Here is a 51,152-nt window from a genome sequence, read left to right on the forward strand (position 1 = left end):
TTTGTGCTTACGTGGAATTAACGAGTGTTTTTTTTACGTGGACTTTACGACGATTTTTCTTACGTGGAATTAACGTGATTTATGTTTAAATCTTTTTACGTGGTCTTTACGACGATTTCATCCTACGTGGAATTAACGAGTGTTATGTTTAAATCCCTAGAACCCCAAACCCGAAACCCGAAACCCGAAACCCCAAACCCCAAACCCCAAACCCCAAACCCGAAACCCCAACCCCGAAACCCGAAACCCCAAACCCGAAACCCCAAACCCCAAACCCGAAACCCCAAACCCCAGATTCCTTATTTTCTACTTCATATATTCCAAACCCCCATATTTAATTTTCTACTTCATATATTCCAACCCCAAACCCGAAACCCGAAACCCGAAACCCCAACCCCGAAACCCGAAACCCGAAATCCGAAACCCGAAACCCCAAACCCGAAACCCGAAACTCGAAACCCCAAACCCGAAACCCCAACCCCGAAACCCGAAACCTCAAACCCGAAACCACAAACCCCAAACCCGAAACCCCAAACCCGAAACCCGAAACCCGAAACCCAAACCCCCATCTTTAATTTTCTACTTCATATATTCCAAACCCCCATCTTTAATTTTCTACTTCATATATTCCAAACCCCCATCTTTAATTTTCTACTTCATATATCCCTAGAACCCCAAACCCGAAACCTGAAACCCGAAACCCCATACCCCAAACCCGAAACCCCAAACCCGAAACCCGAAACCCGAAACCCCATATTCCTTATTTTCTACTTCATATATTCCAAACCCCCATCTTTAATTTTCTACTTCATATATTCCAAACCTCATATTTAATTTTAAGTTTCGTCGTTATTTCCTTGTTGTCTTACGTGGTTTTTACGACGATTTAACCCTACGTGGACTTTACGACGATTTTATTCTACGTGGACTTTACGACGATTTCATCCTACGTGTACTTTACGACGATTTCATCCTGCGTGGACTTTACGACGATTTCATCCTACGTGGACTTTACGACGATTTGTGCTTACGTGGAATTAACAAGTGTTATGTTTAAATCCCTAGAATCAGAAACCCGAAACCCGAAACCCCAACCTCCAAACCCCATACCCTAAACCCGAAACCCCAAACCCGAAACCCCATACCCTAAACCCCAAACCCGAAACCCCAACCCCAAACCCCATACCCTAAACCCGAAACCTCAAACCCGAAACCCCAAACCCGAAACCCGAAACCCGAAACCCAAACCCCCATCTTTAATTTTCTACTTCATATATTCCAAACCCCCATCTTTAATTTTCTACTTCATATATCCCTAGAACCCCAAACCCCGAAACCCGAAAGCCCAAACCCGAAACCCAAAACCCAAAACCCAAAATCCGAAACCAAAAACCCGAAACCCCATATTCCTTATTTTCTACTTCATATATTCCAAACTCCATCTTTATTTCCATTCCAAACCACAATATCCCACATTTGCTTATTCATAAAACAAACTCCCAGCATTCCCTTATTCATAAAACAAACCTCACATTATCTTATTCATAAAACAAACTCCCTCATCTTATTCATAGAACAAATACATCAATCGGATACATCGACATTCTCGTCATCACTAGAAACATCATCATTTTCATTAAACTCGTCTTCAACAGCTTCGTCTGTGGCATCATCGGTAAGATCTTCGTACTCGTGATTATGCGGATCAATGAGAAGGATGTCATCAATTTCTTGTTCAGGTTCCTCGACTTCATTTATCTGTTCTTCTTGCAATGGTGGTTCTTCTCCACTGATGATTCGTCCTCGAGGTGTAACTTTGATCACTGCTAACCAATTTATACCTGAATCTCTCATCCGAGGGTATGGAAGGAAGCTAACTTGGTCTGCTTGTGAAGCTAAGATGAAAGGCTCGAATTTGTTGTACCTTCGTCCACCGTTGACATCAACTACACCGAATTTGTTAGACCGAACACCTCTGTTGACGACGGGGTCGAACCATTCACATTTGAAGAGGACGCATTTCAGCTTCAGTATCCCTGGAAATTCGACTTCAATAATCTCCGTCAAGATCCCGTAGAAATCTGTTTCCCCTTTCACACATATTCCATAGTTACTGGTCGCCCGCTGTCTACCATAGTCATATGTATGAAAAGTATAGCCCCGTGTGAAATACATCTGTGATGTGGTGACCTTTACAAGTGGAGATTGAATTACTTCGTGTAACCACTTAGGATAATCTGCATCGTCGTCGTCATAATCAACCTGCAAAAATAAAGAGAATGTTAATGAAATACAGATAATGTATGAAAAAAAAGTTTTAGTTAATACCTGATTCCGCAACCACTTAATGAAGTGTTGATCTTTCCTTTTGTCTACGTCACTTGTGGATATACCAGGAAATGTTTCTTCGACTTGAGAAACAAATAGGCTGTAAAATCACATTTTATAGGAATGAATCTCTCGCAATTATACAATTAATTATAGTTATATGTGTTTCGAAGTGTCAATATATGTTACCTTTCAAAATAACGCATCAATGGATCTTCGCAATTGAGTAGAATATAGGTGTGTGCACTATGAGCGTCTTCTTCACTCGACCACCAAACCTCTTTACACTTCCCACCGAGTCGCCCAATCTGGCTAAAGATGTCTGGAACACCAGCAACTGCATATGTTGGCGCAACACCACCATCATCATATCTTCTTGGAGCTCTTCTCCGTGTACGTACTTTTGACGCAAAGTAGTACGATGTGAAGTGAGAAACTTCTTCCGTCAAACTTCCAGCAATTATAGAACCTTCAACTTTGGCGAGGTTCTTTGCTTTTCCCTTCAAATATTTCATGGCTCGCTCATACTGATACATCCATCCGTAATGTACAGGTCCACGAAGCAATGCCTCATATGGGAGGTGGACAGCTAGATGCTCCATGACGTCAAAAAATCCGGGAGGAAATATCTTCTCCAAGTTGCACAATAAGATGGGAATGTTCTCTTGAAGCTGTTCCACAACTTCTTCTTTAAGAGTGTGTGTGCTCAGATCCCTGAAAAATGCTCCAATGCCTTTTATATTCAAAAAAAATTAAACACATTGTTAGTCATATATTATTTTGTAAATTATTGTGATATAATACACTACGTACCTGCAAGTGCTTCATGTACGTTTGTTGGAAGTAGCTCCGCAAATGCAAAGGGCAGTAGTCGTTGCATAAATACATGACAATCATGACTCTTCATCCCGGAGAACTTTTGACCCTTTTCAACACATCTAGAGAGATTCGAAACATACCCATCGGGGAACTTCACTTCTGATGCCACCCAGTTGAACAACACCGACTTTTTTTCTGAAGATAATCTGAATATCGGAACGGGAACTTGTCCATTGCTTTTAATATGTAACTCGCTTCTTGAGCAAATATCCGGCAAGTCCAACCTTGATTTTATGTTGTCTTTTGTCTTCCCTGGGACATTCAATATTGTATTCATGATGTTCTCAAAGAAATTCTTCTCTATATGCATCACATCGAGGTTGTGGCGCAGAAGAAGATCCTTCCAATATGGCAACTCCCAAAATATACTCTTCTTGTGCCAGTTGTGATGAACACCGTAAGAATCTGGCATATTACGAGGGACATGCCAATTACCACCCCAACGAACTGTTTCGTTAGCTCCGTAGTAGTCGATTTGCGCTTCAATTTGTTCTCCAGTTAGATATGGAGGAGGAGTGTCTCTCACAACCCTTTTGTGCCTAAACAAATTCTTGTTTCTTCGGTAAGGATGGCCAATGGGAAGAAATCGACGGTGACAATCAAACCAACTTGTCTTCCTACCATTCTTCAGTTGAAACGCATCTGTCGTTCCATTACAATATGGACAAGCTAATCTCCCATGTGTAGTCCATCCAGACAACATCCCATAGGCAGGGAAATCACTTATGGTCCACAAAAGCATCGCTCGCATCGTAAAATTCGTCTTCGTTGAACAGTCATACGTCCTCACCCCTGTTGACCACAAATCCTTCAACTCTTTTATCAGTGGTTGTAGGAAAACATCCAGGGACCTTTTTGGATGGTTCGGACCAGGTATTAATATGGTCAAGAATAGTAACTCCCGTTGCATGCACATCTCCGGTGGCAGGTTGTATGGAGTAAGAAAGACTGGCCACAATGAATATTGTCTCCCTGACATTCCGAACGGACTAAATCCATCTGTGCATAATCCGAGATACACATTCCGGATATTGCTAGCGAAATCTGGATGTACTTTGTTGAAATGTTTCCAGGCTCTTGCATCTGATGGATGAGTCATCTCACCATCCGTCTGAGTATGCTCGGCATGCCATCTCATCTTTCCAGCAGTCTGCTCTGATTGATACAATCTTTTCAATCTGTCTGTAATTGGTAGGTACCACATCCTTTGGTACGGTACCCTATTACGTCCCCGTCCTTGCGGCTTGAATCGTGGCTTCTTGCAGAATCGACATTCTTCTAGCTTCTCATCATCTCCCCAATAGATCATGCAGTTGTCGATGCAAACATCTATCATCTCCGAAGGCAACCCAAGGCTATAAACCAGTTTCTGAATCTCATAATAAGAATCAGCAGACACATTGTCTTCCGGCAAATACTCTTTAAACAAGTCCGCCCATTCGTTCATGCAACTTTCAGGTAGATTGTGATCAGTTTTAATATTCATCATTCTAGCAGCTAACGACAATTTAGAGAGACCTTCTCTACAACCACTGTAAAGTGGTTGATTCGCCGCGCTTAACATTTCGTAAAACTTTTTTGCATCTATATTAGGTTCTTCATCTCCATCATGAGCTACGAATGCATCAGCTACCATATCATGAACCCTATCATAATCTACCATCTCCTCCTGCTGGTAACTATGTTCATTATGCAAATGATGATCAACCGGTTCTTTTTCCTGAAAATTGCTATTACTACTACTAGCTTCATTCTGATCATAATTAAAACCTTCTCCATGTTGAAACCAGATATAGTAATTTGCCGTGAAACCTCTATTTATTAAATGCTTCCAAACATTTTCACGGTTTGCCAGTTTCGAATTGTTGCATTTCCGACAAGGACAGAACATCTTACCACTTTCTTGGGCGAGCGGTGTTGAATCTGCTTGATGCATAAATGTCTCCAGACCCGCAAGGTATTCTTTCGTCACTCTCCCGTTAGCATCTCTATGCATATACATCCACTTCCGCAACTCGTAAATATTCCCGGAGCCAGCCATTTTTTTTCTTTCACGTTTTTTGTTGTTGGTGTGTTTAAAATGATGTTTAAACATCCATATTTATAGGAAAATTCGAATCTGGTAGTTGTAATTTTGCTATGAATTTACGACGAAAATTAATTAGGTGGGCAAAAAAAACGTGTAACACCTATAAAGTTGGTGGATTCAAAAATTTCCTCGCTAAATACACGTAAACTATTTCCTCGTAAATACCACGCAAAGTTTACGTCGTATTTACGAGGAAATAGTTTTCCTCGTAAAATACTCGTAAAGTTACATCCACTTTACGACGAAATATTTTTGTCGTTACGTTACGAGGAAATAACGATGACTTTAGTTTTTCACGTAAATTCGTCGTAAACTCGACGCAAATTTACGAGGATTGTTTTTCCTCGTTAATTTTCGTCGTTAACCATGTGTTTTCTTGTAGTGCTAACGGTAACACAGGCTTTATGAAATTTGGAAAATCCAACACCGAATCTTTGTAACATTTTTAGCGAAGTGGACAAATAAACGCATCACAGTATGTGAAGGCGCAATTCCTCCAAAATACAAATTACAATTCACAATTTAACCAACTATAGCGTTATTTCAAGCACTTAGTTGAGGTATTATAATAGCCTAGTTAAGTGCTTCATCAGCGTGAATACTTTTATAATTTGTACACTATGAGAATTCTTGTATCACTTGAATTTTAAAGAAAACGAATCAACTCCTATTGCCTTTTTCTGTTCAAGTTGACATATGTAAAAGACAAAAAAAAGTTTGAGATAGTGGGAATTCACTGAATTAACGAAATATGGGTAAACACTGATTATCTTAAAAGCCTTTTTTCAACAAAAAAAAACACTGATTATCTTTCTTGAAAAGTGACAAAATGGAAGATAACAATTAACGATTACTTGATGCGATTTTTATGTACACTTGGTTTTGACTTCAGCATCTACGATCGATTGAGTAATGTGTGTACCCAAGTCAAGAAGCAGAGTCAACTCACTTCAGTTACATCAACGTAAAATTTTCTATGATAAATCAAGATCGTAAGACTATGTATCCGTATTGAGAAGGTTTGCTACATACAGTAAAAATTCTATAAATTAATAATATTGGAAGTATGGTATTTTATTAATTTATAGAGTTATTAATTTACAAAATGTTTCTTTTTAGTTTTTTTTTCTATTTTTAAATATTTTATTTATAAAATAAAAAAAATTATTTTACCGTATATACATTAATTAAATTTTAAAAATTTGACTCTCATATTGTTTTATTATATTATTTTTTGTATATTTTTATGTTTAATAGAATTTAAATTTGGTTTTAGATATAAATTTACTAAATATTACCAAAATTTATTGAAATGTTAAGAAAAAATAGAAATAATTTCACTGTGAATATAAAACCAACAATATAATTTTTAGTTTGTACTTATATAAAATTTATATATAGATAGATTATTAATTTATGATTTTAGTGGAAACATATATTTACATAGGACGTACTAAAAACTTATTTTATTATTTTGTTGATTGTGTCATATTTTCAACCGGTTCAACTCGGGATCGAGAAAATTTACTAACTTATAGTGTATATTAATTTATCAAATATTAATTTATAAATTTTCTACTGTATGAAATGATCATGTTGAAAACTCTCTTGTTTAGATTTTCTTTACATTAATTGTATGACACTTTTTGTAACGCCACTTCATTAATTGTATGACTAATTACAAATCTTGAGAAATATTTCATAAGACTCGCACTCTAATATAAATATGAATAAAATAGCAAAATTGATTTAAGTCTCTCTGAGTAGAATAGTAGTATAAGATGTCGGGCCAACAAAAAATGAAAGAAATAACAAAAATATACACATATATTCGTCAAAGAAGAAAATAAAGGGGGACAAATTCAGAGAATATAATTTACAGAGTTTGAAGCCTTATTATATATGTTTGTTTCAAGAATTATATGTCTTAAAAAGTGATTGGAACTTGGTTCCGTATCATGTCTCTCCTCCACACACTCTCTCTATATCTACACTGACTATATAGACCCTATCAATCTGCTTTAATCGATCATTGCAAGAATTTTGTGTACAACTTCTTATCATGTTTCTGTGTTTTGTTATTAGACCAATTAATCCGCATTATTCTTTATATCCATTCATATATAAGCATGGAAAAGAAAGATAAGAAGGCCACAAGCTATGTAACGTTTCGTCATTCGTCTTATGATTAAAATTTACATCATATATTCCTTAATAAACATTTATTCCGTGAATCCTCTGGTTAATTAATCTTTTATCGACCTACCAATTTATTCGAATCGTAAAAAGTGTTGCTTGCCATAAACAATCTCAACAATCTTTTTAACCTCCCCAAAAGAATCTTTTCTTAGATTTACTGAAAAAGCTAATAGTCTATTTTTTTTCTTTTTTTTTTAATTACATAATAAATTAAGAAACGGGAATAACTTGCTCTTGTATTGAGATCGTTATTGGCTGAAATTATTCACACCAATGATGTGAAGTTCTTTTATTTATCTACTAGGCAGAATCTTCATGTTCATTAACCACATGACTAATTAAGTACATTATGATATAGATCTACATCAAATAACTAAGCTGCTTATAATTAAACTAAACTAATCGATCAAATTTTATAACTAGCGACATTAATTAATTGATTTGGAAGTAGGTAAATGATAGTAGGATCAGAAGCTCCATGTGCTTGGATTATGATCATCTCCAGGAGCGTCCAATTCACAAGGAAAAGAAATCATATTAGACATTGCTTCGTTAAGCCATCCATCATCGTTTTCCATCTGCTAAAAATTGTGATGCAATACTCTAATTAGTTCTACATTTGATTATGTAAATAATAAACTGCTCTGGAATAATAAAATGAATTTATAATACCTGGATTAGATAGTCGTCGGATCCAGAAAATATATCTTCTTCTTTTTCAGAATTGTTGTTGTGAGTTTTAGACATGTGAGATTGTTGTTCACATGTGTCATTGTTTCTAGCAAATCGTCCTCGAACACGAACACGCCGGTCAGCTAGGGTTTTACGGCATACATACTGCATATATATATTGTATTTTTAAATCTCAAGTTCTTATATATATATATCTCTAGTTCTTATACAATTCATAAACATAAAAAAGGAAATATAAATTTACTATAAGGAGTGTATATATACATACCTTGATGGTCTTATTGAAGTTGCGTTGGTTCTTCTTTTTCAAGTACCTCATGATTCTCTCTTTACGTTCTTCAACCGAATAGCGTCCCACTTTTGTGGTCTGCTCAGCTTGTATGCCTCCTTCACTAGATCCCTGCTTCATAAAAATAATTTCTTTGATGGTTTCTGGTAAACAATAATATCCATTTAAGATAATATTTGAACGTGCTTATATACCCAAGATTGCTCTCCAAAGGGCTTGATCTCTGGTGAAAAGCCGTAGTATTCTTGATCACCACCATGAAAATATTGTGTGGCATTGTTCACACCCATTTTCTGGTAATAATAGTTGTACTCCTGCATAGGAGCGTCAGAAGTTCCAAAAACTTGGGGATAAAATGTGGATTCTCGGATAGAAGATGCGTTGAAGGGGAGGTAACCGTCGTCATAGTAATTGGATAGAGCTGAGACGTCAGGACATGAAGAAGAGCCGTGAAACTGTGAAGAAGTGTTGCCGGAAAATGTGAAATCGGCGTAGAACTGAGGAAGAGATGATGCCATGAGAGAAACAAGTTTTGGGGTTGTTTTGAGGAAATGAGAGTGTGTGCAAGTGTGTATATATATAGAGGTGAGTTTGTGTCAGATGTTACAAGTTGTTCTTTTGTTGGGTTCGGGCAGCCTGACCGAACACACCAGACTTGCAGTTAGTTAGTGAGACTCTGCTCCAATGGTTAGAACCTATCATGGGTTATAATGTTTAATTTAATTGTAAATTTGTAATTTGTAAAGTTTAGAACTTCTTGTAATTTGTCATGTCCAATGGTAGAACTATTTTAAAATTCTTAAGAGAGAAAAAGACAACAAAGAAAGACACAAACACAAAAAGAACCAATAAAAAAAAAGACACCTTAGAAGTTCTTACCAATTCTAAAAACTCTATTTTTAGAACCTGGTGCTTAGCTTTTGTTTCTTTTTAATTTATTTTTTGGGCATTTTTTTAAGGGAAGATTACTAAAATAACACACATTTTATGAGTAATGACTAAAATAACATACTTTTTTTTTAATTACTAGACTATTTTTTATGCCCAGAATGTCCTTGTTTTCTTTGTTAACAAAAAAAAAATTCAAAATTTTTTTTTACAGAAAATAAATATTTTCGAAATATATAAATAAGTCTACTGTTAAAAATCTGTGACATTTAATGACAGTTTTATTAGTATTTGACAGATTAATATTTTTCAACAAACTTAGTGTGGCAGATTTTATATGGTTAGAGACTTTCTGAAAAAGTCTACCACACATTATGGTAGAATTAATTTTAATAGCAAATTTGTTTTTATTTGGCAGGTTTTTATAGCAGATTTTTGTCTTTTGATGGCAGCTTTATAATATTTCGAAGACTTTCATAATCGCACACATATTTTTCTCACATACTTTTTATAATTTGGTAGATTTTCATGTTCATGAGATCGCAGACTTATATGTTATGTATGCTAAGTTGCAGACTTATAAACTAACAAAACTAACTTTTATGTGATAGCAGACTTTAACATACGTTATGACAGACTTTAAAGGAGTTATATGTTGTAGCAGACTTATTCGCGAAAATCGGTTTACTAATTAGATTTAGACCAATTCTGGGTTAATAATTAAACTAAAAAATTCGACCACTAACCGGAACAGTTATGAAAACCTAGGTTTAGCCGTAGTCAGTTCTTTCTTCTCCAAGTTACGATGTCTTGTTTTTGACAATAGATTCTTTCACGTTAATCCCAAGCAATTCAATGATGGATGTTATAGTTGTTTGTGGCCAGTGGTTATTCGAGAAGGATAAATGGATGTTTCACATTTCGTTAAAAACCTCCATTGCGGGTGTTCTTACACTCTTTTCATGCTGTCAAAGCCTCTTTCTGTTCTTCATTTTCTTACCTTGCTCATCTTGATTATTACCAGCTCATTCTTCCTTTTTGTTATGTTTTAACTGTTTCTATTTTCGTATTTTTCACCTTTCTTTCTAAATTCATCGGCCTATCTTTTTGCTTAGTTAAGTTATATATCTCCCTTTTATATAATCCGTTACTAGTTAACAGTATAACATATTCTTTATGAATTTCCACATATTATAAACGACAAATGCTTCTTTAAAAAAAAATGTAATAGGTTGTGTTACTGTTATTGTTTCATATGAATTTATCTATTGAGATGTACATTCTTTTGATATAATTTTTCCAGATGCTTATTCGGTTCGCAGGTGTGACACAGATTGGTAATGGTGCAACTATAAAAGTCTATAATGTCATCTGAATTATAAACTAATGATAAAGTAAATAAATATAAAATATGTAGAATTGTGAAACGTTTGATAATGGAGCACAGCCGACTACTAGTTATCTAATTCAAGCCACACCATTTGTCTGTCAGCTGCCAATGTTCTTGTCTCGTCATCCCTTATATAATAAAACGCAAGTCGCTTCGCGAATGAAAAAATGACATGTGAAAAAAAAATTAAAATAATTAAAAAAAATTGACATGTGTAAAATATTTTAAAAACAATAACGATTTAAAAAACAAATGTAAAAACAGAAAATTTTAAACGCATAAAACATGTTTAGTCTATTAACTTATTTCCTTTTATTTGTTTTATATATAAAATAAAAATTTCCAATATATTCACACGACACCCATGATCCCACTACTTTGAAACCACTACTTTTTTTTTTAGATAATTGTCATATATTAGTTCCATTTCTACTTGCAATCAGAAATAGTAAATTCTTAAATCTCTTGCAATGGCTCCATTGATCTCTCTAAAGTTTCAACTTCAAATGACGAAATAATTTACAGTTCAAGATCCAAATCCAAATTGTTTCTGGTCCAACATTTGCGTAATAGTTTTCAAAAGCATTTTGTCTTTTAACGAAATGAGAAAAAGACGAACATCAATATGCTATGGAATGATACTGATGTTGGATGATAAAGCTTTCAAGTCCATGTAAGTGAAAACTAAAAAAATGCTTAAACTCTTTATGCTCAAATATCTTTTTGATTAACCATTTTCTCTTCTAACCTTTTTATAACTTTCTTATTTTTTTCATGTACTTCTAGACATTGGCCAAAACTACATACTGTATGTGAAAAAGGTAAAGGTAAATAAAATATGTCAACAATGTATTTAAAATGACTAATCAATTCTCAATTTATTGGAATATGTTTATTTGTTGTCGTGGTGATAGTTCACGAAAAGATTAATATGGTCTCAATTTAGAACACATGTACACAGCGTCTGAGAACTTGAGAAGCACCACAAGAAGAAAAGAAAAAAAAAAGACGGAAAACATGGAGATACTTAGAAGGCAACAAATGAAATCAAAAGAAAGATTCATGTCTACTATCTAAATCGAGACCTAACACTACGGTAAATTTTCCTTTCTCTTTATTTGTGTGTTTATAATTATATAGAAAATGCAGTGAAATTATTTTGTTTACTTTAAGATCAAAAAAATATACTTCTACGTTTATAATTTTTATTTGTAGATTCTGTTAGAAACAAAAATGACTGAACAAGTATAACAATGCAAATGAACTTAAAAGAATATGATGGAGGAAAACAAATATTATTTTTTTAAAAGCAATAGGGAAAGACTACAATAAATATAAATGTTAATTATCTACAAAATTAAAGTTTGTGCTCTAATAAAACTTATGCAAGAAATATGTTTCCCTCAATCTGATTTTTCATATGTAATAATCTTTTTTGAGTTAAAAATGGAAATATGTAACGGAAAATATGTAACGTTCATCTTGTGTCTATACTTGACTATTATGGAATATAAAAAGCAAAATTTTATTCTTTTATTTAAAGTTTTATCAATAAATATAACCTTGAAAATAATATTTATTTACATTGTAAATTATAACCTAGATTATAAAAATAATGTCCGTGCTAAGCACGGGAGATAATACTAGTTTTTTATAAAACAGAAAAATAATTTAAAAACTGAGAATATATTTTTTTCGTGTTATTGCAAATGGCCGTACGAAAACTCACACGCTATGAAAACTACGTAAAGGGAAACCCTACCCGTAGCCCCAGAATCTTTAGCACATGTTCTAAAATTTTGCACCATTTATTATTATTATTAATTACATGGGTTACAGAATTATAATGTTATTGCAGAACAACTATGCATGCTTAGTTATTTCAGTTGATAGACTCTGGTTACAGAGTTCTAGTGCTATTGTATAACAACCAGGCATGCTCCTATTTCTTGATTATGCATGCAAGTTTTGATATCTAAACTCCAGTGGAGAATATTTTATTTTACCAGTCTCAAAACCCAAAATGGTTACCATATTATGATCCTTCAAAGCCTGTAATCAATCATCATCCTACTACCATGCACGAGTTGTTTTTGAAGATAAGAACAAAAAATTGAGATTATGGCAAAAATTAAATTAGGCTAGTGGAGAGATGCATATGAGATCATAAGCATAGTTATTAAGTACGGAGGACCGCCTCCAAACATGTTCAGTGAGATAGGAGATTCGAAGAAAGATGATGGATGGGTCATGACATGACTGAATATGCATTCAAAGATTAAAGTTAGACATTTTTTTCCTTTATCTTGTTTTCTTTGAAGTTGTACTACTTCACAATATTAGATTCTCTTTACATGATCTTCTTAATTTCAAACTCGTCCCATGGAATAGACAATGAAATATTTTATGAGAAAAAGATCTTCCAAATATTTCAAACTACATTATATATAAGATGTCAGTTATTTTTTACGGCATATAAGATGTCAGTTATACGTCATCTTTTTTAATAAAATCAACTGAAGAATTAGGATATTAAGTTATTAACATTAACAAATTGTTTTAGCATACATATGTATAGGAATAAAATATGATATACTTGAAAATTATCAACTATCCTCCGATCATATTTGTTGATTCCATTATGCCCTAAAAACTCAGCAATCTTAAGAAATAGTTAATTATCAATATCTGAAATTCTGCGTCGTCCGTTTTTTCTTCAAAGTACCTATACTTTTTTTCTAAATTGTATATATTTTGTGTTTTGTGTTGGCTATTCGTTCAAAGTCCAAACTCAAAAAGTTGTTCTCGGAAATCTTGCTTTCATGTGTTCTGTTAAGATAAAGCGAAACTGATATATATCATAGTTCGATCTTTGTTTATAATCTGAAAAGATTCTAACTTTAACTATCGTACACCGATGTGTTCCAAAAAAAATATCCTACACTGAAAAGAATTAAGCATTCATTTTTTCCTCCAAAATAAGGCTGATCTATAGAGTAAATCTTGAAAAGTATAGTAAAACAGTCACAAGATCAGATTATTTATATATGTGCATTGTTGTCTAAACATAATAAAGAAGGTTTTTAAGGGAAATCTGAGAAAGAAAAATGAAAGAATTAAATGAAATAAAAAGAGAAAAAGGAAAGCTTAAACTGAAATTGTGCAAGTTGTGTTTGGCTATTGTTGTTGGTGCATGTTGCTTGAGAAGGGAATCTCCGATATGTAGCTGTTCCCTTGAAGAACAAAAAAAGAAAGCATGAAATTTTTGGGTTTCATTTTACATAAAATTCAATCTACTTTTGAAGAGAATTCTTGTCAGAGATGCATTTTCTATTGTCTATGCTGCCAGAAAAATTTTAAAAAAAAAAAAAAAAAAAAAAAAAGCAAAAGAAAGTTGGTAGCTAAATCTTGTGTTAAAAGATATGTCCTGATTTTATTCTACATCTTACCGGGTTCGAGTTGCCGCTCAAACATTATCTTTCTCTATTCATAGAAAATAGATTACCAAGTTTCTGTTCATTTCTTATAGTATCTAAAAGAAGTTTAGCCACAAATAGAGAGATCAACGAAGAAGAGGGAATATGTTTGTTATTTGGTTCTTGGAACTAAAAAAAAAAGTTATAGCAGCTTTTAGTTTGAATCAGGTTAGCGACATGATCATGAAACATATCAATAACAATCCATACTGTGTGATATGATAAATTCACAAGAGTGCAAAGATATGGCAATGATTAAGATCATAGAGTGATATGAACAGAGATGTTTAGCAAAAAAAAAAAAGAAGTTTTTCACCATTTTTCATTCAACCTTGAAATGATTGAGACGAAGAAGAAGCAAACTTGGATTTAAACTTGAGAAGCTAGACACAGTTAAATAGTCATTGATAATGCTAGGTAAGATAAGACCATATGACTTTTTGAGAAATTAGGTAATAAAGTCACTAGAAGCGATCAATGATCCTGAGCGGAGCTTGAGTCAACGCCAAGTAAACCTCTGTATGGTAACGGAAACTCGAGGGCAAATTAAAATTCAGTGTCACCACAGGCACGGCACGAGACCGGAGGAGCCTCCACCGTCATGCTGACGTCATACGCAGCCTTGTCGTAATCTCCTGCTATTAACTGAGCGTCTACCTTTCCCACGCCACGCTTTGCCGTCGCGTAACCCAAACCACACTGTTTCAACGCGGATGCAGCCTTGGGACTCCGGCGGTGCTTCCAGGCCAAAGCGGAAGTGTTGTTGGTGAGGGTGATGAGGTGAGAGTTGACGCATCTGAGGATGATGCGAGCCAGTTCGACTTGGTCGCCTTTTGGAGCAGTTGGGTCTGCTCTCAGAGAGCGAAGACACAAGGTGAGGTTGTCGGAGTTGTGGCATAGTTGCATCATTAGCTCTTCGTTAGCTCTGGAGATAACCAATATGGTAACAAGTGTGGTGAGGAGAAGAAGCTTTGCTATAATAGAAGAAGACTCCTCCATCTTTAGTTTCTTGATATATTACTACTCTTTTTTCACTTTTTTGGTAAATGTTAACTACCGTTTGTCTATGGTCTCGCCATCATTATCCGTGGAACACCTTTTAGGTTTCTTAATTTTTATTTTTTTTTCTGATTTAAAAAAAATATTAAAAAAGAAACAATTGCGGGCCGTCATGTTTCAGCGGAGCCCGCAAACAGTACAAGAAACACACCAAGATCGGTCACTAATCAATTACCTCTGTGACCGGATTTTTTGTTTTTCTTTGGGATCCATACTATATTTTATTTTATTTTTTGTTAAGGATTCTTTTTATATCTCCCCGATAATTGTGGTCTTACGTCCTTAAGTACGTACTATTATAAATTTGTAACGTTCGTAAGTTAAAAGTATACATTTTCGATAATCACATTGGGTGCATTATGTTTGTTGGTGACATGTGTTGAAAGCGTTACGAGCTTGGTAATAACTTAAGCTCAACAAAACGCGAGTGGTACTTTTCAAAAGAAAAAAAAAACGCGAGTGGTATGTTGTGTTCTTTTCAAAATGGTTAAAGCTGCAACTGAAATGCTATTTCGTGGAATAAAATCATTTGGAATGCATCATTTCATTAAATTTCATAAAATATTTACCAGTTACAAAAATTTGGTAAAATCTATTTCTTTTATTCATGATTATAAAACGTACTGATGTATGATATTCACCATACCATTAACAATTTCAATTTTTATTTCATTTTATTTATCATTCCATATCTTTCTATTCTACAAATAACCATTCTTCTTATTCAGTTAAATCCTTACAAGAATAACCAGTTTTTTGTCCGGACAAGGTAGTCCAAGTGGCAGGACGGGCCTCTGGTGGCAACCATCATCCGGGTTCGATTCCCTCCTCATGCGGAAACTACCCTGCCTCTTCTGGACACCAAAGCGGTACTGGGTTCGATCCAGCCCAGGTAAAGCTCTTCCGGGTGAAGTGGACCGCTGCCTGACCGGGCCCAGGGGAATGACCCGCGAAGCGGGGAACCCCTGGATTATCAAAAAAAAAAAAATAACCAGTTTTTTTTTTTTACATCACAAGAATAACCAGTTACAGATGTTTACTATAAAAATGAACTCTTGTCTATAATTGGCTATTTTATGTACATGCTTAAAAATAATAGGGGAAAATCGCATTTTAAACACCGAGAGTGTCACTTTCTAACACTTTAAACACTGAAGTTTTTTGACTAGCACTTTAAATATTCAAAGTGACATTTTTATCATAATAAACCTCCAACGACGTTTTCCTGTTCATAGGCGACCGGCACTGTTCATTTTACAGGTTAAAATGATGACGTGTCGGTTTCTTTTCTTTTAAAAAAAAATATACGTAAAAATACAGAAAAATTCGAATGAAATTGAAAAAAATTATAAAAAAATCAAAACAAAATTAAAAAAAGTTCAAAAAAAATTCAAAAAACTTAAAAATTAAAATTTCAAACTTAAAAAAATAAAATATTAAAAATTCAAAAAATTCAAAAATAAGATCTAAAATTAAAATATCAAATTTAAAAACTAAAATAAAATTTAAAAAATTCTAATAATTCTAAAATAAGATCTAAAATATTAAAAAATATATAATTTGAATTTTTATTTATTTATTTGTATTTATATATTTAGAGCATAAGAATCTTTTGCATCTTTAATGAAAAAATTTTGGTCATTTTCTTTATAGAAAATCTTTTTGGAACAAAACTCAAAATAATCTATTTGAGAGAATTATTTGCCCTGCATGTGGTCACAATCAATTAACATGGGGTGAAATAGGCGGCCCCCCGAGATGCTTTATGCGAAGTGTACTTAGGCGCTAGTCGGGCTATGTAAGGTGTCTGGATATCCTGATTATGAAAAAAAAAAATTTTGATGGTAGCAAGTTTTGATATATTGTTTTTGATGGTGACAAGTTTTGATATCATCATAAGTGACAGTTACTTTCATTGGATGAAATTTTAAAATAAATATAATTTTTTGGTTAAATATTTACAATTTTAATTTTTAAGTTTGAAGTTTTAATTTTAGATCTTATTTTAAAATTTATTTTCTTTCTTAAATTTGACATTTTAATTTAGATCTTATTTTTGAATTTTAAGAATTTTTAATATTTTATTTTATTTTTAAGTTTGAAATTTCAATTTTTATGTTTTTTGAATTTTTAGATTGTTTTAATTTTGTTTTGAATTTTTACAATTTTTTCCAATTTCATTCGAATTTTTCTGTATTTTTTATAAACAAAAACCGACACGTCATCATTTTGACCTGTAAAATGAACAGTATCGGTCGTCTATGAACATGAAAACGTCTTTGGAGGTTTATTATGATAAAAATGTCACTTTGAAGATTTAAAGTACTAGTGAAATAACTTTGGTGTTTAAATTGATAGAAAGTGACACTTCCGGTGTTTAAAATGCGATTTTCCCTAAATAATAGTGTTTATGGGCCATATATGGGTCTAATATTTCATGGGCCAACGGAGCTGAGCCGTGTTTTTTGGTTGATGACCGTTAGGCTCAAAGGAGAAATACGTAAATTAACATAAAAGTAGCCGTTGCCAACCAAAGAAAGAGAGCCGTAAGTTTCGCCGCTTTATTAAAAGCCACAACTTCAACGCTCCTCTCTCCATCTCTCTCTGCTTTCCTCATTCGTATTGCTGCTTCCATGGCTTCAGATCAGAGCACGAACCCACCAATCATGGAGTCAAATCCGAGACACCCTCTTCACCAAATCGCCGACACGCCAACACACAAGCTTCTCCTGAAACAATGGCTTAAAGAAGAAGAGCTCATCCTCAACCGCGTCTCACACAAAGAGTCTCAGATCGATTCCGTTCGACGAGAGATCACTCAGCTCTACATCTTCTTCTTCCTCTTCCACTCAATCTCTCTGCTTCTCCTCTTCCACGCTTCCTCTGCTTCCGCTTCTTCATCCGCTTGTAAGAGATCATGGATCCCATCTCTCTGCGCTCTCGTGTCTTCCCTCGGGATCATTTGGGCCGTACGGTACAAGTCTGAAGTGGAGTCGCATCTCGAGAAGTTGTTGGAGAGGGAGAAAGAAGATGCGAAGCTGCTTCGTAAGTGCGTTGAAGAGCTGAAGAAGAAAGGGGTCGAGTTTGATTTGCTCAAGGAAGTGGATGCTCTGCGCAGGGCGAAGAGCTTGAGGGTTGAGTCCAAGGCCGTGAGGAAATGGTCTGCGAGGGACTTTGTGACTCTCTTCTTCTTCTCTGTTTCGTGTTTGGTTCTTGCAATGATTAGACTCATTCTCTGTGACTAGATTGTGTTATGAATCTTTGTTCTCTTGCTTTTTTTCAATTTTTTGTTATACTTTTACTTTTTGATTCAGCAGAATTCTCTTGTTTCTGCAATTTTTTTTGTACTTTTTAGATAATAATTTTTTTTCTTTATATAACTCAAATCAAAATTAAATTATCCACAAGAAACACTAATTTTTGTTATGCTTAATTAATATAAGAAGAAAAATATGTTTGATCCTCTTAGTTGTAGATTCAGTATGAGAGAATCTGATGATGGTTTCTGTTTTTCAAGCAAAAACATAGAACCAGAAACCTTTCAAGATATCCAACAAAATTTGGTAATTTTATTGATCTCAAATATAAAACTGATCTTTCCTGGAATTTGAATTTGCTTAATGCATATATTCATCAGGACGATGCCAGTATTATACGGAGTCTGCCCATCAGTCGACATCCAAAACAAGATTCATATGGATGACATTTTACTGATCATGGTCGGTATACGGTTAAATCAAGACATAGGGTGGAAAAACTTTATCCTGATTTGGGATCTCAACAAGGCTTTTTTGGTCCGGATACAAAATCTTTACTAGCCTATTCATGGAAATTACAATGTTCACCAAAATTGCAACATTTTGTATGACAGATTATCTCAGGTAGCTTACCAGTTACAAAAAATTTACGATCTCGTGGTATCAAATATGACATGCAATGTTAGATATGCGGAGCCGAAGAAGAATCAATTAATCATGTTCTCTTTAAATGTCTTCCAGCGTTTCAGATTTGGGCGATTTCAAATATTCCATCTCATCCAGGGATTTTCCCTACTCTATCAGTGTTTACTAATATGGATTATCTTTTCTGGAGACTTCCAAAAGGACATGATTTACACTTTTTTCCATGGATATTGTGGTATATTTGGAAAAATCGTAATGATAAGAATTTTAAAAATAAAAATGGAGATCCACCAGATATTCTAAGAAAAGCAGAGATCGAAAGTGCTCTGTGGACTGAAGCTCAAATTAAGGAACCCTCAACACGAGTTTTTTCGGAATTGCCAGAAAATCAAATTTTACATGGTACCAATTGGTGTTATATTGACGGAGCATGGAAAGAACAAGATATTTTTACAGGACAAGGATGATTTTATAGGAATGAAGGATCTACTGATACTATGATGGGAGCCATAAACATCCGCAGGAGTCTATCACCTTTACATGTCGAATGTGAAGCGATGATTTGAGCAATAGAGTCCATGAAGACCCTTCATATCTCAGAGGTGGTGTTTGCAACTGACTGTTCTCAACTGGTGAATATGGTGTCTACACCTACAGAGTGGCCAGCATTCACTACACATATGGAAGAATTCTTGCGCTGTAAGGAATTTTTTCAAACTTTCTCTCTCCAACATATCCAAAGGGCAAAAAACATAATGGCGGATAAGCTGGCACGTGGTGCTTGGAATCTGTCTTCTGCTATGGTTTATGTTGATTCAATTTCCTCGAGGTGGCCAACGGATTTGGAATCTGCTTAGATTACTAGTATTTTGTTATAAAAAAAAAATATAAAAGTGAACTTTTCATTTAAGAGATTCAATACTATAAAATCTGATATGGTTAATTCAATTTGTTATTAAATTAAATAAAAGCTTGGCATGTGGGAAAATAACTACTACATTACGGAAACCTGTCTTGGTATATTCTTCACCTTGTGACTTAGTTTTCTTCTTCTTTTTCTTCTGTGACTTGTCAATTCCTCTTCTACTGTTTTGCTTTTCTTCTTCTTCGTTGATTTCTCCCCATCTTCTCCCTCATCCTTTTCCTCTGTCTTTCTCTTATCTTTCTTCTTGTTCTTCTCTGAGGCCTCCACTGCTATTGCTTCTCCCTCATCTACAAAGAGAGAACACACACCCATCAAACAAACAGTTTAACACCAAAACATGTGTGAGAGAGAGAGAGAGGTGTATATAATAACCTTTCTTCTCAAGACTTTCCAGCACTTCTTTCATTACATCCACATTCTTACGTGGGGCAACACCTTTGTCATAAAACTCTAGTCGCTCCTCCACTTGTTCCCTAAGTTTCTCACCAAAAGCTGTAGTGCTGCTATCTGTGCATAAGAGACCACCATTGTTTAACAGTTAAACAGCACATCATCATCTCACACTATAACAAGTTAATTATTCAGGACATTACCAGCGAAACAATCAATCCGGGAAGCAACCGAGCACTTGTTTGCTAGGTAACGAGCAATACGTCCCTTGTTTTTAGCAGATGCACGGCCAATGAATGAAGAGTGGAATATCAGACCATACTTGGGTGTGTTTCCACGTGTCTTCAACGCCCTGAAAAGTGCTTTCTCAGCACCAAGAATCTGGAGAGTTGAAGATGGACACTTCGCAAGATTAGTCAAACTTCCCGCATGATTTTAACAGAGCAAGGCTTCATTAGATTATTTACCCATAGATGCTTTGCCAGCTTCAACGACCTCTTTAGCCTTATCTTCATCTCCAAGGATATCAGTAAGCATAGGGATGTGCTCTTCAGACAACTTTGACTTGTCTTCAATAACCTTTGAAACTCGGGCGTAAAGGTAGTTGTCGTTGACTATCTTTCGGTAGATTAACTCAAAAAAGTCCATACCTTTAGGTCTTTGATGAACCTATCAAAATGCTGGCCCACACCTCTAAGAAGCTCATGAACGAACTCATTGCTCTGGCAAGGAATCTTCGTGGCTTCAAAGATGCAAGAACCGATCTTTGACCAAAACAGAGCAAGCTTATTGGGAGACAAAAGCTTCTCAGCTCTTTACTCATATACCCTAAATACAATGCTTTGTTATAAGGCAATTACCAAAACAGAGCATGCAGTAAGAAGTGTAAACTTTGTTTCAAGCAAAACCAAAACAGAGCAAGCTTGCTGACAGACGAAGTAAGACTGGTGGAAGAAGATAACAGGGGAAAGAGTTCTACTTTAGTGAAGGGTTACCTTCAGATACACGGCGTTGATTTGGTTGAGAGCAGACTCAGATGGGTGGAAACTGGAAAGCAGTGAGCTGGACGACCCGACCGAACCGACTTAGATCCGAAACATACTCTGAGAGAGCAAGAGGTTGACTTTTCCCTCGTATTAACTCCTTGGGCCTTAGCCCATTAGATTATTGTGTGAGGCACGAAATAAGTGAAAGCTTTTTTTAATTATCTATGAAGCTTTTTAAGCCAATTATACTCTTGCAGCTTTTGTAACCTGGACTAAACTTTTCTTTTCTAAATATTTTATTCTGGAAGCCTCATCCATTGAGTTGAGAGAATCGCTACTTGAGCCTCATCGGTATCCAGAGTTGAAGTCACTTATAGAACGCATACTGCTTCTCTTCTCTAGACTAGACTCTTGGTCACTCGTACATGTCCAGGGATCGAAAAACAGAGTGTCTACTGCTATTGCTGAGAGTGTTATAGCTAACTTCCGCACCCAATCATATGTTGCTACTGAAGGCCATAGTTGGCTATCGCATACCATCTCTCCGAAGCACAAGCTGTGTGATTAAGCTATATGTGCTGTTGGGAGATTTTACTTATCACGAGTACACATCTCTGTGGATTTTCTCCTCTGTCTCTGTTATTGGTACCTACTGGTATCTGTGTTTTGTCTTTCTTTATCATATGTACTTCTATACGTTGCCTTTTTAGGCTTTGCTATTGAAACATTCAGTGTTAAAAAAAAAAAAAAACTTTTCTTTTCTGAGGTGCAACGTTCTCACTTCCTCTTATGATCTATGGCTCTTTTTTGGTTTAGTTAAGGTTGGGTTTTTATTTGAAAAATGGGCCTGAATACATTTTCTTTTTTTTGTCAACATACTTTTCATTAAGCCTTTTGGCTAAACATGAGTACAATATTTAATTAGACTTAAAGTCAACACGTGAACAATCTGAAAATAGAGCATACAATCTAACGAACACGTGTAAGCAGATCCCCATATGTTGGCATTACGTGGCTGGATACTAGGACGCATGTTAGACACCTGTTGATTCCCCCAACCTTGGCTCCACCACCGAAGAGGAGTAGCTCGCCGGTGAAGCTCTCCATCAGAACCTCTGCAAGACTTCAAGTCAACTAAAGCTTGTACTCACTTGGAAGACGCCTTTCACTCAAGCCGAGACAAATTGATCAGAGGGACCTTGATTCACCGTTAATTAAACACATAGGAAGTTCAAGTCGGGATGAAAGGAGACTCTTTGTTGGACCGTTGTCAAACGCCAACTCTGCTGAATCTTCTTCATAGAGACTTATAAATCCATCAAACTCACTCTTCTTCCAGTCCAAGATGCTTCACTTCGACGCCATAGAACACGGCTGATATATCATGTGAAGACTGATTCTTTTAGGAAGAGATAAAGTTGAAACAATGAAAAAAGATATCAGATCAATAGCCATCGGAATTGAAATGAAGATCAGTGAAAGGGGTGATATGAAACCCGAACAAGTCGGTAAAACAAAAGTCGCCTAACGAAAGGGTAATCCGCTAACCGGAAGTTTATTTCGATCTAAAGATCGATTATATGATACAAAGGTATCAAAAAACAAAATAGAAACAGAGATGGCGACCGACGGCGAGATGCACGCCGGCCACCGGAACGGTTTTCACTTTGAAAGAGCTGAAAAATGGGCCTGAATACATATTGTTAAACTTTACATTTTTAAATAATAAACCCAAAAATAAATCAAAGAACAACAAAAAAGACACGATGGAAAAAGTAAACGATGAGTGATCCAACTTTAATCAAAAACACGAGTACACGACCGACCAATTAAGAATAGTAATGCTTAGTCATAGAAATGATGTAAAGGAGGGTGATGAGTCAGGAAAACGTCATTTCGATTACCAAAAAGTCTGAAAAAAAAAAACATAAAGACAAAGGTGGAGCCAAGGGGCAAAAGAGTGAGGTCACTGTACCCTAGAAGTTACGGCCAATGTGGGCACCCTCCACTTTGAAATTGAATCATCTATCTATGGACCACAATTTGAAAAATATTGCATTTCTATTTTCTTATTCCGTACTTGTCGCTCTCTCTATCTCAATAAGAAATTTTAAGCATATAACACGATAGTGTAGGAGCGAGGGTGTCGTGTGGCTGTCCTGCGTACGGCTGTACGCTTGGAGCTTGTCGTCTCTTTAAGTTTGGAGTCAAACATATTAAAGTTCTCGATAGTTATGTTCGTGGAAAATCTATTAGCCATTGCTCTTCCAGCAGATTTTTTTTTTCCCGGGTCTTGTTTCACCTAACCAATCAATTTATATTCAATGCGTAGATATAGAGGAATGAATAAAATGATCTGCTTTCTACAACTACTTCAAGAAGACTATTAATTACTACTCCATGCTAGAACTTTCTATGTCTGTAAATGACTACATATCCATCGATTTTATTTCTACAGAATCGTCTTCTTCGATTTTTTCAACATGTGTGTAAGTCTTTGTCGTTCAACGAAAGCATTTTTTTTCTAAGATCTATTGAAATAAATGGTTGTTAATAAAAGCTGAAATGTATACGCTAGCATATATTTTCAGCTAACTGGAAACTCTATATTTACTTGTAAACAAAACAAATTCATTTGAGAATTTTGGTAAGTAAGTTATGATACTAACTTACTAAGTGAAATTTATCAATTGAATTCGACTGAGGTATTGATGAATCTACTCACCTGTCAATTGAAATTCTATTAAAATTTTGCAAGTACAAATTAGCAGTCAAGAGTCTGACCAGTTTGATGACTAAAGAAAGTGGAGTATACGATGGTTTTCGCATTATTATTACCAAAGCGTATAGGATGATTTTTATTATATATTTTTAGCCGACAATTGATGACTAACGAAACAATAATTTTTAGACCATAAAAAGAGAAAACATAGAAATATATATATTTTGAGTGAAAATAAAGACCAACAAATTTTTAAGAAAAAAATAAAAGAAGAAAGAAACTAGAAACAAACGGCTTGTATCCTTTTCAAAAAAAAAAAAAAACAAACGGCTTGTAGTAAATAATTTTATTGATCCACTTCTAATGGTTTTATTTACATTACTGAACTATATCTTATAAAGATTAATGCATCGAAGTTTTATTTGCAAGATATTTATAATTTTAAATTTTAATCTGCATAAATAACAATAAATTGAACTATATAGAAATCAAATCTCAAACCTCTCTGAAAGAAAATCACAAACCTCTTGCTACAAAATTATTACAGTAATAACTTTTCAGTCAAACTAGTGCAATAAGGTAACTTCCATGACGCACACTTGTCATTCTTTAATCAAAATCTATTCACATTAAATTAAATTTTGAAGACTAGTTACGTTGGTTTGTACGGTATGACACGTAAGGAAGAAAAAAAAGTTGGAGTATATCTTATAAAGATTAATGCATCGAAGTTTTATTTGCAAGATATTTATAATTTTAAATTTTAATCTGCATAAATAACAATAAATTGAACTATATAGAAATCAAATCTCAAACCTCTCTGAAAGAAAATCACAAACCTCTTGCTACAAAATTATTACAGTAATACTAATAACTTTTCAGTCAAACTAGTGCAATAAGGTAACTTCCATGACGCACACTTGTCATTCTTTAATCTAAATCTATTCACATTAAATTAAATTTTGAAGACTAGTCACGTTGGTTTGTACGGTATGACACGAAAAAAAAGTTGGAGTGAGTTAGGTTAATATGTACGACTGCACCGTACGGATATTTATTCATTCTATTTATATAATCCCAAATGGGTTCCCACAAAACTCCTTTCACGTGACGCCATTCCTCTTATCCTATCTACCAATTGATTCAAATATTCAATGCTCTTTACGATTTCGACTATATGCTTATCATTATAGTAACATTGGCCGCGTCTGTATTTGATTTATTTAAACGCATAAATCAAATCTGAAAGGGAAAACTAGTTTTGGCATATAACCAAGTAATGTAGTTGATTACATTTGGAGAGAGCGAAGTATATATGAATAACTTAGTTTATTACATTCGGTGACATATATACTCGTTAATGATGCAATAGCGCGTACCGCGTTTACAGCTAACCAATCAGAGTGAAGTTTCAAGCTGTTGACGTGTATCTCAATAATGCCTCCTTTATAACCTTTGCCGTTGGAAGAATATTCTCTCCTATGTGTGTTTTGCATAAACTAATACGTTTGATTATCTGTCTTACTATTTCTTAATTACAACCCCTTTCTTTCTTTTATTTTTATACTCTATATTTTGAGTATCGGATGCTTGCATAGCTTAAATCTTCTTTATATCTATCTGTTTATGGTTGATTGTATATTAATCATTTCAGTACTCAAATTATCAACCAAAATATCATTGAACAACTAACTACCAATCAGGAAAAATAACCGATTAATTGCATAGTTTAAAAATAAAATAGCTTTGATCAGTTTTCTATTGGATAAGTAAAATTACAGCAGATAGTTTAGTAACTTACTGCATGAATTTTTTTCAAAACAAAAAAATTTACTGCATGAATAAAGCTGTATTTTTCTATTGGAATAACAGTCTATATAGTTAGACTGAAAAAGTCACTCTCTATCTAAACTATAATCAGTGATCTTTTTTTTCTTTTAAACACTTTTTTTTGAACCACAAACTATAATCAGTGATCATATATATTAATATACTGAAAATGGAAACTACGTATATGGTTTAAGCATTCCAACTATTCAAGAAACTGAATCAAAAATATTACGAAGCATCAGGTCCCACGGAAATTAAAGAATGAGTCGTAAATGAATCAACTGCTTCATGAGAGCTTGATATAGTTTGGTAGATACAGTGTCCACCCGACCTAATTGCTTCTTTGATTTTATTGCTTCCTTTTCCATAAATATTTTTACAAGCTAAACGAACTTAGCTATTAGAATTTAATCTTTATATCATCAAGTTATAAGTTTCTAATTGTGGTTGAACTTAAATATATGTGACAATTTGAAATTTATAAAATTGGGCGAAGCATACCAAACATGCATGGCAGTATTCTAATATTTATAGCTCGACGTAGTAGAAGGCTACTCTAGTTTGATTAATCCACATGTGGCATGGCTATTTTATAGGTATAAATTTCAATAAAGTTAGGAGACTAAAGGGGGTTTTGTTTGATTAATCCACATGTGGCATGGTTATTTTATAGGTATAAATTTCAATAAAGTTAGGAGACTAAAGGGGTCTAAAGTTGCAACCCCCAAGTTGAGAAAGGGGACATACACTTTTGATAAGCAGAGAAACTTTGATCACATCATATCCTTGTCACTAAAGCTCTAATCCTTACAGAATGGAGAATAATCCTATACAACAATCTTACTTTACTTTTTTTCTCTCTTTAACACAGACACATGGTGATGGTCCTCCATGATATCCACGCACGACATTTTACAACAATGCTGTATATTACTGATAGTGATAAGTGATAACTCAACGCGCCAATCTAATTTTTAAATGGTAGAAGATGTGAATATATATATTAAAGTGTCACTAAACAACAAATAGTTGACAAAAAAACACTGCATGTTAAAATTTGGGCAACCATTACTAATTATATTAAGAAGAATGTGAGAGTTCTAGGCAGAGCCGAAGCAGAGTTCTAGGCATAACCCGAAAAAATGCTGCATATTAAAATTTGGGCAACCATTACTAACTATATTAATGTAATTACTAATGGTCGCTCAAAAAAATAATTAAAATTTGGGCAATATCAGTTCTCAGAGTCCCACCTAGGCCTGGGCATTTTAACCTGGACCCGAAAACCCGAACCGGAACCGACCAAAAAGTACCCGACCCGGAACCGAACCGAAAATTTACAAGTACCTTTTGGGTCTAAATTTCTTTTATCCGAAAGAACCAGAACCGAAAGGAACCGACCCGAATAGACCCGGACCCGAAAAAACCGACCCGAATAGACCCGACCCGATAAGAACCGATTAGTACCCGACTTAAAAACATGTATATCTGAAACTATGATTTTCTGTGTTCTATTTTATATATATTATTTTATGATCTAGTTGAAATATTTTTTGTTAACAACATTTGTTATTATTTTGTAACATTTTTTAAGCAATATGAAGCTTTAAAATGTAAATTTTAGAGTTTAAAAATGTTTTATTTTAATTATTAATAGTTTCATTTAAGTTATTTTGTAAAATTTTAGATATATATGACAAATATTGATTAAATTTGATGGAGTTGATTATGCCATGTCCTTTTCAGATCATAAATATCCGAACCCGACTCGGACTCGATATGGACCCGAAAAATTACGGATATTTTATGGGTGTTTTAATTATAGACCCGAACCGATCCGGACCCGTGAAAAACCGATCCGAACCCGACCCAAAATTTTCTAATTACCTATTGAATCTAAATATTTAGGACCCGAAAGACCCGGACCCGAAAAAAACCGGTCCGAACCCGACCCGAAGACCCGAACGTCCAGGCCTAGTCCCACCGTAAATCTATAAAAAAAAATGTCATAATTAAAGGATGGAGTAAATTGCATAGCCGGATCCCGGATGCTTCTTCTATAGGATTACAAGATATCTATTATATTATTATCAATAGGGTTGGACGTTCGGGTACCCATTCGGGTTCGGTTCGAGTTTATTCGGATTTAAGATTTTTGGGGTTAAAGATCTCAGCTCCATTCGGATATTTTTAAATTTCGGTCCGGGTTCGGTTCGGGTTCGGATAACTCATTTAAATGATTTTTAAAATTTTAAAATTCAATATATAGTTTATTTTTTCAAAATCTGTAAATAAAATACTATATTACATATAAATTTGAATAACATATGTCAGAATACCTAAACTTAACATATAAATTGGTTTGGTTTGAATATTTTGATAGAGAATCAGAAGATATTTCGACTATTTTTGGTGTTTTGAGTATATTTTAGCTATTTTAGAAATTTACATTTGGCTATTTGTATATATTTTCAAGTATTTTATACAACTTAAAAGTATCTATATATTTTAGATTTTTTTAATATACATTAAATCTAAAAATAACTGATATATTTAAATATATAAATCTATTTCGGATACATTCGGGTACCCGAAATACTTCGGTTCGGATCGGGTTCGGTTTCGGTTCTCTGGATTTCAAAATTTTGAACCCGTTCGGATATTTAATCAATTTCAGTTCGGGTTCGGTACTACCTTTTCAGATCGGGTTCAGTTCAGTTCTTTGGATTCGGGTTTTTTGGTCAGCCCTAGTTATCAACATTAACTCGTCTCCTCTACTGTCACATATGACTCACTTCTCTATAGATTAGTTCGTATAAGACGTTACTATATATATTGCACGTCGTCTGCATTATTAATTATCACAATTATGTTTATACCATGATAATGTAATTTGTTAGTTTTTATTAGCTATGCCTGAAACTAATAGCCTATAGTTATAATTGGGTTTTGAAAAAAAAAATTTACATAATGGAAACTTACAAGTAACTAAATTTTGCTTTAGTTTTCAATGATGGTTACGTGAGGGTCTGAATATGATCAGAAGAAAACAAAATGAATAATGAAGTCTTATAAGTAGTTGAGGGTGAGTATATATATACCTAATTGACTTTCAAACTATTCATAATACCACAAATGAAATATACTCAATCACTTGGTCCAAGTTCTAGAAGCCCTTATGCATTTTCAGAAGTCTATCATCACAGTTTATTTTAGAATTTTCCATTCAGAATTATTTGTCATTCACCCTTGGTTTCAGCCTTTATAATTTGTTTTAAATCCACCATTTTAGACCATGAAAAAATTATGAGCCATATTATAATATATTTGTTGTACTCAGTAAAAATAATATTGTTATTATTGTGGATAGAATGATGTACTTTTTTTTGTAAAAAGAATGATGTACTTCGTCTGGTTTGTTCGGCTTAACATGGTACTCAAGGTAAAGAAGTTCAAACTTAACGTGATGCCCCAACATAAAAGAAATTCCTGTTCCGATTCTAATGCAAAGAGAAAATACATTGCAATCATGCATGGCGATGGCGTAACGCGGCGATGTTTATTACTTGATATATGGAAAAACGAGTCGATGTATCCCTTGCTCCGTTGAAGAAGATAGATAATCGAAGGAATGTTGTTAGCTACATAATCTAGGACCACAATCCGTGGAAATGTATGCATGGAAGCATCTAAAGCAAGATTTGTTGTTGGTGTGTTTACCTAAAGCAAGATGTATATTGAGTTGAATATGTATATATTTTTCTGAGTTGATCATGAACCTCGTTTATCAATAGCCAAATATACTAAAAAGACCTATATCTCTTCTTTTTATTTGGTCGAAAAAGACCTGTACCAACTATTCAGATTGCATAATTAATTAATAACATTAGTTGATTTTAATTCTGTGTTATTTTGATATATACATTGTTTTTGTTACAGATGAAAATATATTAGAAAACTAATTTACAGAATCACAGCCATGAATATATATATATATATATAAGAGGTAAGGAAAACGTTATATATATAAATAAATAGTTATATCAAATAGGATATCCTTATTTTAATTAGAAATTTGATTTTTCTATTTCAAAGTCAGTCGTATTTTTTTTATAAAATCCATACAGTTTATTATATAAAACAAAAAAAAAAACTAAATCAGTCGTTTTCCTTTTATGTTTAAAAATCAAAGATATTTTACTATGTTTGTGTGGTTTTAAATTGGGCATTTTATATATTTTTTTTCTTTTAATAGTCAAGTCGAAAATTTCCGAGTAAGTGTACCTGGCAAGTACTCCTTCCGGACCCACTTTATTTCGAAGCCAAAGTGTCATAACTACCCTCGCCTCTATATAAAATCTGAACCCTTCCTCTCTTTCCTTCAAGAACATCTTCTCGTTCGTTCTTACAGCTCATACAGTTTCATCACTCTTGCAAAAGCTTCTCTCTCTACCTCTCACACACCACAGCAAGAAGATGAAGCATCTGATCCGCCGTCTCTCCCGCGTGGCAGACTCCACTCACTACAATCTCCTCCGGTCAGATTCGCAACGACGGAGCCGCCGCTCTGAATTTTCCCTCCGGTCTTCGATGGCTCGCCGCTTAAAGAAACATACATCCTCTGTTCCTCAAGGACACGTACCAGTCTACGTGGGAGAAGAGATGGAGAGGTTCTTGGTGAGCGCAGAGGTACTCAACCACCCGGTTTTCATCGGTTTGCTGAAGCGGTCGGCTCAGGAGTATGGATACGAGCAAAAAGGAGTTCTTCAAATCCCATGCCACGTTCTGGTCTTTGAGCGCATCATGGAGTCCGTGCGGCTTGGATTAGCGGTTCCAAGTGACCTCCAAGATCTAATCAGCGAGGAGTGTATGTGAAGAAGGTTTTTAGAGGAATCCTTGGTTGGTGGAGAGAGACAGAGATGGATCTGGTTGGTTTTTGTTCAGACAGAGAGTAATAAAACTTCGTTGGTGTTGATGTACATATCTATATAAATATATATATATTGTTTGTTGCAAATTTCCTAATTTTTTCAGCGGTTTAGGTACCGGTTTGAAGATCTCGTGGAGATATATGGAATTTGCTTCGGTTTAGATGTGAATGTAAGCTTAATTCCTGGGTTTTATTATATATGAAGAAGATTCCAGCTTCTTTTTTTTTTTTTTGAAACACAGATTCCAGCTTCTTTATTTCTGTTCTTTCTGGTACATATTGAGCCAAAGAATGAGAGAGGGATTTGATGTTTCACCGAGATTACCGGAAGTGCATATTCGTCAATGACTTACCTAAGAATAATGTTTGATGTCCAAAAAAAAACCTAAGAATAATGTTATTCTGCAAGTATGTAGATATATCTTATTCAATTTCTAGTTAGTATCTGTTTGAACTGATCGAAAATTGAGTAAGGTGTATTAAACAATAACTCACGGGGTTATGCTAGTGGCGTTTGAGAGATAACTCTAATATAGCTAATCTGCAATTTGATTCTCGTTAGCTGGATGTCTTAAACGGTAAGACTATGTGGTTGCTGTGGATTTTATGGGATTAGTTGATTGACTTCGGTCGACGGATCTTCACGGTTATAAAAAAAAGCGTATCAAACAATAAAGAATAAAAATAGCAAAAACAATTTTCATTGCTTTCGAGATTTTACTAAGTACATAAGTGCTATAATTTTATGTTAAAAAAACAAGTGCTATAATTATAAATATTAAAATCTCTAACTTTTTTTTGTTTAACCAGCTCTTCAATTGATTTTTGTGAGTTTCATTTTATCTCGTATGTTGTATAATGAGTTCCAAGATTGAGCTGTACTCTGCTTTTTAGTGAATTTTCAAAGCTAATTTGGTTCCGGATACCATCAAACCGATGGTTTACAAATTTTGTATCTACGTTTTATATCCTTTTTCAGCTGAACACAAATAAACGAGTGAGTGAGAGTAGTTGAGAGACAAAACGAAAATCTTGCTTCTTTGAAATTTCTTGCTTGGGTGATAGAGATGGAGAGCTCTTGTAACAAAATATTTCTCCGAGTCTTAATTAATTTTCTGTTACTTTTAGTTTTAGTTCTCGTCTTCTTTTTATATTTCCGTATTTTATAAGTACGGTATAGTGTCAAAATGCTTATAGTAAATAGTAAATACTGAAAAATATAATTGAATTACTGAGAGTCATGTGGGATGCATATGATTTCCATCCTCTCAGATCCAAACACATTAAATCTCAAACTTGATGCTATAGTTCAACAGCCTATGGCCCTATGCCACAAAACCATATAAAACACCAACTTGTTATAATTATAAAACTAAAGAATCCCTGAAAGGTCGTGAAAGAGCTGAATACTACTCTAGTTTGATCTGCATATACTGTGATTAACAATGATTTTATCGTATTGGAGGGTTTTTTGAGCCATCACCAGCTGGACATGGTAAATCGATGAGCTCGCTACAAAAGAAAATATTATAATCTACAATAAATGTAAATATATCATCTCACTTTGTTTGCATTTGAAGCATATCATTCGCGTGCATACCACACATCATTCTTATGACCTTTTCAGGTAACCTTGGTTGTATGTTAATCAACCATACATCAATATAAAAGCCCAGCACATGTGTATATATATGCTTTTATACGACCCGAGTGAACTCCATCTCAATGATAATATGTACAGTCTTTCATAGTTTAATTAAAACTACAATTATTGATTGCGTGAATCTGAGGAAGGGTAATAATAGAGTTTGAAATCGTCCATTTATATGATTTTCCATGTTGCATCACATGCACGTTACATAGAGCAGCCACCCGCAGTCAATCATTAATTGTATGTTTTTTTTTGAAAAAAGCATTAATTGTATGTTTCTTTTGTTTTGTTCTATTTATTGCCAATTAATACGTTTTATATATATACACAAAACTCGGCTCGAGTGATCCAACTAGTCAAGGTAACCAGAATTTTTTTACAAGTCGGTCGGTCGGTGTTAAACATTTACATCAACGTACACAGTGATGTTAAATTTAACACGTAACGTAGATAATTAATTAATATAGTCAAAATCATCAACTCACGTATGCCGCTCCACTTCCATATACATATCTTTAATTTCATATAGTTAAAAAAAAATCATTTTGTTTGATCACTACAAGAAAACAGCGGTATTCTGACGGACATTCCGACGGAAAATGAAATCCTCGGAATATACCGAGGAATTTCCGAGGAAATTCCGAGGAAACACAAAATTAGGGTTCCTCGGAATATACCGACGGAATTCCGAGGAAACCTCAGTCCGTCGGAATATTCAGAGGAAATTCCGAGGAACAATGTGTTCCTCGGAAAAAACCGATGAATTCCGAAGAAATATTATAGCCGTTGGGGGATTTTACAAAATTCCGAGAAAATTCCGACGAACTAGCCTTTTCCGTCGGAATTCCGTCGGAATTTCCTCGGTATGTCGGCAGGATTTAATCTATATATACAAGCACTCCTCTTCCTCTTCATTCACTCCATATCTTCATCCTCTCTCTTACTCTATTTACACACGAATTTGATTCATAAAAAATATGTCTTCTTCAAATTATTTTCGTTCTTGGATCGATCGACCTCATTTGGATCCGAACACGAGATTGCTTACGGAAGAATACCAACGAGGTATAACCGAATTCATGGGGTTAGTTCACCGACAACCGGAAGCAAAAACAGGTAAGTTAAGATGTCCTTGCTTTAATTGTAAAAATAGAAAGGTTATTAAAGAGTGGGATGTTTGGACTCATCTATATTTGAGTGGGTTTACACGAAGTTACAAAATTTGGTATCATCATGGGGAAACTGATTATGAACATGGTAGTACTAGCGAACCTCAGCCAGCGGTTAGATTAGAAGAACCAATTAGAACGGATGTAGATTATGGTGTAGGTACTGAGCAGATGGTAAATGATCATTTTAGAGGGGAAGATTTACCCAATGCAGAAGCTAGGAGATTTTATGATATGTTGGATGCTGGAAAGCAACCATTGTACGAAGGTTGCAGAGATGGTCATTCAGCTTTATCATCTGCTACAAGATTGATGGGCATTAAAACAGATTATAATTTGGCTGAAGACTGTGTGGATGCGATTGCTGATTTTGTAAAAGGTATTCTACCCGAGGATAATGTAGCTCCTGGTTCATACTACGAGGTTCAGAAACTCGTAGCTGGTCTTGGTTTATCGTATCAGGTAATAGATGTATGCAGCGACAACTGCATGATTTATTGGAGGGCGGATGAACAGCGGGTTACATGCAAATTTTGTGGAAAGCCTCGTTATAAAGATACGAGTGGAAGAGTTCCAGTGCCATATAAAAGGATGTGGTATTTACCTTTGACGGAAAGGTTGCAGAGGTTGTATCTGTCTGAACGCACAGCGCAACCAATGAGATGGCATGCGGAGCACTCAACAGATGGTGAGATCAGACATCCTTCAGATGCAAAAGCGTGGAAGCATTTCCAATCAAAGTATCCCGACTTTGCGTATGAGAGAAGAAATGTCTACCTTGGATTATGTACTGATGGTTTTAGTCCGTTTGGCAAGAGTGGAAGACAGTATTCTCTATGGCCCGTCATTCTTACACCATACAACCTCCCCCCAAACTTGTGCTTGCGACGAGAGTTTTTGTTTCTCTCGATTCTCGTTCCCGGACCAGAGCATCCTAAGAGATCACTTGATGTGTTTCTTCAGCCACTAATATATGAGTTGCAACAACTATGGGCTCAAGGTGCTGAAACATACGATGTTTCGTGTAAAGAAAACTTTCAAATGCGGGCAGTACTAATGTGGACAATAAGTGATTTTCCAGCATATGGTATGTTGTCTGGATGGACAACGCATGGAAGGCTATCATGTCCATATTGTCAAGATAACACTGATGCTTTCCAACTAAAACACGGAAGGAAAACGTGTTGGTTTGACTGTCACAGGAGATTCCTACCACCTGATCATCCATATCGTAGGAGTAGGAATTTGTTTACGAAGAACAAGAGGGTGTTTGACAGTCCACCTCCGGAAATTTTTGGGAAAGATTTGAAGATACAACTAAGAGATTTTGGTGCAGAAAGGACGCCAGAAGTCGGTGGACATGAGCGTTTTCCGGTAGATGCTGTTGGAGAACTACATAACTGGCACAAAAAAAGTATTTTCTGGGATCTGCCATACTGGGAGGATCATCTGCTAAGGCATAATTTAGATGTCATGCATATTGAGAAGAACTTTTTTGACAATCTCATGAACACGATCCTTAATGTTCAAGGTAAAACAAAGGATAATTTGAAGTCAAGACTGGATTTAGTCGATATATGTGCTCGTTCAGAACTTCATGTTGATGAAAATGGTAGGGCTCCTTTTCCCATATACCGACTTGATGCAGCGGGAAAAGATGCGTTCTTTGATTGGATTTCAAACGATGTGGAATTTCCAGACGGTTACGCATCAAATTTGCGTAACTGTATCGACAGAAAGGAAGGAAAGTTTACTGGCTTGAAAAGCCACGATTGCCATGTAATGATGCAGCGCCTCCTTCCGTTCGCCTTCAAGGAACTATTACCACGAAATGTTCATGAAGCAATTGCAGGGATAAGTGGTTTCTTCCGCGATTTATGCACGAGATCAGTGACTCTTGAAGGTATTGAAAATTTGAAGACTAACATAGCCGTGATTCAGTGCAACCTTGAGAAGATATTTCCTCCCTCATTTTTTGATGTTATGGAGCATCTTGTTATTCACCTGGCAAGAGAATTGGAACTTGGTGGTCCTGTGCAGTATAGATGGATGTATCTGTATGAGCGGTATATGTTCCATTTGAAGAAGATGGTGAAAAATTTAAGTAGGGTGGAAGGTTCTATAGTCGCACAGATGATCAATGAAGAAACTTCAAACTTTGCCGAGTACTACTTTCCAGCAGAAGTTCAGACCAAAAACAGAAGACCTGCTCGGCATGATGATAGAGGCGAACGGGCAGCATATCATGTTACGGTTCCAGACATTTTCACAGATGTTGGACGACTTAGCGGAAAACCAAAGGACCGTCGACTTACTGAGCAGGAGCGCAGTCATTTGCAAACATATTTGCTCACCAACTGCGAAGACGTTCTTCAATATGAGAGGTAAATAAATGAGCTTACAAATTTTTATTTTAACAAGTTGAAATTTAAATCTTAATTAATTACATTATTGTCATCATATACAGGATTTTCATGGCAGAAAAGCGGTTCGAGTATAGATACGCCACAGAGGACGAACTAGAAGAAATGAAGCAGAGAGAATTTAGTGGATGGATGTTTACTTATGTGAGTGCTTTAAACAAATTAAAATATATTTTATCACATATTTATACTAATTCACATTTATTGATATAATATATATATATGTGCTATTAATAGGTGTCTGCTGGTTTGGCCAGAGGTGAAACATTTGACGATTGGATACGTGAGATGGTCGTTGGACCAAACTTTGTTGTGAAGTCATATCCGAGATTTTGTACTCGAGGATATGCATTCACAACTCAGAAGAGGAGACGTTCGAGTACGACTTATGATGCTGGCGTTTGTTCTGCATCAGGAGATGATGTATACTACGGACACATACATGAGATTTTGGAAATTAAGTATTTGGGCATGGTTGGATTGCGCTGTACTGTTTTCTATTGTGATTGGCACGACAACACCCCAGATCGAGGTGTGAGAACAGATGCATTTGGTGTTACATCAGTAAATTCGAGGCGAAAGCTGCAATATTATGATCCTTTCATTCTTGCTTCTCAGGCCGATCAGGTAATTAAATGTTAATTATTCAGAATGATTCATCATCATGTGTATTAATTTATAATTTTTCTAAATGTTACAGGTTTGTTATATCAAGTACCCCCGGGTAAGGAACAGAGATGATCCATGGGTTACTGTTACAAGACTCAACCCGAGAGGCCGAGTTCAGGGAAGTTCTGAGCTGGAAGACCCACTACAACCAAGCACATCCGGCAACTTAAGTGCAGCAGAAGATTTAGCTGGAGTTGGCCTTGTAGTCGATTTAACCGACTTTGGAGAGGAAGCCGTCGTTCACGTAGAGGATGAACCAGTGATTGGAGAGTTTCACGAAGATCCAGATTCAGATTCATCTGGTGATGATGACTCGGAAACAGACTACCATTGAACTTATTTATTTTTTTTTTAAAGAAATACCGAGGAAATTCCGAGGAACACTTGATATAACCTCTTTCCTCGGATAATAGTTATTTGGTTTATCTAGCAAGGCAAAGCTGAATACGAATTAAAAACTACTCAGAACACAACCAAATAAAACGAAGAAACCATGTAAAAGAAATACGAACTCATAATTAAGAAACCCAAAAAAAAACTCAGTTCAAAATTAACAGAAAATAAGACCATAAAACGTTAGAATAGAAAAGAAAATAAAATAGCCGGTGATAGCTCCTACTCCTCGTCTCCTGCTCCAGATGTTCCTGCATCGTTGGGTCTCTTGGACCTCTTTCTTACCCTGTGTGTACCACTCGAACCCGAACCAGAGGTGGATGGAGAGTTGTCCCGATGAACTACATCATCCTTTTGGCAACGACACGGCCTGATACGTGAAATGGCAGCCCAGATCTTGTGTAGCATGTCGTTGTTTGTCTTTATGCTCTGATCTCTCCAATGTTGTTGCTGGCGCGAAGTGGCGTTCGGTGGAAGCTCTTGCAGCTTGTACTGGCTGGAGTCTGATGGGAGTAGCTGATGGGGTTGTGAATCATCTGGAATGGCTTGTGCAGCCTCATCTTCTCCTTCTTCATCAACCACGCCCTTGCCTTTGGTCTGATATTTTGGCGTGAAGAAGGATGGCTTGTCTACTAGTGCGGTAGCAGGGGGTAGGAACTCAACTGCAGCCTCTGAAAGTAGAGAAGTGAGACCGATCTGAGGTAGGTGGCAGTAGAGTGTTTTCTTCGCTCGGTCCTGGAATACGTAGACGTAAGGACCATCCCGATGGATCCTCGAGTGGGGACCAGCTATGAACTCCTTACTTACTAGAGAAATGACATCCAGGTAGTTCCAAGCAATGTTGTTCGATCTGTCCAGTGCTACCTGCTGGTTCTTGCAGTCTACACCCACATGTCTAAGGATCCGAGTAATCACTGCACCAAATCCACATGCATTGCTCTTTTTTTTGGTTACTTTCCCCTTGTATCCTGCTAAGTTTGCGGCCAGCACCGCTCCCATGTTGAAGGCAGTAGCAGGTGGGAATGTAGAGTTTCCAAATGCCGGTAGCAAATGCCTCACACCTTGGTACAGGAGGCACAACTCCCATTGCGTGACTGATGCGGCTGTGGTTGTCCCGTATAGCAATGAGCCAATGAGGCGTGTGGCATATCTCAGTACTGGGCTCCGGATAAGTGACTCCTTTGCCTGAGAAGATCTATAAACCCCTGTGCCAATCGTTTCCCAGAAGTTCAACAGCTCTGAAGTCCAATAAAGACCAGATGTCCTCTCCCCTGCACTCAATCCAAATAGTCTGCAGAGGTCTGTGAAAGATACCTCATAGTATACTTTCTGCACTACGAATGCCAGAAAACCTTCCTGATGGCTATCATCGGGACGGGTGACGTATGCGGATGCTATGAACTGGCGTACCAACTCCGGATAAGTGGGTTCGTTGAGGTTGCATAGTTGGCCTAGACCCATGTTCTGGAACAGTCCTTCAATGTCTGCTTGGATTCCCAATATTGTCATCGTCTCAGGACATGCTAGTTGTGTAGCCGGAACGGCTACCTTCTTCATGTTGTTGTAGTGGGTGGTATCAGACTTATCCCACTTCTTTGGCCTTTGCTTCTCTCGCTGAGACGAACCCTCTTCTTGTGTGTTCTTCTTTGCTGACATTTTCGTGCGCTTCATTCTCTACAAAATAGAATCATTGCTCTCAACATGGTTATAATCAATTAAGAACTCAAAGCAACATGAAAATGAAAAGCGAAATCGAGTTGTGATAAAAAAAAAACCAAATTGAAAAAAATTCTCAATCCCTAAATCATCTCAAATCATGTTTCAAACTCGTTGATCACAGACAATTGTGTTCTATTCCATGTTTAAACATCTGTTTCATGCATATTTGATCAAGGAATCAACACGGAAATAAGAAATTCACAAAACCCAAAAAATTGCTCAAGAACACGATTTCAGAATGTGGAGATTCGCGGAGTATACCTGTCTTAGGGTGAAGACGAGTGTAGGAATCAGGTAGAGCTCGAAAAATCAAGTGGAATGGAGCCCAAAATTGTTCAAATCGGATGATTATAGAGAGAGAAAGGGGGGGGCGAATTATAGGGGAAATCGGAGGGGATGAGAGTTCTAAGGTTTAGATCCAGAAAAGGTCGGGTTTTGCCTTATAATTCTGTTTTCCGAACACGCATCGATCGATGCGTTTTTGTTCTATAACGCATCAATCGATCACAATCTTACGGCCCGGTCCATCTTTGTAATCGATCGATTTGTTTTTGTTCAAAAACGCATCGATCGATGCGTTTTTAAAAAAACATACAAGATTTTCCGAGGACATTCCGAGGAAAAATTGAGATTCTCGATCGATCGATGGGATTCTCTCATCGATCGATCACAATCTTACGGCCCGGCCCATCTTTGTAATCGATCGATTTGTTTTTGTTCAAAAACGCATCGATCGATGCGTTTATTTAAAAAAAATTACGTTTTGAAACCCCAAACACTAGTTCCTCGGAATTTCCTCGGAATATTCCGAGGAAATTCCGAGGAAGTAGAGGGTTTCCTCGGAGTTCCCTCGGAATAATCCGAGGAAATTTCGAGGAAATAGGGTTTTTAAACTGAAAACAACGTTTTGCCGTTTGAATAACATCTATATAACCCTTATTAAGTGTCTTACGTTCATTATGAAGTCAAAAATTTGTTCCTTACCGTATAATTAACACTTTTCCGATTGTATGAACGAAATCTCGCAACATAAGACAAACACTTATACCTTTTAATGAACGGTAAAGGGAATACTTTCAATTAGTATTGAAATTTTTTATTTCATGGTTTATGCTCATCTATACAAAGAATCCTCAATGGTATGCATTACAATTGTATAAGAAATGAAATACGGCAAAAAAAATTGATGTTTTGAAACCCCAAACACTAGTTCCTCGGTATTTCCTCGGAATATTCCGAGGAAATTCCGACGGATATTTTACTATCCGTCGGAATTTCCTCGGAATATTTTCATTTTACCGGGCAAATATTTCGCGAAAATTGAAATTAGAATTCCGACGGAATTCCGACGGATAATATCCGTCGGACCCTAGGTTTTATAACCACGAGCCACTTCTTCTTCCCCATTTCTTTCTTCTTCCTCTGCGCAAATCCTCTCTTCTCTCCGGCGATTTCCCCCTGAAATCCGACGATATCTCCGGCGATCTCCCTCTTCTCTTACACAAATCATGTAAGGACCCTATCCCACTCTCTTAGGTTCTATTTGTTAGGTTTTTGTGTGGTTTTGATAGATTTTTTTTAGGGTGATTGGTTAGGATTGTGATTTGGTTGTATAATAGGTTTAGAATTGTGATTTGGTTGAATGATTTGTTTTGTTGAATTGATTTAGAATTTTTTTATAATTTTTTTTTCTATTTATAAAATCGATTTTTGTATATAAAATCGATTTTTGTATTTTACAAAACGATTTTTCTATATAAATTCGATTTTTTGGACTTTACAAAAAAAAAATTTCTATATAAATTCGATTTTTTGGATTTTACAAAACATTTTAAATATCTATAAAACTCTTTTTGTGATTAAAAACTATTATTTGGGATTTAAAAATATTTTTAATATATATATATATTATTAAAACTATTTTTTTGTAATTATTAAACTATTTTTATTTATTACAACTATTTTTTGTTTATTAGAACTATTTTTATATATTTATTAAAAATTTTAAATATATATAAATCTTTTTTTGTGATTAAATTATTTGGGAATTTTTTTTTAAAAAAAATTAATTTATATATTTCTGTATTTATTAAATATATTTTTTAAATTTACAGGTCTCATGATGATCAGACCCGGCCTCGACAGCGTCGTGGTCGTGGTGGTACGGGGAGCCAGTCTCGGGATTCCAGCCATTTTCAGGATTCCCCTTCGCCCCACAGCTCCAACCATACATCTCCCTCTGCTGCACCCGCTCCTGCTCCTCTCGCTCCCGCTGCTGCATCCGCTCCTGTTCCTCCGGGTCCTCCGGGAGTGATGCGTGTTGCGGAGTTGGTTCAACAGCCCGGTCGTGACCATCTTCCGTATCTCACTCCGTATCCACATGGACGGGGTCAAACATGGTAATTAAACATTTTTTTTCTTTAAATTTGGTTTCATTATTAACCGTTTGTTCTTTTAATAAGGTTCAACCGATCCGGGAACGGGATCAGCGCATGGATCAACCGTATGATGTACTCGGCCCTCGACAGTGGACATCCGACTTTCACTCACTTCCCAACCGACAAGCAGGTTCTGTGGTTTCGTCAGTTTGCGGTAAGTATTCTAATTTTTTACTTATTCTTTAATATAAATTTTCTACTAATTGTGTTTTTTTTTCAGCAAGAGTTCAACTGGAATTCCGATGAGACGCTCTTTATCTATCACCACTTCGTCCATAAAGTAATGGACAACTATGGGAAGCAGATCCACGAGTGGAAGAAGAAGTGGGAAATCAATAAGGTTCGATTTAATTTATTAAACCATTTTTTAATTTATTAAACTATTTTTTAATTTATTAAATTTTTCTTTATTTTTTATTAAAAGGTCCCAAAGTCGAAGAACGACACGGTCTGGAAGGAGTTGTGTGCGCATTGGGATAAGGAAGAGACGAAAGAAACTTCTTCCACCAACTCCACCAACCGCAAGAGCGACCGTAAAGGGAAGGGCATCTACAAGCATAACTTGGGTGCTCAATCTATTGCCACTCTCGGAGATCGCATGGTAAGTTCAACCGCTTTTTCTTCAATTATTTGAGTTTCAGAATTTAAATTTATTGTGCATTTCTTCTAATTTCTAATGTTTCTTTAATTTATGTTTTTTTTCAAGGCGGAAGAAAATGATGGCGAGCCGGTTGATGATCTCGCCCTAATGAGGAGGGCGTATACCAACAAGAAGACCGGCCAGATTGATGACGGTCTTGTGAGGGACGTGGTCGACCTGGTCCAAACTCAGGTGGTAGACGAAGTGTCTCAGCTTCAAACCGAGGATGACGCTTCGACGGCTTCGACCAACTTGTCCCGGTTTCGAATCAACGAAATCGTTGAATCCGTAAGTTCTTTGTTTTTAAAAGTTCAATTCATTTATTTCTTGGTTTAAATTTCTAAATTTGGTTTTTTTCTACTCAGTCGGTTCCAAAGAAGAAGGGACGTTTGGTCGGTTTGGGTCGTCGCACCCGGTCGGTTCCCCCTTCTTCTGCACCACCGCCCTTTGTTGATCCAGAAGTACTTACGGCCCAGTTGAAGGACAAAGATGATCGTATATCTTTGTTAGAGACCCAGATGGCGGCTCAACAGGCGGGCTATGAGGCACAGAGGAGGCTGAACCAGCAAATGATGGAGATGATGCAGAGGATGTACCCGAACGAGGTGTTCCCGGACGTGCCAGACCCGTAGTTTTTTTTTTTCCACAAACTCGGAATGTTTTATTTTTATTTGTGAAACTTTGAATATTAATTAATATGATTTCAATTTTACTTTTAATTTCATATTTTCGAATTTAAATTTCATAAATTTTATTTTTTTTAAAAAAATAATATTTTTTACATTCCGAGGAAATTAATTATATTTTTCACTTGATCGATCGATGCGTTTTTGTTCAAAAACGCATCGATCGATGCGTTTTTTAAAAAACGTTCGGGCTATACCGAAGGACAGGTTCCTCTGTTTATTTTGAGGAACTTTTCCCTCGGTATATTCCGAGGGAGCTGTCCCTCGGAAAATTCCGAGGAACTGGTCCCTCGGTATATACCGAGGGAAAAGTTCCTCGGAATAAACCGAGGAAAATGTCCGTCGGTATACTTCTATCGATCGATGTATATATGTCCAAACACGCATCGATCGATGAACTTCCGAGGAATTATACCGACGAAGTTCTCCCTCGGTATATTCCGAGGACATTTCCGACAAACTAGTGATCTTCGGAATTTCCTCGGAAATTTATTTCCTCGGAATTCCGACGGAAAATTCCGAGGGATTTCCGAGGAAAAAATAAATTCCGAAGAATTATTTCCGACGATGTATTTCGTCGGTATGTCGTCGGAATAACGATATTCCGACGAAATTCCGACGATTTTTTCCCTTAGAATCCGTGATGTTTTCTTGTAGTGGATGGAAACATTAATCATTAGTTTTTGGAAGATCATTGTGGTCATATCGAACAATATAAATGTTTTTCTGTTTTTGGCTTCTGATGGGTGACGCAAATATGAAAATGCAGATCAAATAAATATGCAGATCAAATAGAACAATTGCAGATCATGCAGATTAATCAAAATAAATATTTTTTTTTTAAATCTAGTTTTAATAAAAAAAACACTATATAAAAATCCCCAAAGAGATTAGTCTGAGATCTATTTCTGAGTTATCAAAAGAAAAAAAACAACTATTTGAAAGTTTATATTTTTTCTTAAATTCTTCTAATGAACATATTCATTATGATGTCCAGGTGTGAAACCGATTTTTTCTTCGTGAGTATTCATCAAGCATCTTTCAACGGTAAGCGCAACTACGTACTGAAATGACAAAGAGCTTATAATAAAAATGTCATTCGTTGAACATTAAAGATTAGGTCGAAATGATAACATGATATTATATATACCTTTTTCATTTTAAAAATAAAAGATTCATAAATTGCAAGGGCCATAGCCTGTGCAGCTCATTTCAAGTATGCATGCGATAATGTTGCTTCGAAGCGATTGGCCTCATGATTGATTAGAACCGATTATGTTGAAGATTACATAAAAGAAAGATATATGAACTGTGAGATGGGCTTCTGTCACTAAGATGCGTTTAACACAACGTATTCATCATCTACCATGTCATATTTTTGTTTTTGAATAGACAGATACCAATGTTCAAATCATAGTGTATACAAAACGCTCACGTTTGGGAAACTAGAGTGAAAACAAGTCAGAAGCAGATGTAGAATAGAATCATATTTGAGATTCAATATTTGTATGATCTCTGGAAACGAAAAAAAAACCTACAAAGCTGGGTCATCCACAATCATCAGCATTTTTTTTGTCTGCATGCAGTTTTTACTTTTACAAAAGCCTTTACTACTCTATTCCTGAGGGTTCAGACGCTAATGAGCAATCATCAAGGCCTGAGGTTAACAAAGGATCATACCAATGTGAACAACCTATCATCTCTATCTCTTCTGAAACCTCCTTATCCTCTTCCACCTCTTCTCTATCGGCAGGTGTAAAATCGAACTTGAGATTAGGGTCATTTCGCCTCACCCATGACACTTCCGATTGTTCTGCTGCTGAGAGTTTTCGCTGTTTGCTCTTTGAGGACTTGGGCGTGTCTGAGGCGGATAGCTTGTGCTTCCCCAGGGACTGTGCTTTCACTCCACTTCTCGACTTCGGATCATATGCGGGGAACGTGTTTGAAGCCCATCCAAACGAATCTTCAATACACGCATTTGCAGCATTCCTACAAACAAGACCACCGATACTTTAGTGACCACTACTACTCTTAAGACTTTATAGAGAGCTTTTGGCATGGATAGAGTTACAAACCTGTAACGGTCCTCTGCAGCAATCCGAGATACTTTGAGCTTATCTTCCCCTGGAGGGTCATTCACATAATTGAATGAATCTGATCCATCAATAGTTAGCTTTATGATGGGTGGGAAATGAGTCGAGGAATCATCATTGCCATGTGGGAACTCCAAGGTTAGGTCTAATCCCACTTTATTGATAGGTTCCTGTAATCTAGGACGAGAAGCAGTATCGAGTGGCTGGCTCGTGCTTGAGTCCTGGAGAGCGAATTCTACCAACTTGCTACTTAAGCTGGTGATCTTCATCCCCTGAAAAGGTTTTCTCGCTAATTCTTGAGTGTGATTCGCAGAACCCATAACCTGTCTGTTGAATATGGGACTATTTAAGGAGAGCTTTTGATTGTTTGTAGAGCGTGTTGACGTCCTCCAGATTGAAGACAGCAAGCAAGTAAAGTGTTTTTGAAGGAGCATCTCCGTATCTGGCTGCTCAGCTGCAACATTTAGGAGTGCCCGCATATTTTCCTGCACCAAAATTAAAATATTAGTGAAAACCACCTCCTTTCCACTACAACAATCTTCCTGAGCAGATTAACAAGACCTCGTTTACAATACGAATTTCAGAATATCCCTAATTCATAGTACTTTGATGCACACAGGCGAGTTAGCTAATCTGTCTGTCTTATATCAATCTCTAACGCTATGGGCATAGTCAACCTTACCTCAGTTACTTTAAGGAGAGCCTTCCCAGAACCAGCGTTGAGGTTCTTTTCGTTCACTACACTGTCGGAAGCAGACAAAACATGTCGCTGCATAAGCTCCCTATATCTCTCACAACAATATGCAGGATGGCGATGCCTTCCTCTGTAAGCTCCACCAGCAGCCATTCCGTAAAGAGTCTCGCTAACTAAACTCCAGTTAGACCCATATTCATGAACCATAGCACACAATACAGCATCTTCCTGAGGCAACCAAGAATCAGGCGAGGGAACACAGTCTCTAGACCAGAGATTTCCTTTCTTCAATTTCTCTGGCTTGATCATAAGAACACGCTTTATTGGCATAGAAATGATGAACTTTTTCCCTAGGGTTTTACCCCTGTTTGCCGGTTTCAATTCATTATCAACAGCCATACTGTCAGACGGCTTTGATGGAACCAGTTCATCATGCGGAGTCTTGCATTTGATATCTGAATGTGAAAGAGGCTTCTTATGCTTCTTTGCTTTCTTCTTCGAGTTCTTCTCTTCATCACTGTCGAAGACTAATTCTCTTTTCTTGCCTTTCATACGTTTCTGCAAACGCGGTGAGACCATGTCTGAGTCACTGCTACTCACATATCCGCATTCTTCATTGTCTTCATCACTCGAAGCTTCAACTTTCACCACTGGCTTCGCTTGTTTTGACTCGGACCCGAGTGATCCTTTTTTCAGGGATTTATATTTGGCTTTCTTCACCTTTTTCTTCTTCTTAGGTTTAAGTACATGGGCACTTTCGTTCCTGGGGAAAAAATGGTTTGAACCAATAACTCGAAATAAGTGCTTGTCTATTATTGCTGACATATAATTTCCAATAATATTTCCTAGATAATCATATTGACAATAAACTGTGTTGGTTCAAAAGTGTCTTACAGTGCCAAACGCCTTTCAGCCTCTTCTGCAGCTTCCCTCTCTCTAGCTTCATTTTCTAGATCTTCCATCAACTACAATAATACGTAAAAACGTGAGCAAGCTGAAATGCAGAAGGCCACTGCAGATGCATTAGTTAATCTTTACCTGGTGCTGAGCTAAAACTTCAACTTGCTGCCTGTATGCCTCGGTTGCAAAATCAGCGTCCCATTCTGAAAATAGCATTAACATCACATGTGAGATAAGAATCAGCCTATGTATTCACATTATACAGATATACTAGGAAATTAGGAATAGGAGTTAAATGATTGCATGGAATAAGAAAAAAATATACTTACTCTCATAAACAAGAGGCTCTTCACCATCATCAATTTCAGCTTCCATTTCCTCCTTGTACTTCTCAATGTGGTCAAGTTCCCATTCTTTCTCTTCAAATCCCGCTTCATTTTCAATAGCAGCCTCAACAATGATGGGGTCCCAAACCTCTAAAAATCTAATCGCATATCTATCAATAGGACGCAGCTGGTTCTCAAAAGATGAGATAGCTTGTCCAGCAGCAGCGGCTGCTGCAGCCATTTGCTTGACATCATCTGGTACATCATTATCTTCTTCTTGGCTTAAAGTAATGATGTCATCTCTCTCATCCCTGTTATCAATAGGTACCAATGAAACTTCTTCTTTAGCCGACCCAGCTGCAGCTACACCTTGATCAGCAGGCTCATCAGACTTAATGTCATCCTCATTTACTATCTCATCGTCTTCTGGTCTCTCTATAGGTTCTTCTGTAAACTCTTGATTCTCCACAGCTTCTTCTTCTTCTACTCTTTTGAGAGCCATATAATCTGCTTCATCTTCTGCATGTTTTAAAGCAGCCTCGACATCTGCGTTTGACAGAGGGAGCTCCGCCTCACAATTCTTGCTCTTTTCCTCTTCATCCTTCCTAGTCAGAGTTTTATGCCCAGAGAACAATTCCATTGGGTCGAGCTTCTTGAAAAACTCGGTGTTATATTCACCATTCTGAATAACTAGGTTATCAAGCGCACGCTTCTGGTTTGCCTTCTTCAAGATATTCTCTTCAATGGTGCTCTCACTTATCAACCGATAAATATGCACTTCCCGTGTCTGACCAATCCTGTGGCAGCGATCTTGAGCTTGTTGATCCATTGCGGGATTCCAGTCACTGTCATAGAAGATAACTGTGTCTGCACCAACAAGGTTTATGCCTACACCCCCACTTCGGGTTGACAAGATGAAGAGAAAAATCTTGGGATTTGTGTTAAACCGCTGCATTAATGTCTGCCTCTCTTCTGGTGGAGTAGAACCGTCAAGACGCATGTAGGTATAACCGTATAAATTAATGAAAGCCTCCAAGATGTCAAGCATCTTGGTCATTTGCGTGAATATCAACGCTCTGTGACCCCCAAATTTTAATTTTCTCAGTAACATAGCAAGCTCCTGCAGCTTACCACAGTCAAACTGTATCAGCCGCCTATCTGGAAAATATACTTGTCTCCTAACAATCGCAGGCCTAATCGGAGACAGAAGAGGTGACAATAGATCTGTAACTTTCTCCTTGTACGATGGACTAAGAAAAACAGGAGAGTCACTTTTGCTGCACCAGCAAGCAGGTGAAGGCGCTCTTGCAGCAGGAATCGCAAACGTGAAAGCTTCGACTAGCTCAATTACCTTCTGGAAACGCTCGATCGGTGAAAGAACTATGTCAGCGAGCATTGAGGAGTACATGTAAGATGGACGATTAGCTTTGAGATGGTGTATATCATCAAGAGGACCCTTAATGGTTAAAAGAGTTCTTAAAGATGTAGAGTAAGTAGGCTTTCTCCGGCATCTCAAAGAATTCCACCATGCAATGGCTGCTGCCCGATCCTTGGATTCTTTAACCCTTTCCTCAAAGACAGCCTTACGAATTTCTTCAAAAATATTTGTCCCTTGCAGATTTTTGCGGTTTACTAAACTCAGAGGAACTTCTTCTGGATTATCCTTCAAGTCCACCCGATGCTTGATCAAATCGGAGGGCGTTGAAATAGTCTTGATCTCATCCCCTTCCCAAGAAGTCATAGAAAAATCATGATGGGTGAATAAGAATCCCAGATCTTCAAGATCGACTCTGGAAAATGGACTTTTCAAAAGAAGAGAGCAGATTCTCGAACTCAACTGCACATCAATGCCAGGCATATCAAAAGAACTTACAATAGGCCGACCCTCAAAGAGATCAGGATGATTACAAACTTTCCGCAGTTGCATTATGATACTTATCATCCCAAAAAAGCTTCCGCTGTTAAGTGTAGCCTGTGTTTCTGTGCTTGCTATGAAGTCCTCATACAAGTTGCGCTGCCTCTTAGACAATCTGCAGAAAATAACATGCTCATGTTTCTGAGGAAGTTGTTTTTCTACATCTCTTTTTAGGCGTCGTAGAAGGAAAGGACGGAGGACATTATGCAAGCGATCAATAACTTCTCTATTGATTTTATCTTGGCCCTCCACCATCCCTGCTATCGGGTTACAGAACCAATCTTTGAACTCCTGGTGAGACTGAAAGACATGTGGCATCAGAAAATGCATCAGTGACCACAATTCCATAAGATCATTTTGCAGCGGTGTACCAGTCAACAAAATTCTGCGTTTAGAATTGAAGTTCAACAGAGTTTGCCATCTCTGAGACTTCCAGTTCTTAATTAAATGGGCTTCATCAAGAATCAAGTACTTCCACTTCTTGCGCTTGAACATTTTACTGTCCTGGATAACTAGCCTATAGGTTGTTATGCATACATGAAAGGAGTTCAGCTTCATCCACCCTTGTCTCTTGAGTTTTCGCTCCTTTGCACTCCCAAAGTAGGTGAGGATTTTGAATGCAGGACACCATTTAAGAAATTCAGTTTCCCAATTCAGCATCACACTTGTCGGAACCACGATCAGATGGGGACCCCATATCCCCTTATCACAAGCAAGATGTGCGAGAAGAGCGATGGTCATGATCGTCTTTCCAAGACCCATTTCATCAGCTAAAATCCCATTCAACCTTTTCTCATACATCGTGACAAGCCAGTCTAAGCCAATGTGTTGGTACTCACGCAAAGAATGCTTGAGAAGAAACGGCAATTTCGTTCTAACTTTTGTTGTAGAGTATGTAAATCCAGTTGGCTGTGCAGATCTTGCTGCTGCTGCTGCATCAGCAATTTTGTCACTGTTATCTTTACCATCATCTTCTTTTATTTCATTGGATGTGCCTTCATCTTTTTCTGAGCAAGGCTGTAAAGCTGGCTTACATTCGGCTGATTCAACATTTTCGTCATCTGAATCAGCTTGCTGCCTGATATCTGACGAATCATCTTCAGATAAATCCTTGCCACCGAAATCCTATAACAGGGAAATTGAGTTACAGAAAAAACGAACAAAAGCCGCAGAACAGAAGCACACAGGAGGATTAAAAGCATACCTCCTTATACCTTGCAAGCAATTCTTCAATAGACATTTCACTCTCCTTCTGTAGCAGAGCAATCTGTAGTACAAGGACAAGTTTCTGTTTGTAAACTCCCCAGCTAACAACGTTTTCATATTACAAGAAAACAGAATAATCAATATATGCTTGTTACCTCGTCCTCAGGGTCCACACTATCTGCTTTTGCCAGTTCCTCTTCAACGGACAGTGTCGTCTCATCATCCTGCACCACAAGAGAAAATACAATTTGAAGTTTCGAAACCATATGGTCGTTCAACAAAAAACCTTCGACAAGGCTAAGAAAATAAAGTTACAAGAGTAAAGTCCCGAAATAACAGTCTCAGGCATCTGATAAAGACTGACCTTTTCCTCACCAGTGGCAGCAACAAAATCAACATCCTCCTGCATATGTTGGCAAATAACAGAGAAACAGAAAATTCAGCATTTTTGCAGTCAGAATCAGAGACTCGTGAGAAAAGATGGTAAGGTCTTCTGACAAAGGATACACAAAGGAAATCAGATTCCAGTTACCTGTTCATCGTTGAAATCATAGGTCTGATCTTCCTTTCCGGACTTCACAGAGGCAGTTTTTGGGCCTGGCTTGTGATCATGTGTATGGGTCTCGGATACTGCTAAATGATCAAAGCTATCATTCTACAAATAAACGATAAATATTACATTTGAGCCACAATTTTGATTGCAAATCAGATACTGGGATTTTAAAGACATACAACTTACAGAACGACGAACACTTGGGCTCCCTTCAGTTTCTTCAGAAGCTGTAAGATTGTTTTTGTCAGCTGCACATGTCAAATGGGAAGGAAGTCAAAGAGCAGTTTCATTGCTTCAAATACATTATAAGAACTTAATACCGCTCACCCTCTATATGATCTTCACCTACTGATGCCAGATTAGCTTCATTTTCATCTCTTTCTGGGCTGGTTTCTCCGCTAACTGAGGATACAACTCAAACAGTTGAGACTCATTGAGGATACAGCTTGTGTAATCATAGTAAAATATGACAAAATGCGGGGGAAAAACAAATTAATAAAGAGTGTTCAGTTATACCAACCTCTACTAGCAGTATAACGTCTGAGTAGCTCCTCAACTGGTAGATCCACTTCATTTTGCAAAGATTCCAACTCTTCTTGCCTTTCCTGTTTGGTGAAGTGCTTTTCATCCTCCTCAATAGTATCTTCATCATCTTCCTAAGTGTAATTATGGGTTTGAAATTAGATATTGAACATATTACTC

At 36.4% G+C, this 51,152-nt stretch overlaps 5 protein-coding genes and 1 pseudogene across 8 annotated transcripts in view; 2 read left to right on the forward strand and 4 right to left on the reverse strand.

The window, feature by feature from the left end:
* Positions 1-7,796: 7,796 nt before the first annotated feature.
* On the reverse strand, positions 7,797-9,074 carry LOC106386897 (two-component response regulator-like PRR1). 2 transcript variants are annotated; one of them, XM_022697744.2, is made up of 4 exons: positions 8,672-9,074; positions 8,457-8,588; positions 8,168-8,332; positions 7,797-8,076 (listed from the first exon to the last, which is right to left on the reverse strand). In XM_022697744.2, the coding sequence occupies exons 1-4, from the start codon at positions 8,993-8,995 to the stop codon at positions 7,963-7,965; spliced, it is 735 nt and encodes a 244-aa protein (XP_022553465.2). In that variant the 5' UTR covers positions 8,996-9,074; the 3' UTR covers positions 7,797-7,962. The 2 variants fall into 2 exon arrangements, with proteins under 2 accessions (XP_022553465.2, XP_013682172.2); XM_013826718.3 differs by having other exon boundaries at positions 7,797-8,073; positions 8,672-9,072.
* Positions 9,075-14,572: 5,498 nt separating this feature from the next.
* On the reverse strand, positions 14,573-15,679 carry LOC106387073 (annotated as a pseudogene).
* A 2,135-nt stretch (positions 15,680-17,814) lies between these two features.
* On the forward strand, positions 17,815-18,752 carry BNACNNG23680D. Its single transcript, XM_013826012.3, has one exon. It carries the CDS (start codon positions 17,924-17,926, stop codon positions 18,533-18,535), a length of 612 nt encoding a protein of 203 aa, XP_013681466.1. The 5' UTR covers positions 17,815-17,923; the 3' UTR covers positions 18,536-18,752.
* A 753-nt stretch (positions 18,753-19,505) lies between these two features.
* LOC106384680 (nucleolar protein 56-like) lies at positions 19,506-23,772 on the reverse strand. Its single transcript, XM_048759213.1, has 4 exons — positions 20,975-23,772; positions 20,711-20,888; positions 20,490-20,624; positions 19,506-20,404 (listed from the first exon to the last, which is right to left on the reverse strand). The coding sequence occupies exons 1-4, from the start codon at positions 21,020-21,022 to the stop codon at positions 20,187-20,189; spliced, it is 579 nt and encodes a 192-aa protein (XP_048615170.1). The 5' UTR covers positions 21,023-23,772; the 3' UTR covers positions 19,506-20,186.
* A 6,639-nt stretch (positions 23,773-30,411) lies between these two features.
* On the forward strand, positions 30,412-31,194 carry LOC106389840 (auxin-responsive protein SAUR72). The gene has a single exon (XM_013830184.3). The coding sequence runs from the start codon at positions 30,522-30,524 to the stop codon at positions 30,918-30,920; it is 399 nt and encodes a 132-aa protein (XP_013685638.1). The 5' UTR covers positions 30,412-30,521; the 3' UTR covers positions 30,921-31,194.
* A 13,041-nt stretch (positions 31,195-44,235) lies between these two features.
* The window catches only part of LOC106389841 (protein PHOTOPERIOD-INDEPENDENT EARLY FLOWERING 1), an 8,739-nt gene continuing 1,822 nt past the window's right edge, over positions 44,236-51,152 (reverse strand). For 2 of the 3 annotated variants that reach the window (XM_048759214.1, XM_013830185.3), the window contains exons 8-20: positions 50,971-51,106; positions 50,778-50,852; positions 50,637-50,698; positions 50,430-50,552; positions 50,262-50,300; positions 50,053-50,121; positions 49,896-49,958; positions 46,780-49,816; positions 46,589-46,653; positions 46,445-46,515; positions 45,539-46,313; positions 44,839-45,341; positions 44,236-44,752 (exon numbers count right to left, since the gene is read on the reverse strand). In XM_048759214.1, the coding sequence (XP_048615171.1) occupies positions 44,374-44,752; positions 44,839-45,341; positions 45,539-46,313; positions 46,445-46,515; positions 46,589-46,653; positions 46,780-49,816; positions 49,896-49,958; positions 50,053-50,121; positions 50,262-50,300; positions 50,430-50,552; positions 50,637-50,698; positions 50,778-50,852; positions 50,971-51,106 (5,397 nt within the window). In that variant the 3' untranslated portion in view covers positions 44,236-44,373. Of the gene's footprint in view, positions 44,753-44,838; positions 45,342-45,538; positions 46,314-46,444; positions 46,516-46,588; positions 46,654-46,779; positions 49,817-49,895; positions 49,959-50,052; positions 50,122-50,261; positions 50,301-50,429; positions 50,553-50,629; positions 50,699-50,777; positions 50,853-50,970; positions 51,107-51,152 lie in introns of all 3 variants that reach the window. The other variant, XM_013830186.3, reaches the window with a different exon arrangement.

The sequence above is a fragment of the Brassica napus genome, chromosome C5 (assembly GCF_020379485.1).
Source record: "Brassica napus cultivar Da-Ae chromosome C5, Da-Ae, whole genome shotgun sequence".
Classification (NCBI taxonomy): domain Eukaryota; kingdom Viridiplantae; phylum Streptophyta; class Magnoliopsida; order Brassicales; family Brassicaceae; genus Brassica; species Brassica napus.

Coding starts and splice junctions, on each gene's coding strand:
- LOC106389840 (XM_013830184.3), top strand. CDS start 30,522: ATGAAGCATCTGATCCGCCGTCTCTCCCGCGTGGCAGACTCCACTCAC.
- BNACNNG23680D (XM_013826012.3), top strand. CDS start 17,924: ATGGCTTCAGATCAGAGCACGAACCCACCAATCATGGAGTCAAATCCG.
- LOC106384680 (XM_048759213.1), bottom strand. CDS start 21,022: ATGAAGATAAGGCTAAAGAGGTCGTTGAAGCTGGCAAAGCATCTATGG. Junction 20,625..20,710: donor CCGGATTGATTGTTTCGCTG/GTAATGTCCTGA, acceptor TCTTATGCACAG/ATAGCAGCACTACAGCTTTT. Junction 20,405..20,489: donor GGAAAGTCTTGAGAAGAAAG/GTTATTATATAC, acceptor CTCTCTTTGTAG/ATGAGGGAGAAGCAATAGCA.
- LOC106386897 (XM_022697744.2), bottom strand. CDS start 8,995: ATGGCATCATCTCTTCCTCAGTTCTACGCCGATTTCACATTTTCCGGC. Junction 8,589..8,671: donor CCTTTGGAGAGCAATCTTGG/GTATATAAGCAC, acceptor TTTATGAAGCAG/GGATCTAGTGAAGGAGGCAT. Junction 8,077..8,167: donor CCGACGACTATCTAATCCAG/GTATTATAAATT, acceptor CACAATTTTTAG/CAGATGGAAAACGATGATGG.